At 38.9% G+C, this 65723-nt stretch overlaps 2 protein-coding genes and 1 long non-coding RNA gene across 3 annotated transcripts in view; 1 reads left to right on the top strand and 2 right to left on the bottom strand.

The window, feature by feature from the left end:
• The window catches only part of OTC (ornithine transcarbamylase), a 25861-nt gene extending 9219 nt beyond the window's left edge, over positions 1-16642 (bottom strand). The window contains exons 1-4 of the mRNA XM_048289146.1: positions 16466-16642; positions 15800-15881; positions 8098-8185; positions 2684-2837 (exon numbers count right to left, since the gene is read on the bottom strand). Of these exons, the coding sequence (XP_048145103.1) occupies positions 2684-2837; positions 8098-8185; positions 15800-15881; positions 16466-16642 (501 nt within the window). The remainder of the gene's footprint in view (positions 1-2683; positions 2838-8097; positions 8186-15799; positions 15882-16465) is intronic.
• A 5788-nt stretch (positions 16643-22430) lies between these two features.
• Positions 22431-23545, bottom strand: LOC125318447. The gene is made up of 2 exons (XR_007200360.1): positions 23408-23545; positions 22431-22780 (listed from the first exon to the last, which is right to left on the bottom strand). It is a non-coding gene; the product is annotated as an uncharacterized LOC125318447 (long non-coding RNA).
• RPGR (retinitis pigmentosa GTPase regulator) lies at positions 23015-61845 on the top strand. Its single transcript, XM_048289130.1, has 14 exons — positions 23015-23085; positions 25319-25444; positions 32456-32548; positions 35078-35140; positions 36697-36855; positions 38323-38472; positions 43451-43609; positions 50444-50599; positions 51112-51236; positions 52388-52567; positions 53450-53615; positions 54923-55029; positions 56751-56816; positions 57862-61845. The coding sequence occupies exons 1-14, from the start codon at positions 23046-23048 to the stop codon at positions 60412-60414; spliced, it is 4143 nt and encodes a 1380-aa protein (XP_048145087.1). The 5' UTR covers positions 23015-23045; the 3' UTR covers positions 60415-61845.
• Positions 61846-65723: the final 3878 nt, after the last annotated feature.

Below are 65723 nucleotides of genomic sequence, written 5' to 3'. Positions count from 1 at the left end.
GGAATAATAAAAATGTGATGAGCATGAAGAGGGCCAGAGTGCATGTAGAGCTCCACTGGAAAACACAGAAGAAAAAAGAAGAAAAGAAAAAAAGTACATTTTGGGTATGTACTGACAGCAGGGAGGAACAGATCCAGGCAGAAAAATATTTATGGGGATAGGGAAGAGACATTTTTTAAAGAGAAATAAGCTCTACAAAGATTTGTACATTTAAAAGTTACATTTAAATATTAGGCTAGCAGTCTGTGCCACTATTGTAGTTTGCATATATGTATAAATCAAATAAACTGCCTTTGCATTGTGCAGAAACAGTCTAAATGTTACATATGGACTCTCAACTAATTTAAAGAATTGGTGGCACCATTCCGCATCCCTGTATTAATCTTCTTGCAGGCAGTACTTGGATGCTATCTTGCTGAAAATCCCATGAGAAGCTTGATTGTGGTAAGTAGCAACTAGACCTGTGTCTCACACCTCTTCAAGAGTTAATCTCACTTCTGTGACCTGGTAAAGTTCATTATATGATTAAAACGTTTTTTCATTACATGCCACTCCAGTCCTCTCCAACCCACTGTACAGTGCAAAGAAGAAAAGGAGCAGAGGAACAGGTCAGAAAGGGAAAGTTCAGGCAGTGCCATCATCCTCAGAGAGCTGCTGAGAGCTCTCCCCTGCCTGCACCTCTCTCCTGGGTAAGAAAGCAGGAAAGTGTGTCAGCAACCAGCAGTGCAACATGCCCTTGGCATAGCCGGGTGGCATAGCCCAGCTGCCCTATAAAGATCTCCTGACAAACTTCTGGCTAAGGAACATGCTGGAAGGAATCAGGGAGAGATGGGTAGATGGAGGAAATTGTGCTCTGCTTATTTGGCTGAGTGTCAAAGTGCTGCAAATTTTAAAAGCCTTCCATGTCTGTGTAAAAGCTAAGCCATTCCTTGTGATGTAAGTGCTCACTTTGTCATGACACCTCTCCATGTCAAATACTTCTTTTGTTTGAGCACCAACTGTTGTGGACCTATTTCTTCATCAGGTAAAATGGGCAGGGGCACTCTTTCTACAGACATCCTCCCTGGTGTTTGATGCTGCAAAGACACCCCATGGTGTTGGTTCTGCCCTTGGTATTCAAACCAGGGAATAGTGCAGCCTGTGGGCTCATGTTCACCCAGAGTTTCTACCGTGGCTGCCCTATATGAGGATGCAATGGAGGAGGAGCAGAGGGTGCTCAACAGGGCGTGTACTCATCCTGCTGTTTCCCATAGGTTTGCCCCTAAGATCAGTGGAGAAAGAGATACATCTCCAGAAGGTGATTGAGGCACTCAGTGGTCTCTCTTCACTGACTGGAGGTGGAGTAGAGGGCAACAGCACTCTGAACCTGTCTTCTGGAGTCAGTGGCCTAGGTAAAACCAGGTTTAGGGGCAGAGATATCCATGGTTGTGTGGACTGTATCAGATTATTCCTGAAGACTGTTACTCAGAAGTGATAAAATGCTAATTAACAAGGTCTTTGCAAGACAGAACACCCCACAGAATACAACCAGAAGATTCTTCTGACTTATATTTGCACACAATGTGTATAATGATATTATGACATTCTCATTACAACTTACTGTCTTATGCAATTTGAACATTGAGGCTTGCTCAATGTGACCTCACAAATCTCCCTTATCCTGAGGTCTGTGAAGCATCTTAGTCTCAAGTTCACCGATTTTTTCTGGTCTCTTCACTGTGAGTATAAAAAATTTACAAAAAACCACTTAAAATAAAAAAGGAATTTTTGCCAAACACGTGAGTCTTTCAGTATTTAAGGTTTAAAGCATGAATACTTTAATATTACTCTCACTAGATCTTTCCCACATACTGAATGCCCCATAGCAAAGTCTCCAACAGTTGAGAAACACAGCTGAATGAATTAGGAAATTATTCTGCCCTACCATTTTCAAGCAGTGTGGTTTTTATTCATTCAGAAAGTAAACAAGGTCAGAGGAGTTCATCATAGTTGTCAACCAGCCCTGCAGTATAATAATCTTTTTTATAAGCCAGATCCTCAATTGATTGTAAAACCACATAGTCCTTCTGTTCACAGATAAACATCTGGTGTTCTGTGTGTAAAATGTTATCCTGCTGTCAGATCCACTGTTACATTAGATAAAAATACAAAATACAATCTCTTTGAACTGTTCTGTGATGTGAGCAAAGTTTAAACTGGTTAAAGTGCCTGAACACTAAGCATTTGTACTGGTAGCATTAACTGGCTTTTCAAAACAAATTTGTTCAACCAATTTCCTAGTATATAAATAGTGATTCCTTTTAAGCTGTCCATAGATTAGGGAGGAATCAAGAGTGAACTACTGAGTGTTTTTAAGTCAGTGGAAAAACTTCTGCTGGCTTTGACTGAGCCAGATTCTCATCTTTGTCTTAATATGTACAGCACTCTGTACCTTCTTTGAATTGCAGACTAATTCCAATGAAGTACTTCATTTTATGCTTAAGTTCAGTCCTACTACAGCTGATAGGACTACGTAATTGTTTTAAATTAAACAGGTCCTTAATTATACTGCTGGATGATGATCTCTTTAAACAACAAGCGCCATTTAATTGCTACTTTGAAAAACCTAGGGATGAAAGGTTTTGAAGATGACTTCCCCAAATACTTACTAAGACTTAGCAAAATAAAAAAGTTATATTTTTACCTGAAGAGTTAGGTAATCAGCTAAAATCTGGAGAGGATGGTGTAAATCAGACAATCCATTGATTACTGGGATCGTGGCTTCTTTTGCCACTAGGTCCAGATCATTATGGTTATAAACTCGAGCCAAGATTGCATTTGTCATGCTGGACAGCACCCTAGAGATGGCGGAAAATACTCAAGTCAAACATAATAAATATACCCCTGTTGCACTCTTCAGTGTGCAACACATAAATATTAATGAGAAATGGTAATGAATCAATATTTTTCAGCTATCTGAATAATTTATTACGCCTGCAGAACAGACTCAAATGTAGCCATTTAACAAGCTGCTAATAAGTAAGAAGTTTCACTTCCTAACACTATGACAGTAAGTAAATGAAAACTGCTGCTTATTTTATATCTTTTTCTCTTTAGCATTTCATTGTAGATGAAACATTGATGTTAAGCTCTCTGAACTAAGAGAAGAGATTGTGTGATACTGTAACATTTGAAGACTTTGATAACCTCAGAAGAGAGAAGGTATATGATTTTTTCAGTGTTTTAGCAAAGAACAAATGTAGCATTGACTGAATATTACAGACTCTATATGGTAGCCTGACTTTGTGAGGATCAGCAATACAGACCTGTTTTAGATTACCACAATTGTTTACTGATCTTAATAAACACAGAAACAGAGCAGGGTGGGGTAGTTGGCCTGCTTTCTCCTACCTACACACTTGTGTACTGACTCACATGGTATCAGCATTCAAGTAATGCCCAAATTTGAAACTCAGTGTGAGGAAAGGGATTGCAGGAGCCCCTGTACCACTCTGGCATTAACCTCATTTGCTAAAGTGTGAAAGACACAGAGATCAGCACAGTGTTCTCTGAATTTTTTAGATAAATTAAATATGGATTGGAACTCTTAATTTCTCTGCGTTTCTGTGTTTTAATCAGGCCCTGAAGCCTGACTTTGAAGTAGCATTTTGTGTGTTTTCATGTAATCTGTAATAGGACCTTAAAACAAAACGAGGGAGCACTGAATTAGAAGTGTATGGAAAAAATCCTTGCTGTATCTGCCTTCCTGATTAACCATAACGAATTCTTGCATTGCCTCTCGTGGAAATAGGGCTGTTAATACCACCATCAGCAAGGTCTCCTAATGAAGTCAGTAACAAGTATTTTCTACTGACACCAAACATTCCTCACACAAGCAAAACTCTTATGTGACAAGACTGCCTGTAGAGCTCTCTCTGAAGAAAAGACTGTCAATAGCAGCTACAAATGAAAAGGAGGAACTGAACAAGGTTTTTACTGCTTACAAAATACTGGAACAGTTGCTGTTGGTGCCATATTTCTTCTTAGCTCACCAGATCCTTTCTCTGGGGGAAACCTGTTCTGAACCTGCCATCAGGGGTGTGATGCATGGGCCCTTTTATTAGCCATCTCACAGGTGCCCACCCTAAACAAGACATAGCCAGTCCCCATCAGTCAAGGAAAAGGGGCAATCACACTGGGAAATTGCTCATTTTCCTTATATTTTTTTTCCCTTTAGGATGTCAGGACAGTCGATTTCTATTTGGCATGGCTGATCAAGAAATTAAAGATGGTTCCTTTATAGGATATGTCATTAGTGGAAATTCAGCCATAACCACCAACTAGTGAAAACTGCTGGACTTTCATCTTTAGTCTGTTGAAAGTAGATATCAGACTTATGAGACAACTGCCAGCAAGGCATCAGACAGTCCTGCCAGCTTTTCTAGATGCCATATTTTACAGTGGAAAATCACCTATAAACTGGCTTTATTATTTGTGAAATTAAAATAAAACTAAACTTGGGGGGGAAAAACACAAATAACCCTCACCTGGAGGTCTCTGATTACAGGGGAATGATTAAGTCTCCAGTAATTGAATCAGTTTGAAGGAAAATATGTAAGGCTAGAATTGCACAGGAAAAAAGGTCCTGAATAGATAAGAGTCTTGTCAAAGGTGAAGTTTTGTAAGCTGAGAAGCTGTAAGCACAGGCTCATCAGGTGACCACATTCAAGGTTCTTATTTTATCAACCACTAAGTCTTTCTCTCATTTCATTCTTTTGCAAGACTGTGAGACTATGAACTTCAAAATCCCAGAGCCTGGAAATATGCTATATTGGAATACTGGGTACATTAGAACGCAGCATATCTCTCTTTTCAAAGTAATTTTTATTCCTACAGAGAAAACCTGGACTTTTTTCTTCAACTGTATCCTCTGAAGGGTCCGAAATGAAACACAGGGTATGGTATGGCAGATCTCTGAATTTGAAAATGGGACATTTGCATTTATTTTGTATAGAATACTGCTATGCAAGGTAGTTTTGCTTTTGTTTTGAAAGTCTATTTCCATTCAAAAGCTTTAAACTTCTGACAAGACTACTTCACTGTTACTCATAGTCTCAGAGGGACATACGGTAGATCTGTTCTCAGCAAAGTAAACCCGTTCCCCATAAATGCAGAGATTAATGCCCTAATAATTCCAGTGGACTGGTAAAATCATCCTATGAGTTCTTCAGGGCTGCCACTGAACCTTATGGCCACTGAGCCTTAGTGATGCCCAGTGGAACTGCTCTACAGTGGGAAATACAGACACAGTACTTATATTTCATTTCAGGTAATATATCAGACATGCTAAACAGCACTGAAAGGCTTAGAGCTCCTTAATGGGTGGTAACTTTTTGCCACTGTGTCAGTGCAAATGTAAATGTCTTGTGAAGCATGGAGGAGCTGATTTATGAGCAGGTAATAAGTCACTAAAAATATGTTCACAGCAGGCTTTCAACCCATACCTGCAGCAGTTCTAATAAAAACTGTGACTTTTATAGATCTGTGCCCCTTTCGCTTTAAGTCTCAATCTCAAGTACTTCTAAGGCTTTCAGAGCCCCAGACACATGGCTGTAAATATTTGAAATACCCTCTGGGTCTACTACAGGCATTCTTTTTTTATTCTTACATTAACTGAATGAGGTTGGGATGTCATCTTTCATTCACAAGAAGCACCAAGGAATTAACACTCCAGTTTTTCTTTTGGGTAAACTGCTCAGCCTTAATTATGCAGTCAGTAGTACTTCTGCTAATGAGAGCAGGAATGGAGCAGAGCACCTGGGATTCTTTAAGGATTTGGGAAAACCCCCTGTCCACTGTAGCAGATGAGAGCTGTGACTCAGCAGAGGAGCAAAATCCTCTGGTCAGAGTCATAAATAGGGATTTGTCCTGGAAGTGCAAGCAGTGACAGAGAAAAGGGGGTTGAAGGCTTGCTTGGGAAGTGGGTATTGTAACAACTTTATTCACAGAATGGGGATGCCTTCAGAATGGCTGGAAGATTTGTTTACTTCTATTTATTTCCTTGTTTCTTGTAGTTTATTGTCTGCCCTTTTCCTTTTTGCTTGTGCAAACAAAGGCCATTCAGGACACTGTAAACAAAAGACTTAATGTCCCTTTACTGTCCCATTTGGGAAGAAGAAGAAACGAAAACTGGGCTATACGAAGCACATCAGTTTTTGTGTCAGAAAACACCTGGATTTGCTGTAGGGTTGGCATCTGAATGGCAGAGAGCCTCTGGGTGATAGTCCTGCATGGCTGGCGGGACGATGCTTGGAGAGGTTATTGCAGGGAAGCACTTTGGAAGGACCCTGACTGCATCTTCCCCCTTCCTGAAGATTTGGCTGCTGGGGCTCTCAGCCAGCTTTACAGTAGGGCAGATGAGGGCTGCAAGGTGATTAGAGGGATGGAGCACCTCTCCTACAGGGAAAGGCTGACAGAACTGGCATTATTCAGCCTGGAAAAGAGAAGGCTCTAGACTGACCTAATTGCTGCCTTCCAGCACCTGAACAGAGCCTATGCAAAAGATGGAGAGGGACTATTTACAAGAGCCTGGAGTGACACGACAAGGGGGAATGGGTTCAAACTGACAGAGAATAGGTTTAGATTGGATATTAGGAAAAAATTCTTTACTGTGAGGGTGGCGAGGCCCTGGCACAGGTTGCCCAGAGAAGCTGTGGCTGCCCCATCCCTGGCAGTGTTCAAAGCCAGGCTAGATGGGATTCTGAACAACCTGGTCCAGTGAAAAGTATCTCTGTCCATTACAGGGGGGTTGTAATGAGATGATATTTAAAATCTCTTCCAACAAAAAACATTCTAAGATTCTATTGTTGCAGCTTTCTCTGATACTGGCAGAGTTATGTATCCAGCAGAGAGTGAGAGTTAAGTACTTTCAAGCCTCAAAGGGACTGAGATTTTTACTTTCTACCATCAACACCCATATGTCTTCCACTTCAGTAGTTAAAAACAAGAAAGGAAAATTTTAAATGTTCAAATGTTTGCTCTTTTTTCTTAAATTCTCCTTGGATTTCATCACAGAGAACAGCACCATAGTTCTCAAACAATCTCTCCCACTGACTGAGAACTGTGATATTCAGCAGAGGCAATGGAACTCAGCTGCCTGATTGCATATTTTGAATTGAGCCTGATGAGCTTGACACTGCATATCTTTCACTAGAACAATAGGGACCACTCAGACACTGCTAACCTTCCAACAGCTGGGCCTGGCTGAATCGACCTCAGGCTGCACAAGGGCTGCCTAGAAAACAGGATAATGCTAAGGGTGGATGAAGCTTTAACAGTTGGAGCGCTATGGAAAACAGCAGGAGCACCTGCAAAACATGACCTCATGTTTTGCCTGCTTTCAGCAGTATCAGAGGCACTGGAGAAAAACCCTGACCTCAGGTCCTGCCCACCACAGCACTGGAGATAGGCTGCTACCCATCCCTGCATCCATGTGGAACTGGGCATGATTTCGATCTTCCGGGGATGCCAGAAAGAGGAGAGAGCCATAGCCCAGCCTCCACAGCAGTTCTGACAGTGGGTACAGCTGGGAAGGAGGGCACAGGAAATCTGAAACTGGCTACAAAGTGCTGGTCCAGTTTCATGCTGCTGAAATGGGGGGATCAGAAAGGCCCTCAGTGCCACCCCTGTCACTGCTACTACAGCAGGCTAAGGCCCACCAGCGGCTGGCCTAACTAAATAATGTCTTTGCTTTTTGATTTTGCTCCCAGAGCAGCAGAACCAGAAGGTTTGGGTCTTGTTGGAATATATGTGCTGTCATCAGTGGAGTTACACTACTACTGAGGTTCATAAAATGGTTTCATTTGTAAATGTAAGCCTAATTAACACTCTATATGCCAAAATAATTCTCAATGTGGGAAATGTTGGATAGCTTGAGTGAATGGAATAAAGGTTTACTGAGATATGGATTCTGTGAGCTGATCTGTAAATATTTAAGAAATTTGGACTACCTTCTTGCATTTTCCAGAAAGAAAATACTAGCTTCCAAAATTCTGCAAGACAGATGTCAGCCCAATCAATTACCAAGTACAATGTTCAATCAAGTGATATTTTACCAACCTTGCTGTATCTGTGAGACTCTCATTAGTGCCCACATGTATGTCTTGTGTTGTAAGGAAGGATGGATGTCCTCCAAGGAGAGCAAATCCTACAGTGAAGAAAAATTTAAAAAAAAAGAGAAAGTAAACACCAGCACCTCATATTTACAGCCAAGATTCAAAATCTTCTTGATATAAAATACATTTACAAAAATAAAAGTAGAACTCAGCAGGACATCCCAATGTTCCAAACACCTAATAATATACATGCTAAAATGCTGAAATAATTAGCATTTGACACACAAAGTTTCAAATAAATATGCTTGGAATAAACCCACTCAAATGTATGCCTTACTGAAATCCTTAGCCATGAGTTCTGATCTGTGATCACAGGGACAGTCATTCAAGCTCCAAGGCTACACATTGCCACAAGCATCACTGTGGCTCTCTGTTAAGAGCCAGGAAATCCATTCATCATGCTGCATTTCTGCTTCAAGGGCCATCCAAGTCGCCAGGTGTAATTCCACATCCTTGCAAGTATCTACATTATCTTTCATGTAAAGTCACTCAGGCAGAAAGCCCTAACCCTCCTCATACACTGTAGCAAACTTGAATTTGGTCTCAAAAGACCAAGTGCCTTAAAAATGATAATGTGAGAGAGAGAAAAGGAAAGGTCTCAGGCCTTGCCAACATCCCTCTACCCCACAGTAGTTAGGAATTTACAAGGTGGCCCAAGGAACTGGATGGGTTTGGTATGAAGAGTAAAATCCACGCCTGAACAGGAAACCATGGAAAGACTCGAGCATCATTTAAGAATATCAAACACTCTGGGGAACTTCAAAGGCGTCTGAATAATGTTTTGGATGAAGACAAATTACATGTTCCAGGCAACTCTCAGGTTCTCTCCTACCTTATTTTAGTTGCACCACCAGCAGAAAGCTACCACAAGCAGCCATCTGACACAGATACAGAGAAAACAGCTTCTTTTCATTAATATTTGAATCTCCCTGGCTTTGTCTGGTTTAAGTCTGAAGCCTCTTTCTACTGAATCTGAGTGTAAAGTCCTTCATGGCCAGACATTGGGAGGATGGGGCCTGATGGGGCTGTTTTATGAACTGTCACAGATGGTTTAGCATAAGCCTAGCACAGGTAACAGCATCCTACAGTTGGGGATGTACAAAGTATAGGATTTGAACTGGGCTGTAGGTAGCATTTTCTGTGTGCTGGTGAGCACTTTCCACATAACAACTCCCTTCTAGCACAGAAATTGTCTGCAGGGAGACCTGGCTCTGTCACTAGTATTTATGATGGAGGAATTTTCCAGAGAATCTTAGAGTGGACAAACCAGCCTTGTTGAGACAACACTGTGGGGGTGTGAGTCTTTTATTGTGACAAAAATCTAGAAAGAAGCCTGTCTTTATTTACACTGCCAGGAAGAGAAAGGCTGCATACAGCACAGAAGAGCAGAGACCCCCACTTTGTTTACAAAAATGTGATGTCTTGGAGATGCTGATGAATTTCATGCTGTTAAAAAAAAAAAAAAATTTAAAAAGAGAGAAAAAAAAAAAAAGAAAGGAAAAAGCAAGAAAATACGAGAAGAAAAGGTCAAAAGCTGCTCCGGCTTGTTGTATCCATTAGATGGCACTGCTGACAGATTCAGCACTGCAGCTTCAGCACGGTGGTTGTACAGGTCTGCCATAGATCAAAAACTTCATCCCACAGCTACTCTTTAAAAGAGGATTAAATCAGGACTGAACACTGAAACCTTTCACAGATAAAACCAACAGGTACAGGCAGCAGGCCTGGGCCCCACAGCTGAGCTGCTTACACAGAGCAACCCTTTTACTGACTTCCATCTCATTCCAGCAGCAGGGTTGAGGTGAGGTCTTCCACTTCGTGTCAGTTCATCCAGTCTCAAGAGTTTAAAATACAATAGATAAAAATAATACTGGAAATTCATTGTCTTTGGACTGTCTCAATTTCCTTAAATGTCAGATTAAAAGTAATGATGCTTTGGGTCCCATCTGAAGGACAAATTTCTGCTCCCTCTAGTCACTGTACACTTGCTTTATTGAATGGGCCCTTTTAAATCTCTTGTTTTCATTAAGGATTGCTCCAAATCTCAACAATATTGCAAGTCAGATACAGCCAAGTTTTAAGAATGAACCACCATTTATTCTACTATTATTTTTTGCTGTTAGAAAGGACTGTCTATACATTTGTTTGTTGCTTTCACCTCCCCTCTGCAGCTCAGACACAAACACTGTATTTACAGGAAAGTGTATGCAAACTATACATTACAGCCAGTTTATTCAGTGCAAGTTTTTAAGTTAAGACCTCAAGGAGGAATTGTCGTTGGCAGTAACTTCTCTTTCCCAACTTCTTGTTCATATACAATTATGTCAGTGATTTATTCCTGCAAGTTCCACACAATACAGCAGCTCTACATTTTAGGATTCTAAACGCATACATTTTGGTAGATGATTCACAGTCCAGGCAGGCTCCAATGGACATGTTCTGTTTTCTATAAATGATGGCCAGGTAAAAAAATGGGAATCTGAATGTTTATTCAGAGTTGCCAGATGTCAGGCAGCCCAGTCAGAGCTGCCACCTGGAGTCTGTGTACATAGAGGAGTCCTGATGTGCTGGGCTTTCTGCTCATGAACTGGCCATCTGTGCAGGGCCTGGGAACATATTTCCATCCAAAACTTTCCATCTGGAAATACAGGAGCTCTGTGCTCTACCTTTGTATATAGTTGCAGAGACAGAATCCTTTTCAGATTCTTTCATCCAGACTACCAGTAGAAAGCAAAAAAAGTTATGACTTTTGAAGGTATGCAGGCACAATTTCAGCAAATAAACACTGTAATGCTGTGTTAAACTGGGGGATCTAATCCTCTTTGTTGTCACAACCTGGTCAAATCCAAAGCCACATGCTAAATATTTACATGAATCGTGGTATCTTCAACAAACTACTAAATGTTCATAACCCAAGTCCAGAATAGATTATTACCTCATGTCCACACTTCTCACTACTGTTAGTTTTCAAAATACACAGTTTCATGTCTCATGCTGTGGCACACTATTGACCCCACTTATGCAGACTCTTTCAGACAGGGCACGAGTGAAAACTCCATCCCAGACTGTCCCTGCTGCATAGCACAAGTGGACCAAAATGAATCCTGTAGTTCACATGTTGGCTGCACAGTTGTGGGGCTGTCACCAGGAGACACACACAGTCATCTTCTCAAACTCAAAGGAAAGATCTTTTTCAAAACTTCAAGACATATGGATTTGCATTTATTAATTTTCTCCTTGCCTGCCAGGACTTACAAAATAGAAAGTATTTTTCCATTTAGACTGGTAACAAAGAACTCTCCTAGGCAGCAATTACAGAATATTCCTAAAGCAGAAGCAAAAAACTGATAAGCAGTTTTTAAAAGTTTTTTAATCTACCCTTTGGAGTGGAGAATAAACTAAGTGTGCATTTGGCCCCTCTGTAATGAGACCAAGCTAAATAATACTTAGCCATTCCAACAGAAAACAGACGCTGTATCCCTGCCATGTAATACCATCCCCACTGCATTAGTTCATATGCTACGATGCAATTATGTCTGTGACTCTGTGTAGCAGTCTTGAGGCATGGCCATCATGTTCCTCTCACCCCACTGTGTAAGGGTTTGAGGTGGAAGTAACTCCACCAAAGCCAGTGGCAGTGAACCCCTGTAAGGCTGTTAAGATCTTGTATATTCCAGGACACAACAGGAGAGGGTAGGCTGAGCTTTCCTGCCTGCACTTCTTCCTCTCCATTTCTACCCTGTGAAATATTGTCTGCATTCAGCATCTGTGAAATGGTTGGATTTATTTATTACTTATTCACTGAAACATAACTGCAGCTGTATATTTTAAGAGCAACAGTGACAATCACAATATTTTACACCAAAGTTATAACAAAAACAGGGCATTCACCTTTGTGCCATGCCTGAGGATGTTTATTTTACAAGTAATATATGACCATGTGAATAGTTCTGTTTTCAAAAAGTATGCAAGATTTTATGTAGAATGGGTATGGGATTCTGACTGTGAAGATGTGACATTTTCCAGTGTAATAGCAGAGATGTCACATTTTCCAATAAAATAGCCAGTGATAGAAATAAATATACTAAGCTCACAGAACTGGATTTACTTTGCTACTACTCTATGGAAGTTACTTCTGGTTCTGCATTAAACTTATAACTTCACTACTTATCTTAGAAATGGTAAAATTATATGGGCTTCAGAAATACACATTAGGACAAGATTAAAGAGGCAATGAATTATACCCCAAGGAGCTGTACATTATTCAGTACAGTTGCAATGTCATTAGAATAAAGCAGTTCAGAGAAACAGGATGTTGGAAAACCTTAAATATCAACTGATCTATTACAGTGTATTATAAATTAATGTTTTTATAATCTTCAATTGAACTGGACACCTGGGAGAAATGCACAAATGTCACCCCTAAGTCAAAGAAGGGCAAGAGGAAGGACCTAGAGAACACAGCCTAAGCTGCCTCACCTCAATCCATGGGAAAGTGATGAAACAGCTAATCCTGGACCCCATTTCTAGGCAGATTAAGAACAAGAAAATAATCAGGAGTAGTCAGCATGATTCACCAAGAGGAAATCATGCTTAAGCAGCTTGATAAACCTCTATGATTCTATGACTGGCCCGGGAGATGAGGGGAGGGCAGCAGGTTTTTCTTCCCGGACTTCATTGTGTCCATTGACAGTGTCTCCCATGAGATCTTCATAGCCAAGCTGTTGATGTCTGGGCTGGGTGAGCAGAGAATGGGGTGGGTTCAGAAATGTCCAAATGGCCAGACCTGAGGGTGGTGACCAGCAGCACAAAGCTGAGAAGCTGAGTTGGAGGCCAGTGACCAGTGGTAGTCCAGGGGTCAGTTCTGGATCCAGCCCTGTTTAACACCTGCATTAAGGCTTTCAGTGATGGAGTGTGGTTTCAGCAAGTTTGCTGATGACACAAAACTGGGAGGAGTGGCTGGTATATCATAGGGTCATGCTGCCATCCAAACAGATGGTGACAGGCTGGAAAAATGGTCTGACAGGAGCCCCATGAAGTTCAGCAAGGAGAGGTGCAAAGTCCTGCACTTGAGGAAGAACAGCCCCATGTACCAGGACATGATGCGGGTCTCCCAGTTGGGAAGCAGCTTGGCAGAAAAGGACTTGGGTGTCCTGGTGGACAGCAAATTGAACACGATCCAGCTGTGTGTGTACCTTTCCAGCAAGGGTGGTGAATGATGTCCTGGACTGCACCAGACAAAGTACTGGCAGGAGGTGGAGGGAGGTGCTCCTTCCTTTTTATTCATCGCTGGTGAGGCCAAACCTCAAGTTTCTGGATTTGGGGTCTTCAGTATGAGAAACGTGGACATACTGGATACAGTTGGTATGTCCATGTTAACAAAGGGTCATGGAGAGGACTGAGGGACTGAAGCATATTTCATATGAGACGAAAAGCTGAAAGAGCTGGGACTTCACAGCCTAGAGAACAGAAGGCTCAGGGGGAATATTGCTGATGTATATAAACACCTGAAGGGAGGATGCAAAGAAGACAGAGCCAGGTGTTTTTCAGTAGTGCAGTGGGCACAAACTGAAATATGGGAAGATACCTCTGAACAACAGAAAATTCTATTTACTGAAAGGCTGTTTGAGCAATGGCATAGAAAGTTGTGTTATCTTCATTCTTGGAGATATTCAAAAGTCTTCTGGACATGGTCCTGGACAACTAGATCTAGAAGACCCTGCTTGAGCAGGGGATTGGACCAGATGACCTTCAGAGATTACTTCCAACTTCAACAATTCTGTGATTCTGTTTATTTATTTTTCAGTAGTGGGGTTCTTTATAGGCACAGGGACAGTAGGAATTCTGAAAAGACTTCCATGATGTTAATATGTCCCAGCAAACTCCTAGACATTGCACAGAGGAGATTTTGTAATTAGCACTTTCCAAGTCTCTACTCTGTAATGAAATCCACTGATTTAGCTGTTCCTGAGAGTTGCAAGGTTTGTTTAGATTAATCTCATCCCCAGGACCTTGTCCTACAAATGAACTCTCTCAAGTTATTGAAAGGGCAACTCTTGGGAAGCGCTATTTGAGATGACTCAAGAACTTTATAAATAAACACTTCAATCCACTGCAATTGTCCACTTTAACTAGACATTAGAAAATTGGTATTAAATTATCTTGTTTAGCTAAAAGGAGCACATGTGGCCCCACATTTGTTTTGAGTTAGAAATTCCAAGGAGGGAGTCATTTATGTTAAAAAAGCAACAGAAATATATAGACTATTTGGGGACAGAAAAAATCTGAGTCTGCCTTTGAAGCAAAGTCTTAGGCTTAACAGACTTCAGACCAATTAACTGAAGGTATGAAGTTAATGCACAGAAGCTAAACTGCATTAACTCCCTCATCGAAGCTCTCACTCAGAAATAAATTTGTTTTATTTCACTGGAGATTAATTCTCCCTTGGATGAGTTTATGCATTAACTCCCATCCTTAAGTTAATTCATTTGAACTTTCCTGAGCTTCCCCCTTCCATAAGCCTTCAAATGCCAAGGACTAAGCAGTGTTTCCCTCAGAATACAGAAGAATGAAGGATAAACAGATCCAGAGAATTCATTACCTGGCCATATACCAGGATGGCAGGCAACAAGAAACTGGACTGAAAACTCAGGAATTAAAAGGTGGTTGGTCTTCACAGAGAGGGAATGCACATTTCTAAGTCCTCATTATCTAGAGAAAACAGAAAGCAACAACAAGTCTGCTTAAAGAGCAGGATCAGCAGGCAAATGGCTGTGCCAGACAATACAAAGACAAATTCAGAAATGCTTAGAGTTAACATATCTGCTTCTTCCCTCCATTATTTTTATCTTCTCCCTTACAGCTTGTAAAGAAATGTGAATACTCAGCAGGTATCCTGTCCCTTCACTAGGGAGAAGTGAGGGATGCTGGGTCAACTTAAATGAAAGAAGGGCGAGTTCTTCCTTTATGCATCACCAGTTCAGAGTTATTCCTTGCTATGATTGATTGATTGATTGGTGAATGGTTTATTTCAACAGTGCCATTGAATTCAGAACCACTGCCACGTAAATAAAGATACCATATGTACATGTTTTAGTGTTTGCAGGACTGTAACCTAAAAGAAAAATGTTCCAGTGCCTGATCTTATTAGGCTAATACCCTTGAGTCTCCATCAAGTTATCTTCCCCTGTAGGTAATCATGTTAATTTTTCCCCCCCGAATTTACATCAAGGCATTACTGTGATTCCCAGCCTAAACACATACTTTGAAATGTAACAATGGTAATGCATAATACATTAGAAAAATATTTGTTAGAGCTTGCACAAAATTAAATTTGTGGTGCTTACTGAAATAGATGTTAGGGAATGTGCATCTTGCCTGTACAGCTAGGAGCTTACATCAGAAAAGCTTACTTCTGCCTGTTACTTTATTTCTGATCTACTGTGTTTTGGAAGAATTTGGCAAAATTTCAGTGACCAAAGCCATGTGCTTGTGAAATTAATAGGCAGGGTGAAATACAAATAGCCACTGTCCTTATTTTTGCTTCCAAATTTAGGTTTCTCCTGTGTAGAAATTGCTAAATGCAAAATTATGCAGTGTTTTTCAGTACATACTCAAAGTCTTACTGTGCCATTGCTCAGACCTACCTGTTTCTGCAGATAATCTTGTTCTTGTGCTTCTCTTCTCAAAAATCATGGCCAAAGATTTGCCTTGCATCAAAGGCAAATACTGAAACATGAAAAATGAAGGTATTTCAATTTTATAGTTGTTACACACTTTAAGGTATGAAATACTTCTTGCACATTTTAATTCACCATTAGAAAAGTTGCAAAAGTGGTTTTTTTACCTGTAGCTTTGTTGTCCTGCCCTTCAATAAATTTATTAGCAGTGGAAAGGTTAAAGGCAAAGAAGTAATTCTAGGGCCAAAAGCAACTGCATTTTGGCACTCAATTTGAGCCAGCATTAAGGAGAGCTGAGATACTAATTTAATCCCATGCAGGGTAGTGTCTTCCATTTCCTACATTTAGTGCTGCATGTACACCATGTGTGGATGGATGGAGTTAGCTGAAAACAGGGAGTTAGCTACACAAACCTGTTCAACGTTTCCACTCACAAAGTCCTCTGAAGTATTTAAAGAATATCTCTGGACACTTTACAGGAAGGCTCTGATTTGTAGCACATGATTTACAGTATTTAAGAGCTCAGGAGATTTTATTTAGGACAAGACAGCTGAAAGGCTTTCTCACAGTACTCTTCAGAACAGTATTTATTTCAACATCTGAGGGACCTAAACGACAGTTAAATCATTTTACCTCTCCTTTGTGCTTTATCCTTTGTTTCAAATCTGATGCCATCCACAGCAAATACTTCAGCTCATCTGCTGTGTAGTTCTGTAGAGTAAGGAGGTCCCGACCTTTCAGATGAGCATTCATTTGAGCTGCAGTTCCGTACCTGCATGGAAAGAGCGAAAAATACGTAATTTTTGCCATTCAATGCTAAACTGCACTCGTGCTAAAGCCAGTGAGCAAGCACCTGAAGTCTCTCCCACTCCCCTCACATGAGCCAGCTGGATCATCCTGATAGACTGTGTTAATTAGTTTAAATAACTTCTTCTGTCAGACGGGCACAGCATGCCACTATGCACTATATTGATGGCCACTGTAACAATGTTTCAAATTGTACTATAAAACGTACATTAGATATATTTTCTTTTGTCTTCTGAGACGCATATGGAAACTGCATGCTGTCTGTCAAATAAAGCCATTCAAAAGCTGGTAAAGTGACTTATATGTAGACCCCAAAGCTGCCCTTTCAGGGGCAGAAATGGAATCCATTTCCACAGAAATGAATCTTGGTTCCGTTTCTCCCTCCTTTGTGCTTTGCGGATGAGTAGACACTTGCCACATTCCAACCCCACTGTCACAAAAGGTGGCATTCCTATAAATGTGTATGAAATCTCTTCATTACACTGGGGAAAAGGGTAAAAAAACCCAACAAAACTGCCTTACGGTACCACACGCACAAGAGACATTCTGGGCATGTGGTGTTTATTCAGTGTATTCTGGTCCCCATCCAGATTTAGGACTTCAGAATCACATGAAATTGGATGTTGATAATCACCCACAGAAGTTACATGATCAAATTTCCTCTAGCTTAGATGAGGCATCTTAATGAAAGTCTCGTCCAAACCCATGTTTCACAGGCTAAAGATTAACAAGGCATTTTGGCAGTTCAGCCCTTTCTCTGGCTCTGTAGTTCCAGCCCTCCTTAGCACTACACAGCCTACAATGTACTCTTGCTAGGGTTTTGCTTGGGATTTATTTTGCTTGCTTTTTTTTATTTAAAGTTATTTATTTTATTTTTAGACTGATCTAATGAAATGGAGCTCAAAGCAGTGCAAAGAAATGGACTGAGTGCAGCTAATACTTTTCTATTTCCAATTGTACTTGTATTCTAGATTTCCCTTCAGCTCACCATTGAGACAAGGTTAGGATGCAACCTGCTAATTGCTAAGTCCTGAAGTCCTCCACTAGGGAAATATGCCCAGATATACCCCTGTGAGGCACTGGACATGGTCCCACATGACAGCCTGAGCCCCACAGGGCAGAGCCTTGGCTTTGGAGGGTGGGCTATTTGGGGCATGACCCATTGGCCAGGTGGATGCAGCCAGGCAGGGACTTGGGGGCAGTGGCTCCAGGTGCAGCTGCAAGCCAGGGCTGTCCCTCAGGGCTCTTGCTCCGCTTGGGTTTTGGCCCATTCAGAGCTTTGCCTTAAAGGGCAGGAACACCTTTTCCTCGCTGGAAACTGGAATTCCAGACCATTGCACTGTGTGCCACGGATCACAGAGAGGATTTCCTGAGGCTCCCAGGGTGCTGTTTCTGCTGTGCCTCCCAAGGGAGCTGTGCAGGTGCAGGTGCCAAGGTCCCAAAGCCCTGTGGGCTCCCAGAGCAGACAGCAAATGTTTGTTTGCTGGACATTTTCAAGCACATTTCCAGCTCAAAGCAGAGGGAAGAAGAAAAGGGAAGCGAGTGTGTGGGCACTCATGGGTCAGTTTGTTTCTACCACAGCATGAAAAACAGCCCACCAAGATAAGCTACTGAAATCCACTCTTGAATTTCAAGACACTTAGCTGAAATCACAAGATTGGCTCTAATTTTCATTGTATATATTCTGAAGGAATATGGTTTTATAACTGGGACTTTTTCAATTACTTTCATTTTTCAGAACAGGGATTTGCTTTTTTAACTTATTTGGGGGAAAAATACAAACTTGTCCTGTTTTAAAACCTATGCAATTGCTTACTGCTCCCTACTCTCCTTTGCCTCCTTGTTTCCAGAGCAGCTTTGGGGCTGCTACTTGTTTTTCTAATTGCAGCCTGCAGTTCCTTCTAGGGATTTACAGATTATTTTATCTCAATTTGCCAAGCAATAACTTCTGTTCATTGGTCTTGTTTCACCATCTGGCATGATTGAGAAGTGGACTGAGAAATATTCACCACTAATTTCTCCACTGGAAGATAGTGAAGCACTGAAATTGGTTACCCAGAGAGGATTTGGAGTTACCATCCTTAAGTATTTTCAGGGCGTGGCTAAGCAAAGATATAGCTGCTCTCATATGGTGTTTGACAGGCTACAAGCAGAAAGTTGGACTAGAGACCTGCTCCTGACCTCATGAAGATCCTGTTTTATTGCTATGACCTCCAAGAAATTGGTTCCCTTCCCTGTTGTCCATATCCTCTGAAAGAGAGGCAGAAATGGACAAATAAATTCCAGAGAAGGAGCAAGAGACAACATACCAAAGTTAAAATATAACAGGCAGAATTGCAAGGTCAAGCAGTTTTGGCTTCTTCCTTTCTGGGCAGGGATTGCACAACTTTGGACTATTAGCACGGACTCAGACTTTAGGTTATCCTGCAGTATGAATCACAGTGTGCTTAGCTGATAATGCTCACAGACAGTGGTGACAGTTTATGCCAACATTATGCTATAATGTTTAAAATCCACCAAAAATAACAATGCTATGTGTGGAACTTAACAAACCGGATTACTTCCTTGGATAACCAGCTTTACTACAGTTGTTTTCCAAACTTGCTTTTCTATCACCTCTGTTAACCAGAGAAATTTCCCAACTGATTGCAGTAAAAAATCCAAAATTCATAAAAGATTAACACCCAACCTCTAGGACCACTCTAAAACAGTAGCAAATAAATCATAGAACTCAGAAAACATTTGGTTTTCATATGATGTAATGTAGAAATGATAAATAAAAATTACTTATTGCATATTAGGGTTCCTGTGAATGTGAAATTCCTGCACATTGTTTTTTAGAACTAATCACTTGTTATGTAACAAGCGTTAATTCTCTCGTTATTGAAGCTGACCTAAAACCATAGGAAAACATGAAATTAAGTCTCAGCTCTAATATTTTAACCTGATTTTGGAGATGTGGCAAACATGAGAAGCAACTTAGTGAAACGCTGTCATACAGGTACTTTCCTGAAACTGGGGGGGACAGGCACAGCTATGTGGGTGCAGAAAGAAGCCAAAGCCAGATCACAGAGGCAGGTCTGCCTGTTTAACTTTGAATCTCCCATCACACCATGCTTTTCCTGCACACCTCCAGAGTACAGAGACACAAAGAAAAGAGGTAGAGATTCACCTTGCAGCTTCAAGGAGAGAATTCCCCACCCATACTGGCCACGATATATATCTAAATGCAGAAACGTTACCTGTACTTTACTCAGATAGTTATTTACTGGTTACAGTACCTGCAGCATACACTGACCTCAAGAATAAACATTCCTTCCTGTCTTTGCAGCTAAATCCCACAGAAAAAATTAATAGTATTCCACAAACATTAAAAGGGATAATCCTCCAGTCTCCTGAAGTCACAGAGCTTGCTGCCTTGTGAGGCGAAAGAACACTAAAAATGCAGGGAAAAAACCCCAAGAGCCTTTCTCTAAAACATTCACTCCTTCGCAGGATTCTGCTGCTTTTGGCTCCAGGTTTCTGACCAAACACCACAGAACACCAGATAAAATTACAGGATAAGCTTACCAAAATTGTTGCAGCAGCTTCTTGCTGGTCCCTGCTAGTTTTGCAATACTGACAAAATTCCTCACATTTAACAGCATTTTCTGTTTGCATTAAGACTTCTCTCATCCCACGAATAAAGTAACAAGAGAGGAAGGTGTATGAACCAGAGAGTGAGCTGTGCTGCTGTGCAAACGAGGGAAAACCAAGAACCAAGGTTCTTGCTCTGGCTGTCCCAGTCAGGGCTGGGCCAGGCTGGGGCTGACCCTGAACCTTTCCTTTGGTCAAACCCTACAGATACAAAGATTTCTCTAAGGGCCCATTGCACCACTTGCAGTTTGTGCTTTTCTGTATGGGCTCATCATGTCATATCATACCTGTGTCAATACCATTTTGCAGCTATTTTGTGTTAAATATTTGTACAGGAGCACGTGATGGTAGAATAAGGCAAAAGAAGACTTGCAGGATCAGCATGAGCAGGGTGGCTGCCCTACCAATGGGACTGTGGCCGTGGGGGCTCTAGCACAGCCCAGACAGGGACTGTTGGCTCTGGGCTGAGCCAAAATGAGGGTTCTGGGCCCATGGGTGTGGAACTGGGCAGGGCATAAACACTTATTCATGCTCTTAGGGCCCTGATGAGAATGAAGTAGCCTACATTTTAAAATGCACATTTTCCTGGGGTTTTTTGGACCAAGTTTTCAATTATGCTATGGTAGTGTTAAACAGTGTGGGGCCCAGAAAGCGAAATATTGCAGCCTGCCTACCTCCTTAGGCTAAACTGCTTGCGTATAATCTGAAGTAGGTCAATTGCTAAATACTGAAGTGATTCCATTTAAGTTTCTACCCTCAAATATAATTGTCAGATAAGATTTTATGCCACCTGCACTGTAGGTGGTTTTGAAATATGACAATTACTTTCTCATTTCCTCCTCCCCATAAGGAGAGATGCACTAGTGTAAATCAAGGTGATGGCATATCTGTCAGAGAGTTGAAATTACAATGCAAAGAACTTATAATTAAAACATACAAAAGAAAAGTTTGACTTTCTGGGAAATACAGACAGCTGTGAAAACGTCATGCAGGGTGACAGCTCCTGGTGGGATTTGTTCAGGACCCTTCATGCTGAACCAACCCTGAGACACTTGGGAAACGCAGCAATCTCCAGGGGAATTGTCAAACAGAAGCAAAATCCAAGGGAAATTAATAGTAAGGGAATGGAAGAGAAGAAAGAAAATAGAAGAAAGAGAAGAAAGGGAAGAAAGAGAAAAAAAGGAAGAAAGAGAAGAAAGAGAAGAAAGAGAAGAAAGCCAGGCCATGGTTTCCCTCTTGGTTGTCCTCTGGCAAATGACTCTCATGACCTTCAAGCCCAGCCCCTGGGGGCTGAGCTTGTGTCATTAGTGACACTCAGGAGAAAGCAAATGTGGTTGAGGTGCCAAGGCCTCCAGACTCATCCTGCAACCTCACAGGGAGGGGACAGTTCCGATGCCTCTTTGTCAGGCCACACCTTGTACTGGGTCTGGCTGAGCTGGAGTTAATTTTCCATTAGCAGCCCTTACGGTGCTGGGCTCTGCATTGGTAGCTGGAAAGGTGTTGATAACACACCAAGAGTTTTGGCTACTGCTGAGCAGTGCTGGCACAGCATCAACGCTGTCTCTCCATCTTCCCACTCCCCCATCAGTAGGTTGGGGGTGGACAAGGTCCTGGGAGGGGACACAACTAGGACAGCTGACCCAAATTAACCAAATGATATTTTATATCATGTGATGTCAGCTCAGATATAAAAGCTAAGGAAAGGAGGATGAAGGGGGAGCATTCATTATTTTACAGTATTTGCCTTCTGGAGCAAAGATGAGGTGCTTAAGTCCTGCTTCCTGGTAATTGGCAGGACATCACTTGCTGACGGGAAGTAGAGAGAAAAAAATCTTTGTTTTTTTGCTTTGCCTTTGTGCACACAATCTTTCAATTTTGCTTTAGTAAGCTGCCTTCTCTCTACCTATGCTTCCTGTCTTACTTTCTCTCCTCTGTCCAGCTGAGAAGGGGTAGTGATGAAGCAGCTTGGTGGGCAACTGGTGTCCAGTGAAGGTCAATCCACCACATCCCTGTACAGGGGCTGCCTGATCCCAATTCCCACATGGACCAATTTCAGTAAGGTCCAGTGAGCAAGTGTCACCTACAAGGAAGGGAGTACCCAAGATTTACAGATACCTGCAGTTGAAAAGGAACCACCAACAGAGGATCCAAAAAATACTTTAAAAGTTTTATTAGTAAATTATACATGTGGCATGTAAACTGGTATAAGTTAACTCATCTTCTAGTAGCAAGAGAAATAAAAGAACAATAAAGAAAAAATAAAGTGGGAAGAGAGAGACAGAGAGAGAGAAAAGGAGATCATCGGTCCTGGGACCAGTATCGATCTGGACAACAAGAGATCCGCGGTCCACAGGGGCACCACCTGGACACTGTGGGCGTCCCTTTTTATAGATAAGCTTTCCTCGGGAGCTCAGGGTGCAGCGCCGGGTCCGGGCTCAGGGCGCAGCCGGGTCCGGCCTCAGCCCCGCCGTCGGCCGCCCAGGGGAGGTGGTGGAGTCACCGTCTCTGGAGGTGTATAAGGAAAGACTGGATGTGGCACCCGGTGCCACGGTGGCGCTGGAACGTGGGTTGGACGCGGTGATCCAGGGGTCCTTCCCAGCGCCGCCGATCCCGTGATCCCGTGATCCCGTTCCCACCCCCCCGTACAAGACCTTTCCCCCGCGCGCCCCCGCCCTCACGGCCCGGCCGGGCCCGGCGCCGCCCCCCGCCGGCCGCCAGGCGGCGCTGCCCGCGGCCCGGCCCGGCCCGGCGCGGCCTCCTCCCGGCCGCCATGGCCGCGCCCGCCGCGGGGACCGAGCTGCCCGTGCCCGGTGAGTGCGGCCGCTCCTCCAGGGACCCGCGGGGCAACGCGCCTGCCTGTGCCGGCCCCTGCCCGCTTCACCGCCGCGGGGCTCCCCCGGCTGCGGGCCCCGGGCCGGGCCGCTGCCTTGCGGCGTCTGGGGAGAGACGCGTCCGCTGCCGTCAGAGCGGGGCACGGGGCAGCGCCGGGCGCTCGGGGCGGGGGGGGGGCGCGGTTAATTCTAAGCATTAATAGTTAGTTTGTGTCGCGTTTTGACCCAAGGTAATGGTCTAACGTTTGCTCGTTACTGCGACAACAAACGCCTCGTGTATGTCCTGGGGGATTTAATTTACCGAGTTGGTGGGATTCAGTTTCCAAGCTGATGGCAGCGTTGAATCACAGGATGGGTCCAGGCTGGAAGGTACCTCCATGGGTTATCTGGTCCCACCTCCCTGCTCAAGCAGGGTCATCCCAGAGCACATGGCACAGGATTGTGTCCAGCCGGTTCTGGGGTACGTCTAGTGAGGAAAATGCCACACCAAGCACAGGAAAGAATTTCTTCCTCTTGTTCAGGTGGAACTTCCCGAGCATCAGTTTCTGTCCATTGTCCATTGCCTCCTGTCCTATTGCTCAGCACCACCGGCAGAGCCTGGCTACATCTTCTCGGCACCCCCCCAGTTTAGATATTTATACACATTAATAAGGTCCCTTATCAGCCATCTCTTCTCGATGCTAAACAGGCCCAAATCCCTCAGCCTTTCCTCATAAGAGAGATGCCCCAGTCCCCCAATCATCCTTGCTGTCCTCCCCTGGACCCCACTTCATGAGCTCCATGTCTCACTTATACTGAGGAGCCCAGAACCAGGCACAGTAGTTGTGTCCAGTTGAGCAATGTTATGGCTTAGTCAAATGAATGGGATACAAAGCACATTGGGAAATGTAGCAGCTTTTTGTATACTCTGAATAAAGAACATACATGTGTTTTCATGTTAACCCTTCTGAAGGGAAAATAAAGGAACCAGAGACCTCTAGGGCACAAGTGCCAAACAGATCACTAAGCAAGTTCAGAAGTGCACGGCTGTCTGGCTGGAGATGAAAATTTAAATCAGAGTTTTCAGATGCTGTTTAGCTTGCCTGTAGTTGTAGGTGTGTCTAGGTAAAATAAGGAAAAGCTCAACTCTTTCTTTAGAAGGCTTGAGTTTGTCTGCACAAAGCTTGTTGAGCAAGTGAAAGTGAAAAGCACATCTAGTGAGGTAATAATTTATACATCTCTGCTCCATCTGATACATAAAATAATGTCTTTTGAAAGAGGGAAAGCTTTTGCATTAAATAATTATTTTAAATGAAGTAAAATATACAGTTTAAGAAAGAATTTTTGGGTTTTGGAGCTGGGGTGCATAGTTGCTGATGAGATGGTTTTCATTGAAAATAAGTGCACTAGGATGTCTCAAAATAATTTTCAGAAGCAGTCCACTGTTATTGTGTGTATTTCTTAACACTTGTTATGTGTTAAAAAAATTTTGAAGGAAAAGATTTGGTTTATTCTTGGTTTTGTTTAAAAAAATTCTATGCTAGTAGCACAGGCTTTGACATTTTGAAATAGGAGGCCTAGTTGTGCTTGCCACATTGTCTGCAAGGATTTTGACAAATTATTTAACTTGTAAGTTCATTTATTTTTCTGTAGAATTAGTATTTTCTGTGTCAAGCCACATGCCTAAGCAAAAGATGAATGAATAGTTAACATTCTGTGTTTTGAAACAATGTTGCTAACACTTTTAAAAGTGTGAAGAATTGAGAAAACCAGGCAGACAACAAATGCTGAAGAGCTGCTTGGACTTTATTTTGGGGTGGGTTTGTTTGGATTTTTCAGATCATGGTCTTATCACTGAATCACAGAATGGTTGGGGTTGGAAGGAACCTCTGGAACCATCTAATTCAAGCTGCTTGCTAAAGCAGGTTCACCCAGAGGAGGTTGCACAGGAACACCTCCAGGCGGGTTTTGAACATCTCCAGAGATGGAGACTCCACAGCTTCTCTGGGCAGCCTGTTCCAGTGCTCTGCCACTGGCACAGGAGAGAAGGTCTTCCTCTTGTTCAGACAAAATGAGAGTTTTGCCAACCCACGTTTTGAAGGCTGAGAGAAGAAAGAAGAGAAAGATAAGAAAATAAAATGTGCCTTTGAATTGATAGAACATGGCTATTTCAAAATATGCGAGGCAAATTTTGCTTTTGCTAAAAGTTGACATCACCTTTTTTGTGTTTTAGAATCAGGTGCTGTTTTCACATTCGGGAAAAGCAAGTTTGCAGAAGATATTCCTAGCAAGTTCTGGTTCAAAAATGACAAGCCTGTACTTATATCATGTGGAGATGAACATACTGCTGTTATTACAGGTCAGTATTGGAAATGAAGGATATAGAATCAGAATTGTTTAGGTTGGAAGAGACCTTTAAGATCATCAGGTCCAACCATTAACCCAGCACTGCCAAGTCCACCACCAAACCATGTCCCCAGGGGCCGCTTCTATACATCTTTTAAACACCTCCAGGGATGGTGATTCAGCCACTTCCCTGGGCATCCTGTTCCATGAAGAAATTTTTCCCAATCTCCAGTCTAAACCTTCCCTGGCGCAGCTTGAGGCTGTTTCCTTTCATCCTCTTGCTTGTTAGCTGGGAGAAAAGGCCGCCCCCCACCTGGCTATGACCTCCTTTCAGGAAGTTGTAGAGTGATAAGAACTTCTCTGAGCCTCCTTTCCTCCCACAGCTTCCCCCATAGGACTTCTGCTTCAGACCCTTCTGTAGTCACATTCCAGCACTTCAATGTCTTTCTTGTAGTGAAGCTGATCTATATGATAAAAGGTGATATATTTGGACACCTTTGAAAGTTAGAAATCTTATTTGCATACTGAGGTAAAACATTAATTGAGGTTGGGGAGAGGAGAGAGGACTGTTCTGTGGGAACTGTTGGATGCCTTTGGAGTTAGTGTGAGGTCACTCAAGGTTTTCACAAGATGTGCCCAAGAACTGCCTGGAGGAAGTTTGCAATAACTGAGTGTATCACAAGATTTAAAGTAAGCGTAACTTTGTTCAGGCTGAATGTTTCTCTTGAATCTGACAATGTTTAGTATGTTAGATATATTGTATCATGGAAGTAACAGTATCTGCTGAACACCACCAGTTCACTAGAAATCTGCTGGAAACAATAAATACAATTGTATCTCTTAAATGAAGATTGGAACTACTGTTGACTGCCAGATGAAAAAAGCCCTTGCAAGAGCAACTCAATAAACTTCAGAATATCTTACAAAAATCAGAAATAAATGGAAAAAGTGTTCAAAGAAAACTCCAGTGTAATAGAGGGAGCATTATTAATGGTTTTTTTTTCTTTTCTTTGAAATGATGGAAACAATACTCATTAAAGAATTTATTCATTTTATTTTACATGGAAGGGACTACTCTTCTGTGGATGAGCATGTGCGATGATTGCATTGACAATCAACTGCTGACAGATAATTAGACTTTGTTGTTGAAAAAATTTATATGTGTATTTTCAGGACTTTTAAATTGGACTGTAGTTATTCCTCATCAATATCCAATTGGTCGTTGCTTATTAAATAATTTCCTGAGGCTTCTTGCAATGTTCACAAGCAACATTGAAGGTGCTGGATTTTCAGAAAGAACTATTCCAGGCATGATAAAAAAGACTATTGATTTCATGGACTGCAGAACACCCTGAGGTGAAATTATACCATGAATTTTTCAAGCCTAACTTCACAGAAGATGAATTATACATTAATAGTTTGTTTTGAACAAAGCTTGACCCTTTTTCTTGGATTGAACCAGTAATATTAAATTACCTGTTGCATAAAATTAATTCGGATGTAACCTGGGGCACTGTGACATTTTCCTTTGGAATTTTCTTTTTACATATACTTTTATATGCCCATACCCAGTTAGAAATAACACAGGTATAGTTCTCTGTTTAAACCAGTCAATTTAAATTGCCTCCCAGCATGTGCCTGGGCCAGCACTGTTAACCCCAGTCAGCAACAATTCCCTAATTCACACGTCACTGTAATAGTGACCACTTAGATAAAGCTTTTGAAGAAGCCAGCTTGAGTAGGTTTTCATGCAGCACCATTTCTCTGCTATTTCCCCTTTCTCCATTATTTTAGTATGTGCAGCTTGTTTCAAAAATGTCTCTGTAGCTTGCCTTATCTGGTGTAGTGGGCAGGTACATCACCAGGGAAGCTTCTAGGTGATCAGATTTTTGTTTCCTAAAAGCTTTAGCAGAGAAGGAACTGTAGAAGCATGAGAAAGACTTCTTTGGTAGCAAAAGGTTTTCTGGGTCATTGTAAAGGCAAAAGTGAGGGTAAAGTATGGATCAACAACAAGCAAAGGTAGAAAAACTCCAAGAGTCATACAAAACAATGTGACAAAGGGAAAGAAAAAGCCTTTGTCCCTCATTTGTTCTTCACACCTGTGAATGCCCATGTGCACCTCACGTTTCTGCAGTTAGATGGAGATGGATGATACAGTGGAATTAAGCCCTTGGTGAATGATCCTGAACTGCAGTAACACCTGGAATAAACGCTCCAGAAGCACCTGCTGATAATGAGTTTACTGAGAAGGGTACAAACTTTGTGGGAAACCAGGAGCTTCTTCAGCTGAACCTGATCTGGAAGAGATAAAAGACAAACAGCACTGAGGAAGGAAAAGTATCTCAAGTAGGTGTGTGTGAATGCATGCTTCATTCTACTTTCAGTCTTTATTTACAGGTCAAAATTCTCCCCCCCTTTTTTTTTCCCACACTCTGAAAGAGGATGTGGGACCTATGTTTGTAGGGAACAGTGGGAATATGAGGTAGCTTAGAATAGAGGTAGATTAAAATATAGAAATATATCAATTTTGTACTTAACATGGCTCAACAATGATAAGTAAAACAATCACAGGAACTGATACAAATCATTCCTTAATGCTGGATTTGGGCAGGAGAGTCAGCTACATCTAGCACTGAATCTTGACTGAATACTAATGAAGAAAACATACAAGAACTAGTATTTGGCATTCAAACAAAATATTCAGAAACTTTCAAATACTTCTTTTATCTAATCCAACATCAGTATCCCTCTATGACTTTTATAAAGACAAGTGTAAAGTAAATATAAAGCACTCTGTCCTTTGCCTTTCTAGGTCAGGAGTTAAGAGTCCAAAATTTTATTTACATGCTGTGTCTGTATGTTGGAACAGAAGGGACCAGTGATAGTTACTTGCTGACTTTGAGTTGGCTTGCTGAGCTAGTTGAAGAAATGTTTCCTACTCCAGGAAGGAAGTTTGGGATTGAAATTTGTGTTTCTTTATTCTTTTTCTGTCTACCATTGGCATAACCTTAATTAAAATGTCCAAGCAGGAATTTTTTTAAGCAGTGGTCTCCTTTAGGTCTTCAATGCAGTCATGAGCAGTGTATATTCCAGTACCACTTGTAACACATTTAATTATGGTTCTTGCCTCATTTCTGTATTTTTTGGCCCAAGAATACTGACAGTCCATTCCCTGCATCTTCTATAACTGCAGACTTTGGAAAGCAATTAATTCATCCTCATGGGAGATGGTGTGAAGAAGTATGAATGTGCCTACATTTAAGAATCGCCTCCCAATGCCTGTCTATTACACTTTCTTTCCTACAAAGCTCTTTAAGTTAACAGCTGTCTTATTGTTTATTTGCCTTGATTAGAGTATCCTAGGCAGCTTAACCACATTTAATCAAAGAGACTGATCCTGTTCACAAGGGGGAAAGTGCTGATGAATGAAGACACCTTTTCTGAACTCAGTGCTCTGGAGAGAATTGAAGCCCCCAGCATAAGAAGGCAGAAGGAAAGACAGAAGTATCAATTGTAAAAGCGGGAGTGAAAGAAGGTGCATATGGAACCACAAGAAGATAGTAGACTCATAATTTCAGGTTTTGTAAGGCACTGAACATTCAACAAAGAGACCTTGGAATCTCTAGGTGTTTTGCCACCAGTTTTCTTCTATTCTTTCTGCTTACCAGCAGGTCATCAGAGCATGGCATAGTATCTTTTGCATCAGCTGCAAGGGGAGGATGAGAAAGACTAATACACATTTGTGTTGATGTGTATGAGCAAGCAGCATACTGTGCTGGTTTTGTTTGTGTGATGCCAAATGTCCTAAGCATGACCATTCTTGGTGCTCAATAAAGTTTTTGAGAATATCATGACTTGCCTAACAAAACTAATGTCACTCCGATTTTCCTGGGATCTATTTGACTTGTATATGAGCTTTAAATCAACTGTTAACATAGTTTATTCATGAAATAACTCAAATAAAAATAATAATTAAAAACAATCATGGTGCCTGGCATATGAAACTCTGTACAATATACTGCCTTTTATGTTTTATTCAGATACAGTTTCTCAGTAGGATCTTGTAGTAAGTGCTCAAAGTTTGGACATTGTCTCCCCATCTTATTTCTCTCCCACACTACTATAATTTAGAAAGCAAGGGGGGGAATACATAAAACATACCTTTAAACATAGGTGATTAGAGTACTTGGCTGCCTGTTATGACAAAGCACATGAGATTTCAGCTGGTATTTCCCAGCTGCCCAATGAATGCCTTTAAAAGCACTTCATGAACCAGAGGTTCACGTGACTGACGGGGTTCCCAGGAATCACAGTTGTGATAGCAACTATTCATGAGAAATGAGGTAGGAGACTCTCTCTTACTGAGGTGTCCCACAAAACCTGTGTTGCTAAACGTGGAAATGTCTTCTGGCTTCCCTGGTAGCCCTGAATTGCTGTTGATGAGACATCTGCTGGTGTACCTGCCAGTGAACACATACCTGGGAGAAATAACTCCAGTTTTGCATCAGGATAAGGGTGGAGACTGCTGTTGGAAGTATGTTTTCATCACCAAAACGGTCTGAGTAGACCTTTTCATTATATCCTGTCGTTTCCCTTCTGCCCAGAGTCATAGTCTTACCCTGCTGGACCTGTCCTGTGCCAGCTATTCCACCTGGCAGATGGCCACATCTGGATGACAGCACCAAAGTGGAAGCAAAAAAACCAAGAGCAATTTGAGTTTAAGAAATTTTGAAATTTGATCCTTGCCTATTTGTCTGCTGTTGGATTCAGTGCATTTTTGTGATGGCTGGGATATCTCAGTATGCAGTTATGAAAATAGTGCCTTTTGCATGCAAAATTATATCAGATTTCTTGGCTACTTAGATTGAATTGTGCCTCTTTCTAAACTTGATTTGCTGTACAGACCAAGAAACGTTGCTTCATTACAAGCATTTATTTAGGTTCCTCTGTAGTGCCTGTTAATTCTCATTCTCTGTCTGAATTAACTGCTTCCTAGATTTTTTATTTTCTGTTATTCTCCTAGGAAACCTGAAATTATAAAAGACTGTCACTCAGTTGTAAAAGAATGTGAAAAAATTCCTCTCATCTATTAAGCTCCTTGACTTACAAAGCAATGCCTGAGAGTTTAAAGACTGATATAAAACCCAGCAGATTATAGGATGAAAAGCATAACCTTGTTTGAATTTTGCATGGATAAAAGAGAATGTGCTTAAATTGAATTAGGGCAGCTCGGCATCATACTCCCACAGAAGTACTGCTGTCTTAGGAAAGCAGTTAGAAAGTGTAAAGCAAGGATACAAGGAAGCCATACCAATATAGGATAGATGTCATTTGCTGATAAAAAACCTTTCTGTTAAGCTGTGTTTCCTGTCAGGGACAGGTCTGCATGTGTTGGACATGATTTCATTATCAAAATTAGGATGGAGATATAAATGCTGTTAGTAGAACACTGTGAGCGTGGACTTGACCTCAGTCTTTCTTCCCTTCCAGCTTTCCTGGAAAGACATAATATTGACACATAGCCCCATGTGCCAAGAAATGTAAAATCTACCTATTTGATTGGGATTTTAGATACCAGTTATTGTTAAACATTGGTTCATTTTATTTGGGGGTTTTTTTTGTTTGTTTTGTTTTAAACTATTTTGTTATATTCAAGAAAATAAATTGATATTTTTATTGGAATAGGAGTTTTTTTGTTATATTTAAAACATTGCAAGATCGTATTTCAAAGGCTCTGTAAATCACATTCAGAACCCTCACTGGGAACCTACAGCACTGAAGTTACAAACAGCCATATTATTTTGGCATTATTATATGGGATTACAATTGTGGACTGTGGTCGTGGTAATTGTAGATGATGAGGGTGACAAATTCTATGACCAAGTTTCTGTTTAGGGTGACAGCATTATGATGGAGTCTAATGCACAAAGCTCTGCAGACCTTCATCAAAAGTAAACAAAGTCCTTTTAACAGTTGTAAAAGGTTGGGGTTTGGGAGGGGCCGAGGTTTTTTTGTTTGTTGGTTTGGGTTTTTTTGTGTTTTTTTTTTTTTTTTGCCAAATCAGTTTCTATTGTTTTGCAAGGATTTCTGTTGGAACAAGGGTCTTATTTTCCAGTGGGAACCTTACAGCTTTGCAACATGCAATAGTTTTAAAAAAATGACATTAAATGAGTTCATTTTGAGGTATTGTCAGTAGTCAGTTTTGGATATCTAATTTTCATCCCAGATGACAAAGTTTTCAACTGTTCATATACCATCCTCAGAGAAAGTACTGTTTTTTCAGAATTACAACAAGTCATTGTTTGTAATGGTCAAACATGCAAGGCCAATGACACATCATATGAATTTCTGAAAGGTGATTCTAGCATTGCTCCTGTTGAAGGTTTGTAACCTAATGTTTGCATTTAGGATTACAAAATCTCTGACTGCGTGGTGGATTTATGCATTCCATATTTATATGCAGAGTAACAAATTAATACATTTATGAAAATTTATCAGAAACTACGTTTGATAGAAATGAGTATTTGTAAATCATTTTAAGAGAAGACATTTAGCAGTAAAAAATCTCCAAACAATCAAATAAGCCAAATGTTACAAATTTTTACTTGTATTTATCAAATAGCTGCATTATTCATTCATGTTTTTGAGGTAGAAGATGTGGGTGTTCAGTTAGATATGCTGTTATTTTATAAGGGGGCCTATAAATACTGTGGTTTCTGAACTGCAGGGTCTGCCCAAGAGTACAACATCTTGTTTTCTGAAGAGCACTTCATCTGTGCTGAAGTTAAAGATGAGGATGTTTCTTCCTCTGGCTGGGGATTTCTTACTTAAACAATGCAATTACTATTTTTGAACTGAAAAATCACAGGGATATTAATTATTGTTTACACTTACATATTGAATTGCCTAAACTTGAACCTTACATTAAAAAGGAAGTAATAAATTCATTGTGAGTGAATGACCATCTTGTCTTGAATGAGGTATTCAAACACTTGTATGGATTCTGTCTGTGGTTTTTTTTCAGGGAAAGGTAAACTATACATGTTCGGCAGTAACGACTGGGGCCAGTTAGGACTAGGATCAAAGAACACTGTCAGCAAACCAACATGTGTTAAAGGTTTGTGTGATTTTTCTGTTTTTCTTCTTTGTTTGGTTTTTTTTTTTTTGTCTTTTTGAACGGAGACCCTTATGAAAAGCTACTTCATAGGAAGAGATTCCAAAATAACTGATTCTTTATTCATCACATGTACACATTACTGCACAAGATCATGAAGGTAGCTCAAAGGAATCCCTGACTGATTTTCCATTACTTCAGATTCTGAGTCCTTTTGCATCTGAAGATTATGTCAGATACATAGAATCCTGTCATTTTTGAGGGCTCTGATTTTATGTAGTATTTGCCTTTTGTGACAAACCACATCTTTTTTTACTGCAGACAATAATCAGATGGTTGATCTCTGCATCGTCCATCTGTTAGAAACCAGTGTTCCAACAGCATGGTGTAATCTCTGTGTCACTATTGTCTTAGCAGCTTTGTAAACAAAAAAAATCTATCAGAAACTTTTCACAAGTACTATTACATTTTTAACAAGTGTAAAAAATGCCCAAGGGGGCATAAATGTTAATACGTTTTTGTAAGACAGTAAAATAAATTCCTAGGCATTGAAAAATATGTTTTTATTGCACTGTGATCTTCTTGATCTTTCCTAGCTGTTTTTATATTGTCAAACAAAGCTGAGTCAATACTTTTCCCTATCCCCTTATTTATGTCAAGTCAGATCTATCCCATTAACACATTTCTTTTCACTATTAAATGTTTATCTTCACTCTTTCTGCCAGCAGATCGATCTGTTAGCTTATTGTTAAAAACAAATTATCCTGCTTGTTCAAACTGTTCTTCCCGATTTAGTTTATTCTACTGTCCTTTATTTGCTCCTGTCTCTATTTCACTTCAGCGGGAGAATGCAGCTACTCTCAGGTACACATCTTCTGTCAGCCATGTGAGAGGTTGATTCTTACCTTGGCTTTAGTGGATTGGGTTTCAAGTTTTGGGTTTACTGTCAAATTGCAATGGAGAATAAAAGACAAAGAGAAGATGACAGCAATTCAAACCAGACCTGGCATCCATTGGAAAAAGTCACAAGGGGGGTATCTTTTTTCTCTTGGCAGTAGGCAGCAGGAGGAATTCCTGGAGCTTACTCACTAGCTTTTCGTTTTGTCATCACTTGGCTTTGGGAATGGGGTTGCAAGGACACAGTTTCTGCTTGGAGCCAAATGGTTGTGTTTGCATGTTTTCTGAGAAAATATTTTCTGGGACTTGATTAGAGACTAATGAAATTGGTTATGAAAAATCACCTGCACCACTGTAAATATAGCATGTCTCATAAAATACAATTGATTAGCCTAAGTGAGAGGAAGGTAGGGAGCACAGGCTTCTGAAGAGCTCATCTCTGAAGTTGGAGACAGAGTTTTGGGATATAAAGATTGTAGGAAGAAGTCACCGTTGGAACTATTATGATTCCAGCCTGATGGTAGCGGTAGGTGCTGGATAGGAGAGGCAGAAACCTGTGTTTGGACAATTTAAATTTGTGTGATAGACCAGAGGCAGTTCATGCTTGAGTAGATAGATTTATTTGATAACTTGGTAGAAGGAACTTCAATCTGAATGTTCAAGAACTGAAGAAACTTGATCTGGAAGGACTGTGAAAGGGATGATTGTTGTTGGCTTTGTTATGGAGTAGTGCAGTGGAAAAGCAATTAAAGATTTATTATGTAAAAATAATCCTGGTTTAGAGCATTGTATAAGGTACATGGACATGACTGAGAGAAGATAATTTGTTGACAATGAACAGTAATTGGAGCAGGGATGGAAAAGTCAGGGAGACATTTTTCCTCTCTTTTTCTGAAATGAAGTGCACTTGTCATAGGAGAAGAGGAGCCTCTGTATTCTCTCTTTCCCACCAAAATAAGTCCTGAGCCCTCCCACATGTATTCCCAGTCTTTCAAAGTGACCAGACTGCAGAGAAGTGCGTGCAATGGCACTCTCATTGGGGTTAACTCAGCTGAAATTGAGACAACATGATACATGCCAAAAGTGTGGGCACTAGTCCAGGTAGGGCTGCCCTTTGCAATTGAGTTCAGTGATCAGGAAGAGATCAGAACACAGCAGAAAAGGGATATGAGCACAATGAAGGGAGGTAGGGATGGTAAGACAAAGGAACAGTATGATTTCAGAGATTTACAACAGTGGGAAAAGTCTAAGAGGGAAGTAACAATAGTACTGTTAATGAAAACTTCAGACAGCTTAAATCATTAATTTTATCCTGCGACTTAATATAATTTTCTTTTAGGCATATCTCATAAATGGTAAGTTCCAGGGACTGTGGCATTGGGATGAAGTAACCATCATCAAGTTAACTTGAATGTTTTAAGTTTTTAAGGTCTGACCTATTTTCTTACCTTGGGGGAATACTGATTTGATAAGTCATGTGCTAGATTCAAATTGGCAATGACTCTTGTAATAATTCTGTTGGTAAAAATGTGAAAAGAAGAAATCAGAGCTCCCTCTAGAGCATAGAGCATTTTGTTGTTGAACCAGCTATCAGCTCATTTGTAACTTTCCCTCCTCTTTGGTTTGAATTCTTAGCTTTAAAACCAGAAAAACCAAAACTTGCTGTTTGTGGAAGAAACCACACTTTAGTTTACACAGGTACGTAACCTCTATTTCATACATATTCAAGATATGTTTCTTCCTTTGCTTTCATGCAAAATTACACTGGGAACCCTAGAAGTGTTGAGAAACGAAAAATAAATGAAAATGGGACTGCTAAAACTTAGGAGTTTGACATCCATTTCTTAGAATTTGGGATTTTTTAGAATTGTTTGATTATTCTGAGCCAATGCATTTATAAACTAATATTAGATAGTAGTTTCCTGGTAACAGACATATGGAAAAATTTCTTGCTGGCAATTGAGGTGTGGTTAACAATTATGAATATTTCCTTTAAGCCTTGTGAAAAGATGTTGTTATTTTTATATGCATCTGGACTCAAATTTACCTTAGAAAAATGATCTTTGTTAGTGTGGCGTTATGTATCTGAATAAATACAGTAGAACTGAATGTTTTCAAGTCTTCCAATTTTGTTGCATTTTTGGTTGTACAACATAGTCTGGTATTTCAAAGACAAGTTGCTTTATTAAGCTATAAATAAATAAGCAGTAAATTTAAACTTAAAAATAAATTTGTAGAGACACAGTATACAGAGAATTTATGAAGGTTCTTGTCACGCTTCTATAATTTATGCAATGGAATAGCCATCTTTGTGATTGCAATCCTTTAGCTTTCAGTAATGTTATGAAGAGGATTGTTTGATTATTAGGAGGTTTATATATGTGGAGACCCTGAGCACTGTAAATAAGATTATTAGAATAAACCAGTACATTTTAATAACAATTAAGTATGCAAGACTGCACAGGGTAAATATTAGTCACCTTTGGTGTACACACTGGCTAGATAATTTCTGGCCATTTATATAGCAAGGACCATTTATAAATTATATGTCAGTTTATTAACACATTTCTGTCTGGGTTTGTGGTAATAATACACCATATCTGTTTCATCATAGATGAGCACTTTAGATGTGAAACATACTAAAATTAAAAATATAAATCTTAAAGTTCTCTAAAGTTGAAGATATCTGTCATCAGCACTAACTTCAAGATTCTCAATGAAAATACCTTGTTAATTAAATTGGAAGTTATTTAAATATTAAAATAAGTGAAATATTTCTAATAAAACCTAAGTAAAAATATATTTCATTCACAGTACTCAAAGCTATCAAGTTATTAATTTCTTTAAGTTATGTACTAATACAGCTTCAGTTTTACTTGTGAGTAACATCATTAACCCTTTTCCTCCCAGTTTATCTTGAAATGTACATTATTTGTGGAAGGAGCTGCCTCTTGCTGCCAGGGCCACTGGTAGTCATTTTGTCAGAGCTCTTGTAGAACTTCCAATCATATTTATTTTTTAGATCAGTCTCCAGAATACTGGGGAATGCAATCTAAATGCATGTAAGGCCTTCAGGAAGTTCTGATCCAACTGTGTGCAGGAAAACCTTGCTAGCTAGAACAGAAACTGCTAATTTCAGCTGGAGGGTATTTCAGGGCAATAGACCCTAATGTTTTTGTGATGTTTTTTCCATTGAAAATTGAATTGCTCTGGTTTCTTCATTTTGTGTTTTACCTGTGCTTTTCTGTATGCAGAAAAAGGAAATGTCTATGCTGCTGGAGGTAACAGTGAAGGCCAGTTGGGATTAGGTGACACAGAGGAAAGGACCACGTTTCATTTAATTCGTTTTTTTACCAACCGGCACAAGATCAAGCAACTATCAGCTGGGTCGTACACCTCAGCAGCAGTAACTGGTATGAGCAACTGCTAATAAAATCTATTCATGCATGTCCATCCTGGTGTTCCAGAAAGACATTTATTCCAGCATCCTGTCTGCATATGTGGGTGCATTTTCTATCTTCACTCTCTTCTTTCCTTGGCAGCCACAGTCATTTTCTGGCAGGCAGTTGCCTATTTTAACACAGTCTGGCAAGGGGTGTGAGTCTCATGAACTTCTTAAGAGTTTTTGTGAAAGTTTAGTATAAATCCTTACAAAGGAGAAACAGTATGAATACCCTCAAAAGGGAAAAAATTCTTCAGTTTATTTCCAGGGAAAGCAGCCACAAAACATGAATCCTATGAAAACTAAGCATGTCAAATTCCACTTCTTACTGGAACTATTGTGGTCCATAGGTACAGGCTGCACAGCTGTGTCATTCATTCCTTACTAATTCTGAGAGAGGCTGAGCCTCTCATCTATTTCTCAGGTGGCAAAATGATACCATCACAACATGCTGAAATCCACATAGTTACAATACTTCCAGTCACTGAATAGGTGGTCCTTTATTACCCCGTAATGCAATTTCTCAAGTCTTGCTGTAAAGCAGCTTTTCTGTACCTGTTTAGGGTAAGTTATTGAGGCTGTTAATTTCAGAACTTGAGAGAGATGCTAGCCTGCTTGTTTGGTTTTTGGGGTTTTTTATGCCAATTGCTGACATTCTCTTAAGATTTTTAGGATGATTTTGAATTATTTTAACTCCTAGCACCGTCTCAGTAGCACTGTAGGTGGTACTTTTCTATTCGCAACTTACTTCCCACCAATAAGAAATATGCATAGAGAAGACCTTATCTCTTCTAGAAGAACTTAGAGACTTTTCATGTTGTTCACTGGCTTTTTTTGTTTGTTTGTTTGTTTTGTTGGGTTTTTTTTACTGTTGCCATTGGTCTTTGTTTCAATAGAAGCTGGTCTTAATCAAGCTGGAACATCTACTGTTGTAGTTTAATGAAAGCCAAATGAAGCTGGTCAATATAACCATTGTGAGGAGAACTGAAAGATAAGGCAGGAGTAAGCGGGGTGTCTGCCAAAGTCAGAACAGAGAATTAGTTTGGAAGAACGAGAAAGGGGTGATTTGCACCTAGAAATGAGATGCCTTAAATTCACTGTAATATTTTCATACTAACCTCTGGCAACTGAATTGTCTCACACATTCAGTCTTCCTCTTTCTGAAGGAATGTTTTTTACATAGTACTTTTTCTGTTTCTCTTTATGGTCTATCATCAGTTGATGCATAAATGTTCTGTGTCACTTTTGAAAAGCTTAAGGGATACCCTCTTACTTCTCACTCCTTTTTTGCATTGTGTTAAATGATCATTTTATATCCCTGAGATCATGGCGTTCGGTGGTATCGTACACAGAGTTTCTGAAATACTCTTCAATAAATAGATAAACTTTTTATTAGTTTTTGTTTCAAATCTATTAACTATCTGTGCCTTCATTTTAGAGGATGGGCAGCTCTTTGTGTGGGGTGATAATTCAGAAGGTCAGATAGGCCTGGCCAATGAAGCCTTCGTCAGTGTCCCCTGTAAAGTGGATATTGGAAAACCTGTTTCCTCTGTATCCTGTGGATATTATCACTCTGCCTTGATAACAGGTAAGAGAATGGGAATAGAGGTTAGTGGAGACAAGACAGTGGTTTTCAGATAGTTGTTCCAAACTTGATACACCATTGTTGTTAAGAACTGCCATGTGACAGAAAGCTGTCTATGTAGTTTGGTATTACATTGGAAGAAGAAACCTGCAGTTAATTTTCTGCATTTGCACATTGTTGTGCAAAAGTGTATTAGAAATAATGAAATATCACATTTTGTTTTCATAAAGGTTATGATGTATATTGTGGAATAATATTATGGTTTCAAAAATCCACCATTTCTTGAGATTACTCTTTTTTTGTGATGATCAAATAATCATCTTCATCTTCTCTAGAAATATAAATATTAAATATTGCTATGTTATGAGGAAAAATTAATCTCATTTGCTAGAAGTGCAAGCATGTTGTCCAAGTTTGCTGTTCTATCTTAAAAATTAGGTTTTGAAGTCAGTTAAACAGGCAGTATGTGGTATGAGGAGAAGCAATGCTACAGTGAGCTGTTGTCTGATCTCCAGACTAAACGACCTTCCTATTGCTTTCCACCTCTCTCTTCCCCACTCTCCACTGGTTTCCAAAGTGAAGATTCCACTAATTTTTTAATAATGCCAGTATGGATGAATTATCAGCCAGTACTGATGGCATTATGTATGAGCAGGTATGACTTCCCCTCAGCCATATAGATTTACATTATTAAACTTCAACATTTGGTCCCCTCAGAGTAATTAAAGATTTCAAAGGATCAATAGTTTTGATTGTAAAGCTTTTAATGGGTACCCAGGAGCTATTCTATCAGATACCTTTCCCAGATTACTTGATAAGTGTTAATTTTCCACATACAATACCTGTACTGCTCTCTGAGAACATGCTGTTAACAGAATGAGAGCTTGCTATGGTGGACAAATATTAATTAGGTGTTATGCTGGTAGTGAGCAACTTTTATTATGGATGCTTTATTACAGTAAATTAATTAAGTGGCTGGGACTGATCAGGAGCTCAGCAACTGTAAGGAAAAATACAGCCTCCTGAACTCAGAATAAATGGGGGAAAAAAACATGCTTACTTCAAGGATGTAGTAGGAATGTGTGTATCTCTGCCTTAGAGCCAAGAGCTGAAGATCCAGGACTGCAGCTGGATGCCACAAAAGCTCTCATTAGTAGAAGGGTTGAGGACAAGCATCTAAGAGTAAGGAGAGAACAGTGTGTGCCAATTACCCTAAGGAAGTGGAAACTTTTAATGGAAGGGGATAAGAAAAAAAGGCTTAGGGTTGCACCTGGTTAAGAAAAATGGAGCTTCTCAAAATATTAATAGAAAGATGTACTGGTTATCACCTGTGAAAATGAGGAGCTGCTGAACCTGTTACTGCTTAAACAGGCCCAAGTATGAGATGGAAAATCTTAATTTTCAGCCTTAATATTTGCAAGTCCTGCACGTATTGGGTTCAGTCTATGTCACTGAAGCTACTGACACACACATGACCTTCTTTGTGGTGAAAGCATAAATTTTTTTACTACTTTCCTTTGGCCCCTTGCTGACAGTTTTATTTCACTGATACTTCAGCTACCACAAAAATTTAGTATTGGACATCTAAGTACTTTTGCAGAATTGATTTTCTGTTGCACTACTGTCAGTGTGTATCCACACAGTGTTTAAAAATTAACTTTATGCATTTATTCTGAGCATACCACAGTCACAGGATGTGTTACTTATCAGTTATTCGAATACTATAGAATTACTACATTTTGATTTTCAGACATTGAACAATACACAATCTTTAATAATGTAACATAGTTGCAGGATCTAAGACTTGGTAAATGCTGTCAGGCTGAACTGATGAGCATGGCACCATATGGTTCCCTTTCTAAATATGTTTATATTTGACATAAGTTGTTCACTGACTGAAAAACCTGATGGGATCACAGGCATATCTGGGTTGAAACTAAACAGTGGCTCATGAGGACACTAGAAAACATAGTGTGGACACAGAGTGCCCTCTCCAGGGCAGGATGTTCATTAATAAGGGATTGAATAAAACAGTGGTGAAGTATGAATTCCAGCTTCTTTTTAATTTTTTAACTGAAGTTCTTATTTCTTTGACATTGCTGAGTTTTAAAAGATTTTTTTTTTTAGTAAACTTTTATCTTTAAAGTGTTTAATGGCTATAAAGCCAAGAGCAATGCCTCTTACGGCTCCAAAAAGATGATTTCACCATTCTTCCTTCTGCTTTCTAGAAGGCTTTCTTTGCAGACAGTAATTTAACTGCTGAACATGTCAGCCACCTGTATTCTACATGTGGACCCCATTCTACATGTGGACCCCATTGATGCCAAAGTAGTTGTAGAACAGAAGAACAGAATAAATCCTGAATATTCTCAATAAAACTAAAAAAAACATTTCTGAAATCTAGACTAGGCACATGCACAGGCAATGGCTAACTCAGTTCCATATGCAGATTAGGAACTAGTCTGATTACTCAGTTTGTGTTTGAAAGATGATTGTTTGCTCCCTTTCCCCCTTCTTTGCATTCTTCAAAGAGTTCCACTGAAAAGAAGCTTTTAGTCTGTAGCTTCCAGTTCTCTTTAGGACTTTTTCAGTGTGTTTCCTTCCTTTTTACAAGCTTGGGATGTTGGGTCCCAGTATTAGGGCTATGTCTCAAGTAAAGCAACAGAGAAACAAACTGCTGGGAGAGTGTAGCAACAATTTTGAGCCCTTATACAGATCTTTACTTGACTTGCCTTTGACCACACACTCAGGAGGGGACAATTTTCCAGGAAGCATTAAGCTTGGCAAGCATGTACAGCTCATTTGTCCACTGCAGGAGATGGAGAGCAGGAAAAGCTGATGTATCTCACCACTGCTCTGGATTCTATGGGAGAAGTAGATTTGTGGAGCCAGAAAAGAATTGAATATATTAGACCTCTTCTAGTGTTTCCCCTGCCTGAACTGTAACTGTAATCAAGGTCAAGATAGATTCTTATTGATGTCTTTTCATAGAGAGCTTCACAGGTTCCTTGAATTCCTTTTTTTAATGTATTTTGTCATTATATTTAAGGACTGGTTTAAGAATCATTCACCACACATGCCCTGAATTTCAGTGTTTGAGACAGTTTTAACCAGTTTGCTCTTGAATAAATATTTATTTTCTTTTTCGTCTTCATTTATTCAAGGAATCATAGAGTTATCCAGTTCTTTTGCCCACTCATTTTTGTCCCTCATTTGCCACCAGCTAGGTCTCTTATCTACTCTCAAAGGCACATTTTCCTTTGAGGGACGTTTTCCATTCACTTGTCCATTGCCTTTACATGCTCCCGTGATTTAAAGTTTAGTGATACAGAAAATGTGCCACATTAGGGAAAGTTCAACATGTGAGAGTGTGTCTCATATGAGAGCAGAAAATTAAATAACCAGGTTCTGTTTTGAACAGTGTCCTTAAAATGCAGGTGTACTGCACACAGTACATCATGTCCTCAGCATGCAAATGTACTGCACACATACTGCACTCAAAATTTATCTGAGTTTGACTGGGTTCTTTTTATGCTTGACTGCTATTTTTCATAGTTTTTAGACCACTATTTGCCTAAAAGGGATGTGTAATATATTCAAAAATTGCTTTGGTAAATGGTTTTATCTTTGTTAGCTGGATTATTAAGTAGAAAAAATGTAATAAACTTGATTAGTTTGGTAGGCTTGGCCATTTGAATCTCTAATCCTCTTAATTAGATAGTGATTGGATTAATTTTTTCAGTGCAATAGTGTTTAAAAGAACTGCTGGTCTCTTCAAAGAGAACTGCATAAGTAGTTATCTCCCAAGTGCTTTTGAGGGTTTTTCAACTTGTTTCTAGAAATATATGGCTGATCTAAGAGTATTGAAAAAATACTTACCTTCCAAAAAATGCAGGGTTCTTTTTGTTGTTGTTGTTTTTTTTTCTTTCTTTCTTTTCACATAGAATGCCTAATAAAATCTCTTTTTGTCAGCAGAATATTTTGGTTACGGAAAACCTCACATTACAGTTGATTTTTATCTTTTTAATTGGGCTACTGTTTTAGAACAGAAAATTGATGCTGGTGCAAATAACAGCAAAGTATCAGCCTGTTCAGGGTATTTCTGCACATAGATATAAGAAAAAAATCAGAATTAAACCAGGAAACCAAACTGAACAGAGAAGCCTAAACATGGTCCATAGATTTGAAATTAAATTGAATACGCTTTTTTGCAGCTGAGGTAATTTGCTGGTTCTTAAAAAGCACAGACAGGTTGAAAAACCGTTAGAAAATAAGTGTAGAAAAATGTAAGAAAGCCTCGAGAAGAGGCAGCTGAGAGGGCACCTCATCCCCCTCTGTCAGTGTCTGCAGGGAGGGGGCAGAGGATGGACCAGGCTCTGTTTGGTGGGGCCCAGCAATGGGACAGGAGGAACAGGCAGAAACTGATGGCCAGGAAGTTCCACCGGGACATGAGGAAGAATTTCCTTCCTGTGCAGTGACCGAGCCCTGGGACAGATTGTCCAGAGAGGGTGTGGAGTGTCCCTCACTGGAGATATTCCAGAACCTGATGGACACAATCCTGTGCCATGTGCTCTGGGATGACTCTGAGCAGGTTGATTTTCCATCGAATTTCCATGCAAAATTAATTTCTGTTTCAATTCATATCCTTACAGGCCACCTCAGTTGACTTAAATACTGATTACAGAGGAAATTACCACCTCTCAGAAGCAGGGTGTATAAGCTTTTGTTTCCCTTGGCTACATTCCTTGCAGGCTAAATATTGTGATTCTGAACTTGGAGGGGACTAAAATCTAGCACCTTTGTGTCCCATCAAAGCAGAGTGCTTTTCACAGCTCTTTGGGCATTATACAAATATGTTAAGCTATCCTGTAATGTTCATACACCTTTCTGTCTTTATAATTTGTGTCTGCAGCAGTCTTTACAACCCATCCTTGCTCCTGAGTCTGTGCTGGAAACCATGTGCTGTTCTGTATTTTCACAGGAGATGGTGAACTCTATACTTTTGGAGAACCTGCGAATGGGAAACTGGGATTATTGCCTGAACAGCTGAAGAACAACAGAGTCCCACAGCCTGTACTGGGAATTATAGAAAAAGTTAATAAGGTTGCTTGTGGTGGAGAACACACAGTGGTGCTGACAGGTATGCAATTTAACTGGCTTTTCTTATAGCCCTATAACTGAAACTCAAGAATTTACATTCCACTGAAATGCTGGATGCTGTAGTGATCCTAACTGGAGCATCATCATACATCAAAGAGGTAGAAATCCATGTACCACCCAGTTAAGGCAGGCCTGTGCTGCACTGCCCATGTCCCTTGGCTGCAGGATGAACTTGGCCAGGTGATTTTAACAGAGGGGCTTCCAGGCAGCTCCTGGTTGATACCACTGGTTTCACCACTTGCCTGTCCTTGCCTTTATCTGAAACTTCAGCAGCAAGTTCCCATGTGAATGTTATTTTTATTCATTATAAAATGCTGAATTTATCAGTGTAAATGATGTATAGAGTTGTTTTGATTGTAAGAAAATCCTGTAAGGGCTCAAACTGGGGTAGCCTTCCATGGATGGGATCTGCACAGCATACTGGAGTCCTCTTCTATTCCACACAGCTTGGGATTCCCAGCCTCTGATGGGACAGAAAATTATTGATACCATCTTCTTTTTCTTTATAGTCTTAGCTCAAATAAATAGCATTTTAAGAGAACTTTACATAAAAAAGGCTGGGTGCCTTTCTTGCTGGAATTGTAATAAGCCAGCACTGCCTGGTGCAACACACATGATTGATATTTCTTTCCTCTAAGTAGCTTGAAATTGTTATTGCAGTGAGAGGGGAAATTCTAGAGGAAAGCTTCCATTCTGTAGTGAATTTAAATGCTCTTGAATATTTAGGAAAGTATGTAGGAAGTCACTTTTCAAGTAGCTTCACTATCTACTGGATGACCAAATGGATTAAATATCTCTTATTGTGATATAGAATTCGCTTGTGTCTTTGAGGAGAATCTTTAGCATAAATATGAAACTAGTGCAGGCATATACATTTGACATATTGTACAGGTTATGAAAATCACCAAATACAACTGTTACATACTGGTTCACAGGGCCACAAGTATAGTACTTGGAAAATGATGTGTATTACTGAACTCCTAAATAGTTGTCTGCCAGTGGTGACTTAGCTTTTCCAAAGCATACGTGCAAAGCACTGCCAGCCATTTCTTCCCAAAAGTTCTATCCTGACCTAGAGTGGTTTAGAAGCAGGAAAGGTAAGTTTGACTTTGCCTGAAGATAGTTAAAAAGATATCAACTTTAGCTAGTAATGAATAAAATATGTGTAAAACTGTATAGCCTGTAATTATTTTCCTGCCAAAATGCAAAAGCTATAAAACCAAGTTGGATGTATAGATATCAGTCCTTAAATCTGTATTCTGAAGGTTCTCTGTAGTTGTCTCTTGTCAATCTTGTGATGTGCCTTCAAGGTTACGTAGCCAAACTTCCTAAAATATAAACTGAAAATGTAACTGAGGAAGATGGTGAATAATATGATGTGGTGTTGTACTGCAAGCCACTGCAAAGAGTAAAGGTGGAAGCAAAATGCTGGGAAGGATTATGTGTAATGAGTCAAGCTGCAAGATACTGGGTAGGTTAAAATTCCTTTGGGAAAACTATGAAGAGGAAATAGCAGGAGCCAATCCAGGAAATGCAAACATTTGTCTACATTTCAATGCCTTTATCTCCCTTTTTCCACCAACATACAGTCTTATCCTGGCAGTATTCTATGTCACAAAATAAATTTCTTTATGAGAAATCAGATTATCATTATTAGTGAAAAAACTGCCACAAATATGGGGCCAACATGTATAAATCATAGCATTATTTTATGAGTTACAAAGGGAAGTTTTGTAGAAAGAATTTGATTATCATTATTGATCATTTTTTAACCATAAACCTGAATTCAAGCAACAGATATTTTGACTTAATGGCACTTCATGTGATAAAAAATCAGTATAACCAATGACTTAGAGAGATTTAGAAGAAAGATAAAGACCTGGATGCCATCATCATTATAGTGAAATCTGTACAAGAACTAGAACAAAGAGGGAAATACAAATGCCATAGAAAAAATGCAGTGAAGAAAATACCATAGTAAGTATGTATGTATGTATGTAAGATTTACTTGCTTACGGAAATAAATTATTTAGTAGAGGGTAAAGAAGAAATTTGGTGCTGGCTGAGCTAGCAGTTGATGATCAAAGTGTTGAGTGCCAGATGATCTAGTTGAGTCACAAAAAGAGGAAAACTGTATCCTCCAACAAAATACATTTCCTAAAGTTTAATAGCTGTGATAAGAGTGAAAAGTCAGATAGATGTTTTTTTTAATGTGATTCAGCTGTTATTAAATAGGTTACAGCTGTGGACTTCTGACCAAAACACTTCAAGTGAAAGAGTAGATGATAGTGGAAATACTGTCTTAAATGAAAGATACTTAGTCAGAAGTATTGGCATAGAGAAATATTTCTGACTCAAAGAAAAATTTTTGGAAAAAAGTTGTGAAAAGAGATCACTATGGATACTAATAATTTTAAGTGAGTGTGATATACATACATTATTGGCTTTGCACCAGAAACTTTACTTGAAATCAGTCCTGAATTGCATCTTGAGGTCAAGTGGTGTGACCAGAAACTGAGAATTCTGATGATATATCTTTAAAGAGGAGCAGAAACATTTGCACCTCTTTTGAGCTCATTTTCAAAAAAATTAGGAAAGTAATACAATTCTGAAGAAATTCTGAATTTCATGTGTCATCCTCTGTGAAAATGTGTGCTGCTTGCCCTTAGTAACACAGTATATACTGATGTGCATTTCATCCTTTCAGAGTCCCTCCAGTTTTTAAGGATGTGACATTTCAGTCTTGGGAAACAAGAACTGAGTGTGTGACTATTGAATATTCCCCTGCTTCATCTATCTCATTTAACATAGCAATAACACAGGAGAAAATGTCATATGGAAAAACTGTTTCACATCTTGGCTCATTTCTTGACATCATTTCTACTCAGGGTTTATCAAATTAGAAGAAAGCATAATTCAGTTATCTTACAGAGTACAAAGCAAATTTCTTCCTGACTCTCATGTGTAATTAGTCTATTCCAAAGCACTTCATTTGATTCCTTTTTTTATGACTGTTATCTATTCTATTGGCAATTTTGTGTGGTAAGAACCACTGTAATCTGGGTTATTAAATCAAGGTACTGTTCGGAATCTATACAACAAATATCAGAGTAAAAGGTAGAAAGTATATATTAAAATAATTCTTTGGGGTTTTTTGCTCTGAAATTCCAAAATGGGAAACTCAGTTATTTTTCCCAGAGAAAAAGAATTAAATTGTTGAGAGCAGTAATTTAGAAAAACCCAGTTTTTAAACACTGGTTTTAGAAATGTTGAGTATGGTATTGGAAACCATCTTCTTTGCAAGCCTTATTGCTACTTCTGCCTTTAATATTTGCAATTGTTCTAGACAATAAACAGAATTGCATTTAAAAATTCTGTCATGCAAAATCTGGATAGCACAAAGCTATTCATTTCATAGCAGTCAGTTAGCCAGTCCAAGAAGATCCTATCCTCATCCCAGATTCGTTCTCTCAGAGACTGAAAAAAATGCACTGACTACCCCCAACGCTTGCAGATACTTCCTGCTGCAAATGAAAGCTCTTGTCATCACTTTCAAATGAAATATGGGAGACCAGCATCACAATTTGCGTGTTTTTTTCAGTAAGGTGTTTTAAAAGGTAGAAAAACAATAAATGTGAATCTAGAAACTGGAGAAGAAGAAAGAGATGATTTGGAGTGGCCTTAATATCTTGCAGGTTTTTTCAGATGGTGACAGATCCTCTAGGAATATTTTTTTTCTATAAAAGGATATATTACTTCCTTTCATTCTCTGAAAGGAAGGAAAGCAAAGATAACTCTTCAGAGGAAAAAGTGAAGCAGACCTTTGAGAATAGAACGTTTGACATAAGAACATTAGTGCATTAGTATGTAAAATGTTGGATTTTTCATCTTCTGTCTCAAGGTCTTTTAAAAAGAAAAGAAAGCCAAGACACCCTTTTGAAAGAGGACAAAAAGGATGTCAAAGCTCTACCTTTTCCTGACAGAACTCACGATTCAGACCATGTAGGATTATAAGATTTTTCAAACCATTCTTAAGTCTGTATACTATTTATACTGAAATCCCCAAATCCAGTTACTAACTCTGGTAATACTGAACATTGTGTTGACAGCAGATTTTTTGCAGTAATAGTTTTATTCATAAGCTGTTTAAAAAGAAATCTATTGTGAGTGAACAGTTCATTGGCATAATAGTTATAGTAGAAGTAGTAATAATAATAGTAATAATAATGTTCAGGGGAAATGAATTTATGTGGACAGGCCACCAAGATGATTAGAGGGATCCAGCACCTCCCCTATGAGGAAAGGCTGAGAGAATTGGGGTTGTTCAGCCTGGAAAAGAGAAGGTTCTGAGCTGATCTAATTGCAGTCTCCAGTACCTGAAGGGAGCCTACAAGGAAGATGAAGAGAGACTATTTACTAGGGCTTGGCATGACAGGACAACAGGGAATGACTTCAGACTGAAAGAGAGTAGCTTTAGATTGGATATCAGGAAAAAATTCTTTACTGTTAGGGTGGTGAGGCCCTGGCACAGATTGCCCGGAGAAATTGTGGTTGCTGCATGCCTGGGAGTGTTCAAAGCCAGGCTGGATGGGGCTCTGAGCAGCCTGGTCTAGTGAAAGGTGTCCCTGCCCAAAGCAAGGGGTTGGAACCAGATGACCTTTAAGGCCTCTTCCAACCCAAACCATTCTATGATTCTGTGTTTCTGTGATACAAGCATAACTGTCTGTTTCTTTTTTAGGAAAATGGATTTTTTAACTTCATCTGTAGCCTTAGATACGTAGCAGGGAATACATGATTCTGAAAAAAATTCTTTGAGCTCACACAATCTTTCAGCAAATGGCATGTTTAAAAAAAATATGAAAGCTATTGTGAGAGTGATTTTTGCCTAGGATTTTTGCCTATGTGGATTTTTGCCTAGGACTATTTTATTGATAGTGCAAAGGGTCACAGAGATTACACAGATGCCTGCAAAGGTGGAAGATAACACAGATGCAGGGAAATATCCCTGTTCTTCCAAAAAGGGAAGTGTAGGAAGTAAAGAAGCAACTCTTCTAGCACTCAGATGTTGGAGGTCACTTGGAACAGCAGACCCACTGTCTTCTGTGTAAGCTCTGAAACCATTTCTCCCCATCCTCCACGGGCCCTCTCATGGGCTGCTGCTGTGTTCAGAATTATTGGCCTTTTTCCTCATCTTCAGTAGAAACAGAGGAAATAAAAAATGCTCTGCACTATTAAAGTTAACATTTGAGGAAATCTTCCTCTCAACACAAATGCAGAAGACACTGCATGTTTCATACTAGCATTAAAGAAAAAAAACTCGAAGTTTGCTCAAAGTAATTATGTTAATCAGATAAAGCCATATAGTTACAAGATCTGTCAGTTTCCAAAGAATTGTTAAAACAAATGCAGTACTTCTAACCAGAATTTATGGAATCAGCATCCTGAGAAAGCAACTTGCCAAAACAAAGATGATACTTTTTTTTCTTAAAGAAAACTCCTGTCTTTCAGGTGTAGTTTCTTGATTCTTATGCAGGAAGTCTAAATACTACAGGAAAGTTCTGACTTCTTTTACTTTATTAAGTTCTGGAGAAGGTGTTGCTTTCTTGCACTAAAATTTCCAGCAGAGGGAGCTTTACTATTACATTTAGTAAAAAAACCAGATTTACTCAATATTTTTCATCTACAATTTAAAAAAATGTGAGACCATTGGGCTTTTTTTTTCTTTTCTTTTATGCTGTGAATTCATGACATCTTAGTATGGAACAATTTAAAAGGAACAGAAAGGGCAAAGACCTTCCTAGAAAGAACATTTCCGTATGTAGTGTTACTATTTCATCACACTTCCTTTGAAATAGGAAAGTTCTTTTTACTTAAAATGGAATATTTTTTGTTTTTCATGATCTTTCCAATTTTTTAATAATAATTTTTCAAGTACTTTAAGTAGAATTACTCTCACTTTTCCTTTGTTGCCTACATGCAAAAAAAAAAAAGGGGCAGGAAGTAAAATTCTAGGAAAACTTCTTTTTTCCCAAAAAACTTCTCTGTTCAAGCATGACCTCATCAAGATTTCCAAGCTTCACAACCTTCCCCTGCTGTGATGAACTGCCAGGGATGGACACACCAAGAATCTTTAATGCTTTGGAGAAGCTCTTATTTTTCCTGGCACAGACAGTCCATTAAACAGATAAAATATAAATGTGGAAAGATGATTATCCTGTCACAAGATAACAGAATTATAGTGTTGCCTGTATCTATTGCAGGGCTGATTTAGTAGCTGAACAGAATACTGAAACCTATTCTGTTACTGTTCCAGTCTCTTCTTACATACAAATTAGTAGTGGTTTAAAGAGGTCTTGTCTATTAACTTTACAGTCATACAGTGCACATGGAGGTAATGAGAAATTAAGATGAGGCTATTGTGAAAATGCATATATATGTATAAACACTGTGGTCTTGAATTGATTGTAGTATGTAAATTCCCATACATTTTTTTAACTTTGCTTAGTGTACATATGATCAGTGAACTATTTTGCATTTATGTTAGAAAATATATAGCATGTTGAACTATTTAAAATTCTTTTCTATATATACTTCAGTGCTTCAATTCCTGTTTTTTTTATTTTGTTGTATGTTATTAATTGATAAATGTAATTGATTAGTTGGTACATTTTTTAATTGATTAAACATTGTTTTTTATGTCGTTTATGTCAGTGGCCTTCCATTTGGCTAATAGAACATAGGTTATTATATAAATAAATAGACAAATCTATACATATCAACATATTTGTTGTTAATTTTGCCTGTATGATTTCAGAGACAGATGTTTATACTTTTGGACTTGGACAATATGGGCAGCTGGGACATGGAACTTTTGTGTTTGAAAGTTCAGTACCGAAGTCTGTGAAACACCTGAAGAGGCATAAAATATGTAACATTGCATGTGGGGAAAATCACACTGCTGTGATAGCAGGTATGGGAGTGCAAAATTCTGGAAGCACTTCTGGCAACTCTCTGTTATACTGCAAAAGCTTTCCTTGTACAATGAGCAGTAGCAGACATATCCATTACTGGTTCTAAAGGTGAAATGATCCAGTGAAAAAGCTGGATTTGATAGGAATTTCTGATTCACAGCCATGCCATGCATAACTCTCTATCTCCTGGGGAATTATAACCTCATAATCATGCCTTGCTAACAAATATTCTTGTTTAGAAGCCTTTGTTTTTCTGTACAGTTTAAATATTATTATTTTGTTGAGGTGTTTTTTTATGAATTGTCTAGACCAACATATCAGACAGTACTTTGTCTGAAAACATACATATATTTTAATTATATTCATCTGTTGAAGATCTAAAAATAATTGTTCAGGTTTTGCTTTTGGAAGAGAAATATTCATTACTTTCATGGCCTGTTACTTTGTAATGGTTCTGTCCTGGTTTTGTATTGAATCTTTGTTTTAACATCCTTTTTATTCCCACATGCAGAGAATGGCCTCATGTTTACTTTTGGAGATGGACGACATGGCAAGTTAGGCTTTGGAGAAGAGAGTTTTACAAATCTGTTTGATCCCACTTTGTGTTACAATTTCTTGAAGTTCACGGTCCTTTCGGTAAAACTTTGGTTCATTCTTCTCAGACACCAAGATATTTTATCTCTTAATGAAATAGATTATTAATGAGAGCTGAAATCTCATTATAGAATTCTTTCTTTCTATAACATTTAATTAGTGGACAACACAAACTGAAGGAAAGAGGGAATTACATAGGCTTATCAGTGTTCATTTAGTTTAGAATGTCTTTGACTTGGGCTACACATACAGATTGCTTTTTAGGGTTTTATTCAGTACTCTTGTGCTATGGTGTTTTGGTCTTTAGAGATGTGGTAGTTTACAAACTGAATTACTTACTGCTCTTAGATGGTTGGAAGTATGGGGAAATTTATATCTTTTCTGCAAACAACAGAGAGTCATCTTTTCAATTTTGACAATTTTTGTACACGGGGATATTTCTAAACCTTAAGAAAATTTGAGGTGTTGGGGGTTTTTAACTTAAACCTCACAAGAAAGCAGGAGTAGTCTTTTCTTTTGAGAATTGTGTAGGGAAGTTTTTTCATCTGCTTCTTGAGGTGTAGAAGAAATAAATGTCACAGAATTGTCAGCATCAAAAATCCTATGTGACTCAGGATTGAATAAAATTTGGGACAAAATCTGTTGATCACTTCTGTTTGCTTACTGGAATTAGAAGTGAAAGTAGTTTCATTGGAAGCAGTGAGTGTTTTAAACCTTCTAAAACATGAAACCTCTGATCTTTATGTAATAATATTGTGTCTATTGGAGTGTGTAAGATTTGCTTTACATTTTGTGGATTTTGTGATAAAACATTTAGGTTTGAGTCCCTGAAACTATCAGAATTGCTCTCATTTGACTTGTATCAAAATAATTAGCTAAAATCTCTTGAAAGTCAGTGGAAATATCTTTGCTATCTCCCGTATCAAAAATTTGATAGACCTGTCTTTTGTTCTGTTCAATACAAATATATTGTATTTAACAAAGAAGAAGTGAATATAGATCACTAGTCATTATTAAACATAGTTAAGTACTTTTATCTTGCTGGTGTAATTAGGAAGTAAATTTGCAGCCATTTGGTATGTCTTACTTTTATTACATTTTTTCTTATAATCTAAGCCCATAGAGATGATTGTAAGAAAAGTGCATCCTTGATATATGCAAATGAAGTAATCAGACCTTTTTTTGAGCTGTAGGTTGCTTGTGGTGGTTGTCACATGCTGGTTTTTGCTGCTCCAAGACCTAAAGGATCTGAAGTAATCTTGGAAGATTTATATGAGCCTCATTTGACTGCTACTATACCTAAAACAAGCGGGGACTTTGTACTAGCAAACACTTTGCAATTATCAGCAGCACGAATAAGACGTCGAGAGAGGGTGAGTCCAGAGCTGGTTAGATTTGCCATACTTCTTTCAAGAAACAAAATCACTTTTAAAGCAAAAATCACAGCATATACCAAGCAATTAAATATATCTTCTTGAACTGTATAATTTTAATGTATGATGTAAAAAATATGTATTTACCCTGATCCCAAAAACTGACGCAGGAGAAAAACAACAGCTATCGGTCAGATTTTGCTTGCCTATTTCTGTGAGAGAGATTCAAATTGAGTTTGTAATTTTTTTTGTTCTAAAATGTAGAACCTGTTCATTTTCATTTTGTAAACTATCTTAGAAATACTTTTAAAAGAATAGTAAGAACCTGGCTCTTTTGCTCTTCCGAGTCCTTGAATATATTAAACAATTTCATAGCTTCTAAAATATCAAAGAAGAATATTAGATGTAGTTACTTAAAATATTACTTTTTGCTCTTTTATCCCCGCTACACATTCTATGTGATTTCCTTAAACATCACAATGAGTTGGAAAATTTCACTTACCTGTCTGAGAACTAACTCTACCAAAACCTGAATTTATTCTGTAAAAATGTATTGACGTTGTGGATTAAATACGTTGATGTTATTTGAGGGACTAGTTTTTAATTTTAAATAAATTAAAAAAAAAAAGGTCTTTTTCTCCTTCGTTTATATTTTAGGCTTGCTTGAAATCATTGCATAGAAATGATTTTAAAAATCCCACTATGTACCTGCCCACTTTTTAGGACTACAAATAATTAAAATATTAAGGATATTTGTTCCTGCTTATTAACTTGCAACACTATCATCAGCTAAATGCAAGTTCCACTGCTGAGTATGAGATATTGCTTATGTTTTGTTCTTCTACCCTTTTTCTCAACCTATTGTTTTTTAATCTTCTAAAGGAAAGGTCACCAGAGCAGTTTGTTCGAATGGCACAAACTCTGCCTCCAATGGGGGAAAGCTTCTTAAAATCTTCATTGCCTGTGACAAGCAACACCAGCCCATTCTGGTTTTTTGCAACAAGTCATCCTAAATCTGAATCTCTGAGGGATGGAGACCATGAAAAAGGTGAAGTGTCCCCGCATCTTGCTGCTGTTTTCTGATAAGAATGGTTTGACTCTCATCATTCATAAACAAATGTTCAGTTTGAACATGAAAGAAGGTTCAGGTTCAGTCTCACCTCAGGTGGGCCTGGCAGCACACAGACATGAAAGATGAGAAATGCAGACAAAAATTGCCTCACACTGTTCATGTTTGCAAAACAAGTGTAAAGATTTAGAGGAGGCTTGAGTGAAAGAAATACAACTTATAAACTGTACCAGTGGCTCCTTGAGCTTTTAGAAATAAGATTCACAAAAATGCTGTAAGAACATTAACTGCTTACTTCATTTTCAAGGAACAAAAAGGAATTACAGAAAAAAAGAGTTAGGAACAGTCTTAAAGACATAGGTAGGCCTACAAGGAACTTTGATAAGAAAAGATAAGAAAAGAGGTCTACTAATTCTTAGAGGACCTTTCTTCTTCACTTGGAAAAGCAAAAGTGCTCCTTGCTCTTTATGTAAGATGATAAGGATTTATAATAATCAAGCTAATGGAGAAGTCTGGATAACGGTAACACAGCACTGGACCTTTGCACAGATTCTCTAGAGCAGTTCTGGACTTCTCTGGGTTCCTGGGCATGTGTGATTTCCTGGGAAGAACAATGCTGAAGAGTGCAGGATGCAGTGCTTCTGTGTAAGAGTTAGCTCAGATTTACCGGACAGACAAATCTAATTTGAAAATAAGTAATTCATAGAATGAAGATGATTATTCTTAAATCTGCCAGCAGGTCCATTAGCATTTCTGGTTCCAGGAAAGCAATGCAGTGAAATTTGAATTTCCTTTAGAGTCTTCTTAGGCCTAAAAGCTCAGTTTTTGTGCTGTGTGAAATGGTCATAGACCTTATGAGCTTAATGATGTAGGGACATTTTTATGATGCTGCATTAAACTCACTATCTCTCCATCCATTACATAATGTGCAATGGAGATAACATGACTGCAGCTGATTTGGTCTAATTGTTGCACTATTTTTAAAGAGATTATCCAAAAGAATCTTTGTCCCATGTAATATTTCGCCTGTGAAAGTCTGCAAAATGATCAGAGATCTACAGTGCACGGAGACCAGATTGCTGAGCTACCTCTGTTGTTAATACTGATGAAAGGAGATGGAAGTGTTTCTGCTGTGTTTTAGGCCGAGGGGATGAAGAATCTGAGGACTTCACTTCTATGTCAGTAAAACAGAAATAATCTCTATTTTATAAGAGTGGACTGTTGTGTTTGCTATACAGTGCTTGTTCCTATGACATTTTTTTATTTCCCCCTCTTTTACCTTGTAGAAAATAATCATCAAAAAGATAAACCTGGTAAAGTCTCTGCAGAACAAGATTCAGATAATGAAAATATTGACAGAAACCTTGGAGATACAACTGACATCCTGAATATGGTAATATATTCCAATAATGAATCTGTAATTCAGTAATTTTTATGCAGGGCTAGACAAAGAAGCTAAATTGTGTTTCAGGTTCTAATACAGAATTCCCGACTAGCCCAGAACATCATATGTGACAACAAGTACGGACACACTGTTAAATGAGCATGCATTTTATATCATCATTATCCAGTGCTAAAATATGTTTTAATTTTCCAAGTAATATTGTGGTATGAGATTGAAGCAGTCCAAGTAGTGCAGTGCCACCCCATGCCTTAGCTCTGGAAATCAGAAAGAAAAAGAAAAGGATGCTAGAGGCCACATGGGGATCTCTATCTCTGACCTTGCTTTTCTTGATGACTTCCAACAGAGAATTACAGGAAATTAAGCAGAAGAGCATCTTTTCCTGTTTTGAGAAGAGGTTTTTTAGTACAGGTGGATCATATCAAAGGGAAAGCCAAAATGCAGACAATTCGATTATTTGGTGATCCCCCAGCTTGTTCCTACATATTTCTTTTATTTAAAACACATGTTCACCTTATCACTTGTACAACTTTCTAAAACATTTTGTTCTCTTGGCAGACAGGACATGTCCTGGCCTTAATGCAGCCACAGTTAGCCTGGAAGGATTGCACATTTTACAGGAATTACTTTTTGTTTGCATTTAAAAGTATTTAGTAACTGAACAATCTGTTTGTGCATGCCATTTATTTAACATTATAAGACTCTATTTTTGATTTACAAGAAAAAAATGTTATCAGATCCAATGCTCAGCATGTCCTTCATTAATTTACTGAAGCGTTATTTACATATTGCTCACTTCATGTGCTAGACTTCCTTCTCTGTTTTGGTTTTATACCTATTGTGAATCAACTTTAAAACATTTAAAAAATTTTTAAACATAAATTTGAAAAAGAGCCCATCAGGCAAACTTGTCAAAATACAAAATAAATGATTGCTCTTCTTGGATCTGAATGAAAGCAATCTGTTACAACATAGTTTTTTCAATTTTTCTAGGCTGTGGCAACATACCTCTTATTGACACATGTGACAAGAGGAGGAAAAAAATTTAATGTCATATTGATGATGCAAATTATTAGGAGTCTGAAACCAGAGCTGTCCATGCTCACTGTGTTGAAAAAGAATATGGGGGTTAGACCATGAGCAGTTAACAATCAACAGCAGAGAATATTACCTTGTCATTTGGAATATATGGGAAGCGATGAGCAAAATTTCATTCTATATTCCCACCTAGTAGTATTCTATGTTGCCTTTTGGTTTTTGCTTTATGTGGAAGACATAAAGGTATTAGATTCCAAGGAAAATGTCTCCTGTGTAACGTTTCTTTGAAGTTGCTCTTTCAAGGATATGGTACCAAACTGGATGTTGAGTTGAAGGCTGTGATGATAAGGGAGTAAGGTTGTATTTGTAATTTCACAGTGAGTGGAATGTGGATCTCAAAAGTGCCTGTGGACTCTAAGAAAGTGCAAATGTAGCATTCAGTCTCTAGAGACAGTTTGGGTGTTGACATCTGTTCACCACTCTCTTTAGAAGCAGTGAATGAAGGAGTGCAAGTGAAGCAGGTGAGCTGAATGATCACACAGGCTGGTCTCAACCTGACTGTGCAGTAATATTAAAATGTTCATAAAATAGCTCTGTTTAGTAGAACTGGGCTTTGATGATGCATTCCATAGTAAATATATTTATTTTTTTAATAGAGATATTAATTTTTGCAGACACATGCAATGAAGTTGAGTCCTGGTGACCGGTCCTTAAAATTATCCCCACTCCAAAAACAGAAGGTACTGTAACTAATTACATATCTATGTACTTATACTGATATTTAAAGAATCTGCAATTCTTGTATTGTCCTAGTACTTCATTATTGTGCTTTGAGTTCTCAAAAAGCCAGGAAAATGTTATAGACCTCCTCTTGCTAATTTTCTGAATATCCATGACCTAAAATTCTAAGAAGCTGCATGAAGGCAGAGAGGATTTGGGCAGACACCTAGAACTCCACATATCCAGTGTAGCTTCAGATGAGAGTATAATATTCCTGTAGTTTAAGGAGCAAACTATCATATACATACTGTTACTTCAGGCAATAACACACATTTCTACTGGTTTGTTGATAGGAAAATATTTTGGGGCACTGTGTAAATAAAGATTTTATTTACAGATATTCACAATGAAGTATATTTAAAGTAGCAATAATAATAGTTTTAATTATGAAATTAAAGTACTTTGTAATACCTTCCTATTTCACTCCTAAAGTGATCCCAGCTTTTCAGCATTTTGTTATATTTCTTCATAATTTTGTTTTAGATTTTAAAAGTTATTCTGCAGAATTTGTTATATAAGTATAAAATTTAAAGCAGAAAGACAATAGATTTTGAAACTTCTTAGAAAGGGCATAACAGTGAGTGCATCAGAAGATTTCCAAAGGGGGAAGGTGTAAGAGAACTGCACTAATTTCCTTCTGCTTGCACAGCCTCGTGCATCGCCCCTGCTCTGTTTTATGGGATGTGGTACTGGCTGGACAATTCTTACTGCATTTCCTTGATGTGCTTGGATAGTGAGAAAGGTGTAGCACTACACTGATCATTAACAGGATGTTACATTCCTCTAATACGTGCACTTCATTTCATGTGAAATGTTTACAATACGTTTAAAGTATGTAAATTCATTTCATGTGAAATATTCTACCTTTGATGCTGTCTTTTAATCCCCTCTCACAAATTGTTTCTTTTCTTGTTCAAATGCTTTTGTAATCTTTTTCTTTTGCTGCCATTTGTCTTTAATGCTTTTTTTCTTTCTTTTTAATTTTCTGCTTCTCATGTGGAATAGAAGAACAATAAAAATGTGAAACTGAAAAGAGATGGTAAGGGTGGGCTGAAAAATAAGGGTTCTGATCTCACAAAGAAGGGCTCAAAATTGGAGTCTGGCTCTTTACTAAAGCAGTCCTCACTTTCAGAGTCACCTGGACAAGATTTAGAAAAGACTAGTGCCTTTGTAGGGAAGCCTGTGGCCAAAAAAAGTATAAAGAAAGGTAAATCTGAGCATGCACAAGGTGATAGTGCTCATGAAAGTGGTGCTCAAGAAATTACTGGGGACAAAAGCGTATTAGTGAAAAGGGAAAAAGAATATGTGGAAAATCCTGAATTTTTCAGAGACGATGCAACTTATAATCTTCCCACTGAAAATCAAATTCTGACTGAAAAAATAAATTCTTCCAATAAAAAGCCAAAAGCTGTTAAATCTAAGCAATCCCTTAAAATAGAAGTACTTCCTTCTGCTCCCAGGGATACGCCCCAGACTGTTTCATTAATTGTACAAGAACACAGTCCTGCTAAAAACCAAGGGAGTCAAGAAACAACTGAAAGTCAAAACAAAATAAAGGATGGTGTTGAAAAATCTGACAGGTGTGAAAGAATATACATCAGAGGAGAAGAAAGTAGTGCAGAACAGAGGGAGCTTAAAAAAAAGCATCAGTTTTTGAAACAAATATCTGTAACTTCATCATCGTCTTCAACTGAGGAAAGTACTAATGATCTCCAAAAATATATACTTAAGGAAGAGGTCTACTATGAACACAGAGTTGTCCAGAGAACAGTAGAAAAAGTGAAACATTTGGACTTAGAAAAAGAAGACAGTGAGCTTGAGGAGATACAAGCTACAAACAATGAGAAAGAATGTGTAGAACAGACTGATTTTAAAAGCCTGAATGAGGCAGAAACAAGTTCTAATGATGAAGACAGGCCATTAGAAATTAAGAAGGAGGAGGAATCTGATCAGGAGGAGGAGAGTGAAGGCAGTGAAAAAGGTGAAGACAGGGTGCTGGAAATTAAGAATGAGGAGGAATCTGATCAGGAGCAGGAGAGTGAAGGCAGTGAAAAGGGTGAAAGCGAAAAACTAGATGAAACAATTGATAGTGAGGGTAAACTAGGGGAGGAAGAAGAGAGTGAGGTTAAAAAAGATAGAGATGAAGTTTCAGTAGAAAAAGATGAAGAGGAAAAAGATAACGAGGAAGAAAATGAAAGAGAGGAATCACAGGCTGAGAGAGACAGTGAGAACGAGGGGGCAGAGGAGATTGAGGAGGTCAGTCAGCAAGATGGCAAAGATCAAGGAGATGAGCAAGGCAGGTTGATGGAGGAAGAAGAAATGGTGAGTGAGGGAGAAAAGGAGGATATGGAGGAGAAATATGAGAAAGAGGAAGGCACTGAAAAAGAAAAAGAGGAACAGGTTAAAAGTGAGGGAAGAGATGAGAGTGAGGAAGGAGGGGAAGATAGAGAGGGAGAGGAAGAAAAAGAGGTAGAGTCAGAAGAGGAAGGAGAAGATGAAGAGGAAGATGAAGAAAACAAAGAAAGGGAGAATGAAAAAGACAAAGAGGGTGAAGAGGAGGAGTTGGAAGAATCATTGGCAGGGAGGGAAGAAGAGGTATCTGAAGAAGAACATGATGAGGAAGATGCAAATATGAAAACTAAGGAAGTGGGTGAGGATGGAGCAGAAGAGAAAAGAGAAGATGAGAAAGAGGAAGGAACAGAGGCAGAAGCAGAAGGGCAGGAGGGGGAAGAAGACGAAAAGGAAGAAGAGGAGGGGGAAGAAGAGGAGGGGGAAAATGAAGAGGAAGGGGAAGATAAAGAAGAGGGAGGAGTGGAAGAAGATGAGGGAGTAGGAGAGGAAGAAGAGAGTGTTGGAGAAGATGAGGGAGAAGAGGGAGTGGAAGAAGAAGAGGAAGATGAAGAGGGAGAAGGAATGGAAGCAGAGGGAATGGAAGAAGAGGGAGATGAAGCAGGAGAGGAAGAAGAGGTAGAGGAGGGAGAAGAGGGAGGGCAGGAAGAAGGAGAAGAAGAAGGAGAAGGGGAAGAGGGGGAAGAAGAAAAAGGGCAAGAGAGTGAGCAGGAAGAAGAAGAGGAAGAGAAGGAAGAAGAAAAAGGGGAAGAGGGTGATGAGGAAGAAGAAGAAGGAGAGGGGGAAGAAGAAGAGGAAGAGAGGGGAGAAGAAGAAGGGGAAGAGGGTGAGGAGGAAGAAGAAGAAGGGGAAGAGGAAGAGGGGAGAGAAGGTGAAGAGGGAGAGGGGGAAGAAGGAGAAGAGGAGGAAGGGGATGTAGGAGAGGAGGAAGAGGATGAGGGAGAAGAAGATGAGGATGAGGAGGAAGAAGGAGAGGAAGAGGAGGAAGAAGGAGAGGAAGAGGAAAAACCAAAAGATAAAAGAAAAAATTATAGCAGTAAACTTCCAGAAAAGAAAAGCAAACCCAGGAAGCCAGAAAAGACAGAAAGTGCTGCTTTACCAAACATCTCTAGACAAAACATGAAGTCCAAACGTCATGTAGCAAATGGTTTACATAATTCAGAACAATTTTGGAACAATGTGCTACCTCATTATTTAACACTAAAGTAGCATAGACTACTGGAGATGCATTTTAAGCCTATTCAGGAAACTTTGGAACTATGGAAGACTGATTTTGATTACTTAAAAGAAACTTTTCATGGAATCAAAGCATATTATTATGCATAAGTGCCAATTTCTTGACAAAGACTGAAGAACTTCTATGAGAGAAATCATACTTTCTTGATACAATCATTTTCACAATCATGTTTATCACATATGATATATAAAAATATTAATTGCTGAGGAGGTAGACTGTGTTTGCCTCTTAATTAAAGTGCAATGTCATGCTGAAAATGAGTTCTACATTGTAACAGTGTAATCTTTGCCTTTGAATCAGCAATACACCAATTTAGTTACAGGACAATTTACTTGATCATGTGCCTTACATGAAAGGAGTTTCAGTAAATCAGCAGATGTACCTATTTTTAAATTTTGGTATCACTCCATAATTTATTCCCCCTACTTTTATTCTCTTCATACATTGGTGAAACGTTCAAGTACTTAAATTAAAGAAAGAACAAGTTGCCAAATTTACGTGGCTCAGTGGATGGAAGGTAAGTGGAGATGCAGGCCTGGGTAAGTGATGGCCTGGGATTTTTCAAGGGCCTTATGGCTGACTTCTAATTTTGGTGTTAGCACACAATTCTGTGCAAAAAGACACACACAGATCTCAGAATCTGGCCTAGATTACATTAGAGTTCAGAGATAATTTTTTAATATCACACTTGGTGATTAGATAGAATTAAGAATTTGAAATATACACCTGTAAACATTTTTTGTTTATACTGTGCCATACACAAAAGATTCTATTTCTTCCTATGAAAGACTACATCACATTAATCCCCTAACTCTGAGGTACTCAAGGAGGGGAATAAATGTTGTTGCTGTGTAAAACACATATATGTTTTCAGGATCAGATCTAAAGCTTCTCCTCATTGGAAGAGATTTATAGTTTTCCCTTCTAAAAAATCCTATCTGTAAGTCCAAAATAGGTAAACCAACAAGCCAGACGGAATACCAAAGAAAGTGGCAAGAAAGTCTTAATTTTTTTTTTTGAAAAAACAAAGTTAATACTTTTGAAGTTTCCTTAAAATACACAAACAAATTTTGCAAATTATTTCTGTCAGACAATGCATCACTCTTTCAGCCATTAGGGACTGAACTGGCAAATGAAGAGAGAGGAGCTCATCATGCAGCATTGTTACTTGAATATTATGCCAATGGGTGGTCTGAGAAATTTTTGTAAACTGATCTCGGCATTGACATTCTGTAAAAAAATAGTTACTTAAACCCTACCTGAAAATGAGGACAGAAGAAGAAAGGAATCAAAATGAGTAAATGTCATTCAGTAAAAATGTGAATGGAATCAATACTTATGTTGAGATTATGAAACATTTTAATATTGTTTTGTAAGATACTGGCATTAAACGATCTTTGACACGATGTCTCCAGAATTTATTTTCTAAAAAGCCTGTAGTAGATCAGTAGTTTGCCAGTAAATTCTAGTCCAGGTCCGTCCCTTCTGCCTCACTCACCCCTTCCATATACATTACATTTGAAGGTAAGATCACTTCAGTCACATGCCATGACCAACTACAGCAAAAAGTTAGACAAGTGACTGTATTTTGTCCCTGTGAAATTTGTTTCAAACTTTGGAATTCTCTGGAACACATTGTCTTGACATCAGCATGTGTCTCTGCAACAGGGTAAGTATCCTCATACTCTGTTAGAGAATATTTTATCCGTTAAATGCCCTTCCCAAAAAATCAGCTCGCTCTAACAACAGAGCCATCGGTTTATTTTGCCAGTGTGCTGTGTCATCACTGAACTCCTCTGAAAACACTTCCTTCTGAAATTAAGTGGAACTATGATGTTTTATCTTTATTGGGAAAGATTAGGATGTTACTGTGATTAAACTTAGAGTAATATTGAAAACCATTTTTATAGGCCTAAAACTGGATTTCTTGGATATGACATCTACTTTTTTGTGGTTCTAGAATTCGTTGTTGGAAGAAAACTGTGCTGTGAAAAAAGAAAGAACCGTGTTATTCCTAGTAAAAAGTATTTCCTAGAGAGAGAGAGAAAAAAGTGAGAGCATTTTAAAGCAAGTGATTTCCAATGCCATGTAGGAATGGCACTTCATTTACTTTACTACTGCAATATTAGCTGCAGCATTTAACGTAAATTCTTAGGCAAATGGGGACCATTTGTTGTTTCTCTCTTAACATATGCTGATAGCATAAAGCTTTCCAAGAGAGTGAAGAAAGCCAATTTATGGGCATCTCCTCTTCTTTGTTTTGTCTGGATGAAAATTCATTGATTTGAGAACTTATTTTATGTAGCTTTGTGGATCATTCCTGTGGTAGGGGAAAAGCAGAGCTTTACTACAGCACTTTTAAGGGTTTTCCACAGACTCGTTACATAAATTGTGCTCTGTGCCAAAGTTTCTGGGCTTTGAGGGGACTTTGGAACTCCATTAGTGTAATGAGTGGAATTTTATTTAGTTTGACTCATTCTGGTTTATAAAGTTTGCTACTTGTGGTTTTTTGGAAATTCAGTATGTCCTTGGTATTTATTATGGCATACAAAAAGATTTATATGCAGCACTGAAGCAACATGGCAGAAATACTCCTGAACTAGTTTCTAACAGAGAAAAAAATCCTGCAATAGAGAGAGAAAACAACAGACAATAGCCCAGACCAAAGATCTATCCATCTTTTTTCTACCAACGGCTACTGGTGAGTGCTTGGGAGAAAAATATTAGAATATTAGAGTAGCACAAACATTTAGTGTTACTTCTCCCCTGTAACCATTCAGTATAATGAATATATTCAGCATATTCAATAAGTTGCAGCTCAGCAGATATATGTGTTACATTTAACATCCATTTTCTTCATATGAATTTCTTTCAATCAATTTTTAACTTGTGTATCATTCTTTGGGAAATAATTCTTAGATTTCTTTACACATTGTTTGGAGAATTAACTCCTCTTTTTATTTGCATCTGTCTTTCAGTACCATCATTTGATGTCTTTGTATTCTTGTACTAGAAAAAAGAGCATTTATTCCCTCTTCATGATTTATTCCCTAATGATTGTCACATGGAAAAACTGTTCAGTTCTGTAGTTTAAGTCAAGAATAATTGGTTTACTGATATATTAATTACAGTTAACCAGCAATCATGTTTACATGTTTACAGTTAACCACCTACATGTTTAATTCAAGAGCAGCAATAAAGCAGATGACAGCAACACTGGACATCCATAAAGTGTTAATAGACACCTGTGAATGTCTAGGCAATCCCTGCAATTCATCTCAGAAGTTTTAATCCTCCTGCCCAGTCTCACAGACATGTTCACAGAATTACAGAGATGCACCTGCTGCCTTTTACAGCAGGCGTCCAATACAAGAAGCTCTGGCACTTTCAGAGGGGTGGGGTGTAGGTCTGCTGCTGCCTCACAGCTCTGGTTAGAGGTGAGGGTGTTCTGGATGACTCTGGAATATTCTGTAGCACAGCTCTTCTCTTATGCCTGCAAAATTTCAGCAGGTAAGTTTCTCCATTGTAGCTGAACATATCAAACCATTTGTTCAGATAGTAGATCTCTTTGCATAATTGATGCTGAATAACAAAAATGTCCTTCTCCGAATGACATAAAATTTCACTCATTATTTTTGTTCCAGTTTCTTATCTGGATCAGTATATGGATATTCTTTAGAACAGGGTCTTTCAGAATCATGCAGAAAAGGACATCCAGTTTTTGTTTTCATTGCTCTTGGAGTTTTTTCCCTCCTAGTTTTTCTTACCTTTAGGTATCTTTTATAATAAATTTTAGCTTACTTTCTCCCAAGATGACACTACCTTCTAGATCTTATCTCTCATAGAACATTAAGGATCTGTAAAAAGGTCAAAAAGGGCAAAGTAATTGTGAAAGGGTAATTTTTCAACTAATTTCTAATTGTGGAAGGGAGAGTGTTTTGTACCATGGCATTCTATGAACAACTGAGCAAATTCTTTGCTTGCACAAATGGCAAACCCACAGTATTGTGCTCAGTAAAGTTCTGAGTATGCTTGGGATCTGAAGTCACTCACTGAGCTGTAATATTCTTATACACTTATTAATGTTTTAATGGAGACAGGAGAGGTTATATTTTTGCATATTGAAAGGATTTTGGAGAGGCAGCTTTGGCATCAGAAAATTGCATTGCAGAGAGCAACAGAGGTTTTATTTCACTATTGCCAAAAGAAGAAGCAAGTACACTTAATCGCTGTCTTTTTTTAAGGATTTATGATAGTGCCCAATGCTTTTTCACTTGGCTACCTCATGCTATAATAATTTAAACAAATATTAATGCTGTTATCTCAAAACCCCATGCTTAGTTATGAAAATAATTCTCATCAGGGCCCTGAAATGTCTAGTGTGAAGATATTTACCATTCTGGTTTTCTTATTTTTCCAGCATTTAAAAATCAGAAATGACTCTTTCTGTCGGTGATGGGTTGCAGGGCCGTCTGCTGGTGTGTCCCAGGTTCAATGGTATGGATCTAGAGCCTTATCATTTGCCCTGACTGCCACACCTTTCACACAGAGTCTTGTTTGTAGTTGTGTGAAATGTAAAGTATTCATGCTGTCATATGGAGAGTGTGAGAGAGAGAAACAATGGCGGCTCTAGAAAGAATTTTATATTAAACAAAGTCTTTATCTGCACCTTTTCTGTAAGGACATAGATCACAGTATTATTGAAGTGTCATATTTCAAATTCCCTGCGTACCAGTGTACCCTGCGTACAAGAGCTGTGCTGTTCGACTGGAAAGTGAACAATAAATACCAACCTAAAAGGAGCTTGGGATTGTGAGCCACCCTGGCAGAGCCTGGCTTTCTTACAGGAAGTATAAAATACTTCTCTTTCATTCTATCCAGCATCTATCCAAGGCACAAAACTACTTTCATAATTAGAAACACAGAGACGCAGAACTGCTGCAAATTTTAACTTCTTATACTAGGCACTTCATTACCATCCGTGAGGAGAAAAAGAACAAAGCAAACCTGGATGTGTCCTGTATCAAGGGTACAGAAAGAAGTCAAGCTGTGCTTTAAAGCCAGCCTTGCAGTGGCTGAGGAAGAACTTCCCCAGGTGCTGGCATGACATGGAGAACAATTCCATGGGGAAGCTGGTGGCACTTGCATTACTAAGTTGGATGTGCCTTGAAAAATCTATGAAATGAGAATGGGCTTAAAGATTAGTGATGGTTCTGTAAAAATTACCACTTTTACATCAGATTATTTTGAAATGGGATCTCTCCCCTGAGACCCAGTCTTG

Source organism: Corvus hawaiiensis, chromosome 2 (genome assembly GCF_020740725.1).
Source record: "Corvus hawaiiensis isolate bCorHaw1 chromosome 2, bCorHaw1.pri.cur, whole genome shotgun sequence".
Classification (NCBI taxonomy): Eukaryota; Metazoa; Chordata; class Aves; order Passeriformes; family Corvidae; genus Corvus; species Corvus hawaiiensis.
The sequence above is the reverse complement of the archived record's forward strand: the minus strand, read 5'-3'. Positions and strand labels throughout refer to the sequence as shown.

Excerpts from the sequence above, each read along its gene's own strand:
- RPGR (XM_048289130.1), top strand. The coding sequence starts at position 23,046 with ATGGCCGCGCCCGCCGCGGGGACCGAGCTGCCCGTGCCCG. Across the intron at positions 32,549-35,077 it reads CAAACCAACATGTGTTAAAG|CTTTAAAACCAGAAAAACCA; the intron begins GTTTGTGTGATT and ends TTGAATTCTTAG. Across the intron at positions 36,856-38,322 it reads CACCTCAGCAGCAGTAACTG|AGGATGGGCAGCTCTTTGTG; the intron begins GTATGAGCAACT and ends CCTTCATTTTAG.